This window comes from Tympanuchus pallidicinctus, unplaced genomic scaffold (genome assembly GCF_026119805.1).
Source record: "Tympanuchus pallidicinctus isolate F22 unplaced genomic scaffold, pur_lepc_1.0 scaffold26, whole genome shotgun sequence".
Taxonomy (NCBI): domain Eukaryota; kingdom Metazoa; phylum Chordata; class Aves; order Galliformes; family Phasianidae; genus Tympanuchus; species Tympanuchus pallidicinctus.
Window position 1 is genome coordinate 7,330,605 of NW_026294743.1, and position 72,089 is coordinate 7,402,693.

Below are 72,089 nucleotides of genomic sequence, written 5' to 3' on the forward strand. Positions count from 1 at the left end.
GTCATTTTAGTATATGCCCTCTCACATACCCTTTGTGTGCTTAACTGCTTAAAAAACTGTGAACAGACTGTAGTAGTGTTTTGCCAAATACAATAGCTGTGAGCAGGGCTATGTATCCAGAGTTCTATTTGATTAAATGAACTAAATGACACTAGAACAGCAGAAATTAAAATAGAATTTGTATGTTTTCCAGAGTGTTGCTGCTGAGTCCCAGCATGGCAGTGTTCATACTTATATTTGTCTTTGCTTAATGAAAGCAGCAAGAGAGCCACTGTTAGGATCTGCTTTTGTAATGTGACTTATGAAAAATAACCAGTGCTTCTTTTTCTCAAGCATAACAACCATTCCTTGAAAAGAAAAATCAGAATAAATTATCTTGCAAATAAGACCAGTAGCCCTCTATCTTTCGGTTAGTAAACACAGATTATACTTACTGTGAGTCAGGAGTATGCTGCCACACTTACATGGCTTCTGGATTGATGCTGGCTCATTGTTTGCTTGAAGTGCTTGGAGAGCTGTGCAGATGTATCTGCACATTTCCTAGAATCTGGGAATGGTTTGCGTTGGAAGGGACATTTAAGAACATCTACTTCCAACCCCCCTGCTGTAGGCAGGGACATCTCCCACCCGCAAGACTGGGTTGCCCACAGTCCCATCTAGCCAGGCCTTGAGTGCTTCCAGAGAGGGGGCATCCATAACCTCGCTGAGCAAGGTGTTCCAGTGTCTTATGACCTTCAAAGTAAAGAATTTCTTCCCAATGTGTAGTCTAAGTCTACCCTCTTATGGTTTAAAACCATATCCTCACCCTGTCACTACAAGTGGATGTCAGGGGAAAATTCTTTACAGAGAGAGTGATGAGGTGCTGGAACAGCTGCCCAGAGAGGTTGTGGATGCCCTGTCCCTGGAAGTATTCAAGGCCAGATTGGATGGGGCTGTGTCTGGTATTAAATGGGGAGGTTGGTGGCCCTGCATGTGGCAGGGAGTTGGAGATTCATGATCCTTGAGGTCCCTTCCAACCCTGGCCATTCTGTGATTCTGTGATACAAGTCCTCATACAAAAATCCCTCGCATTTGTGTGATATGAAGTACTACTGCATGTTAATATGCTAGAGTGCAAGCTACCGGTTCATGCATCCATCCACAGAAAATGGAAATGGAGGACTTAATAGCCCAGTAAAACAAAAGTGAAAATTTTACAGCATTTTATTGCATTAACTGTACTGATCCATACATGTGCCCTTACTGTTGAGAAATATTTAGAACAGTTATTTGGTTGCTTCAGTTCCTCCATAAGGCCACTAACAACATTGGGCTTAATTAAATTTAATATTTAATTTATATATATATATGTATTATATGTAAGTATATAATTATTTATTTAATTGTTAAATTTTTAATAATAATAATTAAACAATAATTAAATCCAATTATTACAATGTAATAAATACATTGTGGTAACCGAATACTTTTAATAGGATTGGTTATGATTTATACTGATACAGATGGAAAGTAACACTCTTGTCAATTTCTTTTTTTGACAAGAGAATGATCTGGATTTTCTTTTCTCTAGATCGTGCCGTCACAGTAGGTACGAGTTGCCTCGAGTTGTGTCAGGGGAGATTCATGTTGGACTTAAGGAAATAGTTCTTCTTTGAGAGAATGATCAGGTGCTGGAAAGGCTGCCCAGGGTGGTGATGGACTCACTGTCCCTGAGGCGTTCGATAGATGTTTAGATGTTGTACTAAGGGACGTAGTTTAGTGGGGAAATACTGGTGGTGAGTGGACGGCTGGATTGGATGATCTTGGAGGTCTTTTCCAACCTTGGTGATCCTATGATTCTGTGATTCTAAGTGGAAGAAGCAATAAACATGGTTAGATATCCCCATGTGCCTCAATCAGCTGATGTCCCCATAAAGATAGCTCTGGTCTATCTGTAAGATCATTAGGAATTCTTGTATTCATTACCCATCTTCTGTCGCCCAGTATTACCAGTGCCAGCTGCATACTCCATTTTCCCCCCGGGGCCAGCCAGCAGCTGAGGTGAGAAGAGGTCCCCTTGCAGTTTTTCCACATAGGAAGCCACTCCAGCCTCTTCTGTGCCTCTGGAAGAACAGCCCTTACTCTTTCTCTCTTTCTCCTCTAATGTTGTCCTTTAAAAATGTATTTTAAAGGTATTTTCTCTCCTTGCTTACTAATACTCTCATTGATTTCCAAATAAACCAATACATACAAGATGGTCAAGCAAGCCTTCTGTCACAAATGCTAGGATGTGAGGGAAAAATCATTCACCTGGACATGAATGTGCATTGATGCAAATAGCCACGCTTCTTCAAGGACAATCTTCTATCCAAACGTAAGATAAAGAGCAAAAACCAGTCTGAGGTGTTGCCTCTTGAGAATGTCAAGCACTGAATACCAGGTGCTGTACTGCGATCTGAAATTTGTGCCAGCCCAAAAGCTCTGCAGACCAGTGATGACACTGCAAGAAACAGAAAAGCCTATAGAAGAGATATGATTCTACATTAAATAGTGAAAAGGTATGGAATATCATTTGCTGGATAAGAGAAAACTAAATTGAGATGAAGATGAAGGTAAAAGCTGAACTTGACCTGCTACAGCAACAGTGTGCCCGAGAAAGGAAGGAGAACACTGAGCAGATTTTTCTGTTTTTCTGTAAAGGGATTCCAATTGCTAATAAGAGCACTAACCACCGCTAATGGTAACAATGCAAGAACAAAGCAGAACAAGTGAAGATGTCAACCCTCAGCACATAAAATTTTTTGAAGTTACTTCATCTCTGTATCAATCTGCAAGTTTTTCTTCAAAAACCCATACATTTGTACAGAGCTACTGCTGTGTTTTCAGCATCTCAGGAAACGCTCTGTGGTATCTCACATGATTTTAAAAGGCATCTTTACGCTATTATTATATGGTTTAGCTATAACAAGTGTACCTTCCTTCCTTCCCTACAACTCCACGGAAAAAGAGCACCAGAGCCACAAAGCAGCCCTGTGCCACTGAAAATACCCAGGGAAATGCAGCTCTGCTCTCTTCAGTCTCTGCAGCAGTCTCAAGAACTGGGGCCATAAACGTCATGGCTTTGCATTTAAAACTTCAGAACTAGATGTTACTTAGCATGTCAGATAAAATTGACTTAGCTCTGAAGATGGGTACTGAAGATCTGCCTGCTTTAAAGGCTTAAGGAAACATGAATTGCAGTTCACACTGCCCTATCATACCCATTGACTCCACTGTGGCCATAGCACTGAATATTTTTTTCCATTTTGATGCCTTCCTGAGAAACTTTTCTTGAACACCTTAGAGAAATACATTCCACTACTCTATAAGGTAATTGGTAAAGTAACGTGGCTTATGACATAAATGCAATACTCTCAGTATCTGAAAAATAATACATCTTGCTAAAAAAGATTAACCTGTGTTGAATGAATCAATCACGTGAAAGCTACTAGATTTTTTTTCACCAAATAGCCAAATTCTATCCCAAGGAAGAAAGAAATCATTCTAAGTAAATGTAAGTATATACTCCAAAGAATGTAGCTACATTATTTTCTTGTTTAAAAAAAAATGTATTGTTCATAAAATATTAAAGCACTGTCTTTTAAAATGCTTTTGCAAATGAAATATATTTCCGCATTCTGCAAAGCCCCTGACATTTTTGCTAGTAGTTTATGATTTCACAAAAAAAGTCATAATAGTGTAATAATTTTATGACAGAATACTGCTTTCACATAGCAAACCAAATTTCATAACCAAGCAGAACTGGCAGGGTGAACATTGTCAAGTATGATCCATCCCAGTTAACCCAACTTAATATGAAATTCCATTAGCAAAAAATACAGCCTAAAGAGAGGCTTAAATCATATTCAGAGCTTCTAAGACAAGACTCATTTATGACAAAGGCTACTTTGAACACACAGAAACAAACCGAATTTTTTTGTCGGATTTTGTTCCGTCAAAAAATAGGTTTAAAACTATCCAACTAAAAGAGAAAAGTTAAAAGGTTTAAAGGTTAAAAGTTAAAAGGAAATTTCTGAGATGAAAAGAGTTTGCACCTGTAACTGGATTTTTGTTTTTTTTTAAGATCCTGAAGGAGGAAGTGCTTATTTTGAATGCACACAATCCTACAAATATCTCAGGTAATTACTCTTTCCAAGTGCTATATCTTTATAACTCCCCTCATTCTTTTTGCTCTGCAATTTGTGTTAATTTAGGCCAAAAAAAAAAAAAAAAATTGGTTTTAATATTTGAAGAACTCTATTTCCCACATCAATTTTAATCTGATAACTCATTAGGAAATTTTATAAATGTGCACACTACGGTTGGGAACGGGAGCTCTACTGAGTCTCAGAGTTCTGTTGAGTTGTCCTTCTTCCAAGGTAGCTTTCACGTGGAATTTCAGATTTTTTTTTCAATAGCTGTTCTGGAACTGAAGTTCTGAAATCCACAATAACTGTGAAGTTCTATTCCCCACCCAGCTTTTGTCAGTGCCATGTTCCAATCCAGAGTTATAGAAATCAAATTGTTCCCTTCTATTCTAAAGGAAATACCTACTTGTGCAAATCTTGGAAAAAAGTAAATCAATAGAATATTATACCTTCCAGCCCTATTTTACTGGAGCAAATCCATGCTCCTTATCCACATATTGGATAATAAAAAGCAGTTATTAGATCCTGACAGATCTTAACTGGAACATACACATGCATCTTTAACCATGTTTCATTTGGTATTCTTTTTCTTCCTTTTTCAGGCAATAATTACGAGAAGAGCCACTGGATAAAAATATTTTCAATACAATGTTAATATATTTAAATATAATGTTCTGCATATAACATAGATAATTAAGATGGGAAAAAGATTATACCCAGGTACCTGATAATGGGTTTACTTTGATAAGTATTATGGACACAACTCTGCTGGATACTCTTGAAAACGTAGAGAACTCTGGGAAGCAGGCTACAGAGAAGTCCAGAGTGAAATCACAAAATCACAGGTACCCTGCAATAGGTCACACAGGCAGCACAGAACTTCCTATGTACAAGTTTTAGGCCATTATTCCTTGTCCCATCACCGTGCACCACCAAGAAGAGCCTGGCCTCATCCTTCTGCCTCTCATCTCCTGTTAGATATCTATAAACCACAGTCTCACTCTTCTTTTCCCCATGCTGAACAGACCAAAATTACTCAGCCTTTCCTCATATGGGAGATGCTCCAGGCCCTTAATTGTCACTGTGGCCTTTCGCTGGACTCCTAGGAGATCTCTGTCATTTTTGAACTGGGGAGCCCATAACTGGACACCGTACTCTAAATGTGGCCTCACTAGAGCAGAGTAGAGGGAGAGGATGACCTCGCTTTACCTTCTGGCCATGCTCTTTTTAATGCACCCCAGGATACTATTGACTTTCTTGCCCACAAGGGCACACGCAAGGGCTCATAGCCAATCTGTTGTCCACCAGAACCTGCAGAGCTCCTCTCCAGCAGGTTATCCCCTAATGTGCACTGATGCATGTGGTTATTCCTCCCCAGGCGCGAGACCCTACACTTGTTCTTGTGAAACCCCATCAAGTTCCCAGTGGAAAATTATATGGTGAAGAATGTGCCTTGTGCATAGATGCTGTCTTAAGGAGGCATCCAAACAGTTTGAACGTTTTATGAGAGATGTGTTTTGCAGAGATTACCTTGACATAGATAACAAATGTGCTTGACAGGGAAGGGTTGTCTGCAAAAATTATTACTATTCATGTTGTCACTCAGTCTTAAGCCTTTACTTAGCTCTTTTGGGCAAATTCACCCTGACTAAGGTAAAAAACAAAACAAAACAAAACAAAACAAAACAAACAAACAAAAAAGACACCATCTGAGAAATAATCTCAAAGTTGCTCCACTATCTCAAGCATCATTTGACACCCATTTGCAGGGAAGATCCATTTAGAGTGCTAGGATGAAAATCTTAAAAGCTTTGAGTATAATTGGTAATTCACATGACAGCAGCAATTACCTGCACAGTCTCAGTATTCACTGTTTTTCATCTCATTTCTTAGGACCCACTGCTTTACGTTTGACTACGTATATTTCAACAGGATAATAAAGAGCTCAGTTCCCTCATCTGTCTACCAGGTTACTTTTGAAGGGGCATAACTGAAGGGTTACCTCTGGGATACCAGACCTCCGTGAAGCACCACATCCTACCTGGACAGGAAGACAGTAGTTTGTTGGTATCAGGCTTGCCATGGAAATAACTTTGTGGGTTTTCATCAGACTAAACCGTAAGTTGTTGCACTTGCTGCAAAACAGTGAACAGTTTATATTAAAATATATAAACAGCTAATATGATTTTAACCATAATGCCTATTAAAGAAGAAGGCTATGTTAATTTGGTATATGCAATGCAATTATCTGGTTTCTGTCTGTTTTTCTCTCCTGATTTTGTAGGCTTGCGTACCAAACATCAGAATCCTACTTCCAGCAACCACTCTTCCTTCAAAATAAGCATACAACATGCATTTCCATCTTCGTGTGCATACCTACATACAAACCATGCACTTTCTTTCTTCCCCAATAACTACAATATGGCATCTTTATGTAACAGGAATTATTTATCGTCCATAACCCTTCAGATTCATCTAAGAAGTTAAGAAGTAGGTTAACACCAGAACAAATTATTGGTTTTGGTTTTTTTTTTTCTTTGAATTATATACTTGCTACATATAACCAGAATGTTCACGGTCTGCAGATTTTGACCTAAAGGCATATCATATAATCTTTTTTGTAACCAACAAAATGTAGGTAGCAACATTCTCTCATGAGGACAATCTTCAGAAACAGCTTCTTACGTATGACACATACTTAAAGTAGTCACTTATACAAGAGAGTAATTGTCACTATCATATAATTATTTTGTATTATTTATATCTTTTTTAATAAGAAATAGTATATCAGATCTTTTTCTAATAAAGTCTTACTTCAACTTAACCACATATAGGAGCCTTATGTACCTCATCAAATATTGAAACACCAATTAATGACTAAATAAAGATTATTTTCCACTCGCATTGCCAAAATATGACCCACTGTGTGTTCTAGATGACAGTATAAGTGGTACAGTCTATTTGTTGTCAACAACTAAGCTAATTCCTTTCCCTATCTTTTGATTGTAGATACAAACTCTTCTCTTGAAGGAAGCTGACTACACAAGATTTTGGAGAGACTTCTACTGAAGAATGTAGCTCTTGTTCTATACCACACAGAAGCTCACTTGAGCAGTTGATTCAGCTCAATAAGCAATTCTCAGACAGCCTCATTGATCTGATTAGTTTTGATCTGCTCAAATTGAGATCCTTTGTTCAGTTCATAAACATAAGCTCTTTACTTTGTGATATTCACTAAGTAAATTTACTTCAATAAACATTTTCTTTGAACTCATTCTTTTCATTTTGAGTACTGTATTTTTACAGCTCTGCGCTAGCATGTATATTTCATATGCATTATAAAATTCTTTATTTTTTTCTTTAATTTCCATTGAAGGTATTGAGAACAAATTATCTGGTACCGTCGGTGCTGCACACATTGTGTCTTTCAGGTTTATGTAGAACAACAGCTGAGAGAAATAGCTGTGCTACAAGACTGACAGATTTAATTGCTATTACAGATAATTCCTGATCCTACCTAAACTCTCTTTCTGCCTATTCATCTGTGACATATATAGAGTGCCAATCAACATCGATCTCAGGACCTACTCCTACCAACTTCATCTTCAAATATGTGTCTGCACTCTAATCATGGCTGTTGTAGAGGCATTACTCAACCTTGAAGTTCATTGGTAAAATCTTCGCAAAAAAAGATTAAAAGCAAATCATTTCTTTATCTTTTAGTCATGTGCTATTATAAATGTAGCTACTGATTGCTAAAAATATTTATTAAAGCAATTCATGTGAACTGAGACATGGGGTGAAACTTTCCTACTGTTCAGTTCTAAATGACTGGTTGTGGTGGAGATTCTTAATTTCCATTTTAAAACAATTCTTATTCTTTCGTGTTTTTCTATAAACATAATCTTGATTTGCACTCAGTAACTTGCTGTAGTTTCCTGTCAAAAAGTTGCTTACTAAGTCTGATCTTGCATCAATTGGTTAAGCCAAGCATCAAGACTGTAAGCAGAAGCAAAATATCTATCATATACTGTTCATCTAGATTACTTTTAACACGGATCTTCAGATTATCTTCAGATAATCATCTTTCATGAAAAAGATACTTTTTCCCAGGTAAGTGGCAAGGCTTTAGTTGAAACACCAACACAATTTCTCTGTGCTTTCTGTGTGCTAAAAAGTATTTTTACAAAGTGAACCTGGTCTACCTAGTGAGAACACAATTAGCTTTTCTTTAGTTGTTTGCTTTCAAAATCTGTTTTAGTCGCTTCTAAGTCAACTCTGCTCTGTTTCTTCATCAAAGCAAACACCATCCTGATTATGGAAGCTGCCTTTTTTTTTCTTTATTTACTTAGTTAGTTAGTTAGCTTCTGCCTCTCTGAGAAATCAGAGCTGAAAACACAAAACTCTCCTTCTCACTATTGGCTTGCTTGCTTTGGAAAGTGGTAGAATTTAAAAAAATTAAATAAAAAAATTGAACTACATAATAAATAAAGAAATGTTAATTAAATGCATGAAATCAAACAGCATTAGGAAGGCATTTTTCAAGCTTCATTTTATACTACAGTTGTGAAATAATCAATTGTAATGTAAAAATATTTTGTCTTCAGAACATTCAGTGTCAGAATCATGACGGCTGGTAGATATGGGAAACTGATTGCTATAACAGTTTTCAAGTATAAGCACAGAGAGAGAAGAGTAATTCTTCCTGTTATTATTTTTTGAACAGGAAACTTTCTATTTTAAAGTTAAGATCATTAGTTTTTTCATCAGGTAAAGAATAGAAATGTAATTGAATAAATAATGTTTGGGCTTCAACTGAAGTAGTTTTACACTGTGGTGCTTTTGATGATGTCTTTAACTGTTGCTTGTAGAACTTTAGACAAGACAGTGAATGAAAAACATATCAGAGAGTGGAAAATTTAAATTCATTTCATCTCAGGAAATCTATGAGTCAAGACAGACTTTTTTTTTATATAGGAAGGAAATATTTAGATTAAATAACCTCAATTTTTTCTGTGTAACATCACAATGTCACACTCCAGAAAACAATGCCCAGAAAATGACTCTCATTCATCTCCAGAAACATTTATGCGCAAGGCGCGTATCAAAAAAAAAGATAGGGAGACCATTCCTATAGCTAGCTACTGCAGTAGGATCAGACTGAAGTTGTGAGATACTGCTCAGGCAAATTCTAACATCACTAAGCAGTAGTTTAGTTTCCCAAAATAACATCATTTTTATTGGGTATTATCAGCTCTGTTCAACAGGTCAAGTTAGCATTTAAACTGCTAATGAATAAGACTAAGTTATTACTACAGTTTTTGTGGGTTCCAAAGAGTTGGTGATTATTGCATTAAGAGTGGAAACAATCCTTCTTCCTTGAAGAGCAATTGCAGAGCAATCATATCTGAACATACATTTTTTCAGATAAGGGAAACAATAAGAAAAAATTATGCGCATCAAATAGCATACTGATTCTGAAAAGTCAACTAGAGAGCACCATAGTCTATTTGAACCTTAACCCCACCAAATATCTAATTGCACTCTGAAGTTAGCATACAAAGGAAGTTGGTTTAAGATTATGTTATTATCATAGTGTTTACTCTGAGTGACTTCTGTTACTGAAGTGATAATACTTTTAAGATATGATAGCATACTTGACAAAGAGAAAGACAAATAATGCTCTATGAGGATATTTCTGCACTGAATTTATCATTTTGAATATCCAGATAAATTTCAGTCTTTAAATAAATTTTTGCCTAGAAAAAAAAAAAAAAAAAAGGTATTCTGTGTATTTGCCCACCCAAATAATAAATCATCAAAACTTTTAAGTACTACCAATTATTCACAGTGACTGCGGTACAAGCATGAATGCCTCCAGTTATTAATTTGTGGCATAAGTTCCACAAACTGAGGAGTCTTGAAAGCACAGTAAAGTTCTGGAAAATGCATTGTGGCCTGAATAGATGTTTACTATTAGCTGGATTTCCAAAACAATACCATTCATACCAGTTTATAAACAAATTCAGAACTATTGACGAGGAAAGTCATCTAAAAACAACAATTATATTGCAACTGAAGACTGTTCTACTCATACCAAGTTTACCTGATTCATCTGTTCAGTACTTTCTGTACAGGCCCTGATTCACAAGGTATTAAAATATATATCCAACTTTAATCACCCCTATATGCTGTGACAGTAATATTTCGGACTTTAAGTAATGAGATTGCGCAGACTTTGAAGATTTTGTTCTCCAAAAGAAACTCTACGAAGAAGTATCAAAAGCATCATAAAGAATCAGATCAAAAGCCCAAACAAATACCACAAATAAATGAGAAAACAATGCCTATAAAAATCACTGACTAGCATATTATTTACTCCATATCATGTGTAGCAAGGGTACTCAAATTTTAACGTAATTCAGACTTGAACAGCTCTTCAATTATAGTCTTAAGAAAGGAAGAACTGGACAAACCCAAAGTGATTTGAACTTCTATACTGTCAAAGTGACCTTTCATTTGTACATTTTTTTCCCTTTTCCTTTTAAAGAAGGAAAAGTTCCTCCTTGCATGCTTTCTAACCAAACCTCATCATGAAGGCTGCTGTGTGGAAGGTATCCCACACAAACCTCTTCTCACCCTCATCCCCTGCTTCCAGTGTAACCAAATTATTTTCTTAGTGCTATACAATAAGGATGTATAAAATATAGATAAGGAAATGGATAATTGTCCTGAAGTTTATCGACCTGTATCACAGACAATAAGCTAACACAAAGAATTTCTGCATGTAATTGACTCATTCAGCTGATCTGGTAACCATCAAAATCTCTTCATATGCATGTGTGTACAAAATGTGGTGTGTAATGCCATTTCTAACCTGTCAGTATCACTTACGAAAGTTCCTCTTTATCCTATATTTGATCAAAAAGCAGAAACAAATACAGCACAACCCAAAGAAGTTCATTCTATTGGTAAAGAGATATCCAGAGCAGGGATAATAAGCAAAACCTAATCAGATCTGCCTGTGCTCCAGATAAATTAATATCTTCTACTTACCTGTGACCGATTCCACATCTTACTACTTTACAGAGGTATCTCCAGCACACCAAGAAGGCCATGTGGAGGATCTTCTAGCCTGGCAGGAGTATTCAAACTACAGTGATTAAACACAAGATTAATATTAATATTATTCAATAAATCCTTGTCAAAGAAAAGATTGCACAGCCACAGTAAAGACCTTAAATACTGTATGTATTTGATGTTACTTTTTGACATAATATGAAGCTGCCTATCAAATAAATGAGAAATGACTTGATGTGAGGAAAACTTTTTAATCTTGATACAGCAATTTATATGCATTGTTAGTCATCTCTATTCAAAAATAAGCCCTGGTATTTAAAATAAGTTTATGCAACGTTATTGTTAGTCAATTTTATGTGAATTATTCCTACCTAAAATGACTGTAAAATATATTTTGAGGTCAGCATTTCTAAATATTAAGTATAACAAAAGATTTGCTTTTATCCATGAATATCTGACTTGTACTTAGCCTCCAACTCCAGTAATTAATCTGTAGAATCATAGAGTGTCTTGGGTTGGAAGGGACCTCAAAGGTCATCACTTTCCACCCCACTCCCCCCGACACAGGCAGGCTTGCGAGACTCAAGATCAAGTACTGGACCAGATTGTCCAGGGCCACATGCAACCTGACCTTGAACACCTCCAGAGACATGGCACCCACATCCTCTCTGGGCAGCTGTTCCAGTGCCTCACCGCTCTCTCAGTAAAAATCTTCTCCTTGACATCTAATTTAAATCTTCCTTTCTTTAGCTTAAAAGCCTTCCCTTTTGTCATATCACCATTACCCGTGTAAAAAGTTGATTTCCGTCATGTTTATAAACTCCCTTTAAATACTTACTGGAAGGCTGCATGAGGTCTCCCTGCAGTCTTCTTTTTTCCAGGCTGAAAAAGCCTCCTGTATTAGAGGCCCCAGATCTGGACGCAGTACTCTAGATGGGGCCTCCGAAGTGCAGAAATAGAGGGGAACAGTCACCTCCCTCGTCCTGCTGGGCACCCATCTTCTGATGGAAACCAGGATACCATTGGCCTTCTGGACTGCAAGTGCACACTGAAAGAACAATATCCGTAATAATGAATGACATGCTATGTTGTCAGTTCAAACTGAAACAAAGCAAAATATATAAAAATAAACATAGTTATTTAAACATATTTCATTTTTTAACGTCCAGGACTTCACTGCATTAACAAATTAATTTAATAAATTAATTAAAATTTCATAAAATTAATTAAAATGAATTAATAAATTAATTAAAAGTGTGTCTTATACCTCTCGCATATCTTGAATTAAGCATCGCTAGCTGAGTTGCATTTCCAAGGACTTTAATCCACCACTTGCCCGTGAAGCAATATTCATTATAAATTTGACACACTGCAGATCAGATTGAAGGGGAGTGGTCTCACTAATTTCCTAATTGAGTTTCATTGTGTAGGTTATAACCATGCAACAAAAGATAGTGGCAAAATTTATTCGAAAGTGATTAAAGGATAAGATAATAAATATCACTTTAGAAGATGTTAACTTTGCAATCAGTTTAATTATTTGGTATTGGGATTTTTTCTTAAGTTCAAATTGTTTTTAAAAAAAAAAAGAAACAAAAAACAAAACAACAAATAAACACAATACCTGCATTGTCTTTTATTTTATATTCAAACTCAGAACAAATGATGTGACTTACATGACTACATTGCATGACTAAGCCTCATGCATCCAAATTATCATAAACAACAGCAACAAAAGCTAATTTTATAAATATTCTACCAACAACTATTATGACAAAGATTGAAAATCCACATTTCTTAATAGGAATTAAAGTGCAACCATCACTGAGGGTCTAACACCTTAGTGTTAAAAGCTGTTCTTGTAAACGCATACAAAACCACAGACCACAATTATCTTGTGCAGTCTCATCCAACACTTAGTATTGTTTAAGTATGAATACACTGGCATAGCGATGCTTTCAGCTAAATCTTTTTCTCTCTTATTATTTGCAAAAAGAAAGAACAACAACATTTTAAACATTTCCTTCATTTTAAAGACAATTTTAGTGTATTTCCTTTAAGTAGTGCCAGGACAATGGAAAGTCCATCAAGTAATTTTTCTGACATGAACAAACAGCAATGGTGCAATATAGTGTAGTGATTTGTTTAAAACGAATCAGGAAATGGCAGGACATTTTAAAGAGAGCAGAAAGGCTAAGAACTATCATTTTTGAAAAGAAATCTTACGCTAAACATATTTATTCTATTCTTGTTATTAGTGTATTCAATAAAAGAAAGTATGACAAATGATTATACAGATTATGTAGAGATGCTTGGGGAATAGGCTAAATATGCCATTCTCTGTCAATCAAAGTTAAAATTACCTCACAGATCAATGAAAATCCTTCATTGGAAATTGTGGTTAATAAGGATGCTTCTTGTTGCCAGATATACTTGGATGGAAATAAAAACAGAAGGAAAAAATCTTGTAGTTACAACCAAAACCAGAACCATCTTTGAAAATTTGTAGATTAATAGAAATGACTGCATTTGACCTGGCATAATTTTGAGAGTCTCTTAATTATTGAACATTGAATTATTATAACGTTGAAGTCAAGGTTATACTGTACTACTCAAAGAGTAACAGAACTATAGCTCCCCTGAGAAAACCGAGAATGGCACAGATCCTCTCCAGACATCCAAATAGGTGCCAGAAGTAAGCAAATGATGCATTCAATTCCTCCGCAGCATGCCTGGCAATTGATATCATGGCTCGTGGAGCCCATCTCTCTAATGTCCTTGGAGCAATATGTTAGCCCAAGGGAGGGAAGTGAGAAGACTCTGTAGCTTAGATTACATCTTTTTCCTCATCCAATAGAGAAAGAATAACCATTGTTGCTCTTCCAGATCTTCATACAATCGAAAGACTGTCCTTCAGTTTATACATACTGTTTACTGTGCAGTCAGCTATTTTACTGTTTGGAATGCAGTAAGTGCTGGCAAATGCTGACTTTGCAATGACTTCTGCTGTAGCATCATAATTGAGCCCATAGTCTGTGCTCAAAAAGCTGAACATTCCCTTCTGTTTTCTTTAGGTCTACTCCTAATTTTTTCTGTCTGTGGAGTAAATACTTTTAACATGCAGCCACACTAAGCGTATCACCTCTAAAAGCATATCACCAAGAACAGGATTACAGCTAAAGTACAATGGGGCTTCAGCAGGAAGGTTCTCATGAGGAGAGCCCCTGCCTCATGGAAATGAAAATAAACCTTAATGTAACTTCTGGAGTGAAACTACTGTGAATCTATAATGTTTAAGATGCTGAACTGTGATGAATAATCAAAAAATATTTTGTAGTTCACGAACAAAGGGGAAAGTATACAAAATGAGTCATAGAAGCCTCCCTTGAACTAAATTTATTCCTTTAACACACGGAGAAACATAAAATGTGTAAATAATAGAAAGCAAAAATCTATTTCAACAGTATTTTCAAGAATTAATTACAGAGCTAAGAATAAAAAAAAAAATTGAAACTTATTTTCTTTTGAAGAGTAACAGTGAAATTTTTAAATGGGAAAAAAAAAAGCATATACTTTTGATGAAATAAAATATTTGAACATGCAAAAATCTAATCGCGAGCAAACAAAATGTTACATGGCAGTTACAGTTGTTTTTTTTTTTTTTTTTTTTTACCTTCAAGCAAAGGAACCTCAGCCTTAGTATTTCATACGAAGTTAATAAAATAGCAAAAAAAGTTTTCTGAAACTGAAAACTCTACTGCTCCACTCTGAAAAGTCAAAATGGAACATTCTTATTTCCTGATTAAATTATTTTGAGATTACCATGTTTCCACACAACATATCACTTGAAACGATTCAGCAATTTCTAACTGAAAGACACTCGGAGAAAATTTTAGCCAGCTCTACTCCAAAGAGCGAGCAAGAAAACCTTCTATTTAACAAGGTTTACCATCAAATCAGATCACTGTAGTGTGCTACATCAAGCAGCTAGCCATACTGGAGCTGAGCCAGACTTGCCATCCACAGTCTTCCTTCTGCTCATAATCTGTCATACCAGTGCCTTCCCCCCACTGTCTTTTGTCACCAAAAAATAAGGCACCAGAATAGTCTTCAGATGAACAACATGAAACTGAAATAGTCAGAAGGATTGGAAAAGAGATGCATCATTTTATTTGTAACAAAGATTCAACATCGCTAAGTATCTAGAAGAGTAAATCATGCCCTAGAAGGAGACTTAACCAAATGAGTTGTCCATCCTACCAACCGAATGTGGAGGAGCTTGGCAAGTAGACCACTTTCAAAAAGACAGTAGAGATCAGAAACACCTGTAAACTGGAATATTTGATAAAGAGAGTTGAGGAACATTACACTGACCTAGAACAGATACCAAGTTTCATGCCATGAATTCCCACAAGAGAAGCTTCTAAGTAGAGATAAGTAGAAATAAGAAGTCTATTGAATTTCAAACTCATGAAATCGTAAGACTTCCTTTAAATCTTTTGTAAAAGAATGTAAATACACGATTTCATCTGGCATTGACCTTTGAATTGTACTATTTGAAGAATGCATAGCACACACTCTTTCCACTAAGAGGAGCTGAGCTAACCCCACTATATAACGTCTCTACACTATTAAAACAAATCATATAACAACTCAGCAATCCAGACTCCATTTCACTATATGATGTGTTTGCTGATTTACTATTTCTTCTACTATTCTTTCAACCAAGCAGTTTTGTCCCCCTAATATAAATTCTTATAACAGGGAAGTTTTTGTCTTTTTTGTATAGTCATTAAGGCAGACAGGAATATTTCTACTAATCTTTTTATCTATTTCTCTTTGATGCATTGTACTAAATCCATTCGAATTTTATGAATCAATCTATTACCCATAGAGGTGAGGTTAAAAAAAAAAAACCCAAACACCCACCTACCAGTGACCTGATATATGATCTAGTATGTATTTCTTTTCACAGAATCAGAGTCCAAGTTCACTAATGGATCTCTGATTGCTTAATTAAACTGCGGGCAGTGAACTCTAGGTTATAATTCTGCCTCTTACAGAGTAAAAATGCATCATTTGCCAGGCAGCTTGTGTTGTCAGGACAAGATTTTGTCATATGAAACATGTCAGTTTTTGTTTTGATAGGTGACTTTAAATTGAACCATTATCCCATCATTGCTATGAATGAAGTTATAAATCATAAATCCAAATCTACAGCATTTATGCTTTTGGATGTGTGTAAATGGGCTGCTATGAAATGGTATATGCCACAGTTTAAAGATACAACAATGACTTACGTAGATTTATAGGAAGGGAATAAATGTAACAGGTGGTGTAACAAGCCACCTGATGAGCACATGCTATGATGAATGCTACTGGACTGGTTACAACTTCTTTAAAGTATTTAAGTTTATATCCTTGCAGATCTCATAAACTGAGTAATGCTTCAGTAATTTCTAACAACTGAGTACAATGATAGCTAATTTGCAGTTAGTAAGAGATTTTTATGGTTAATGCAATTAGTAAGTGAGCACGAGAAGCTCAAGTCAGATACAAAAAACTGTAAAATCAGGGAATATATTTAAAATTTCTGGAGAAGGAAGGGAGAGCAAAAGACAGATTAACAGTCAAAAGCAGTTAAAATGTTCAGTTTAACAACACAAAAACCTTCCTAGATCTTGTGTTATATCAAAGCAATATAGTGTAATAATCAAGGTCTCTTCCTACCATGAACATGTGTATTTATGGTAAAAACCCTATGGTTAAATGGAAATTGAGTAAGAGGGTAAATATTCTCCTCTACTTCATAAAAGGTGCCACTTTCCCCTCCCCCCCCAAAAAAAACAAAATAATCCAGCTGTTTTCACTACAAACAAACTATTTTGAATGTGAGCATATTCCACATTATAAAATGATGCATAGATTTTTCAAGTTCATTAGCTGTTCTGCTGTTTGTATTTTTTTTAAAGAAAGCAAAGCTTTGTTGTTAGTAAGTTGTCTAAGTTGTCGTTGCCAATAATGACTGTCTATTTTTTTTTTCTATCCCTCAAAGGCACCTGAATTTTGCAGAGTCAAATAAACAAAATCATTGCAAGGTACATACAGACGAATGTTTAAAAAAAACAAGTCCTTGATCAGTCTCAGATTGATACATCAAAATAGGTCTTTCTGTTATTCACAGACATGAAGAAGGAGATTCTCCCTTACTAGCTTTCTGAGGTGTGGGGATTGAGAACACTGCGAGTAGATCCCTTATCTTTCTAATTCACAGGGACGTTTTACCTCCCTTCCTCGTCAAGCCTCGATTTTGTATCCCGTCTTCCTTTTCCTTACTTAATTTCTGCCTACTTGGGGCCATGGGCTTCATTTACTATGTTGTAATTTCAATTACATTCACATCAAGTACAGCTCCTAAAGACAATAATTTTCCTACAGAATATACCACCAGCAGGAAACCTTCACACTCAAGCTCAGTCTTAATCACTGATCTGTCTGTGATGAGGTCAATTGACCAAAGCAGTATCTTACGCTATTCAAAAAAATATTGTTGAATCAGTTCCTCAGGGTTTTCTTTAGACGTTATGTATGTCAGCTTGTGAGGGTATTATCATTTCCTCCTATTGCCTAATTATACTCTAATAATATACCTATATTCAATATAACAATTTTTTTCACTTGAATATTTTTTGTATTGATATTGTGCAACTGGTATAATAGTTCTAGAGAATTATTTGACAAAAGCATCATGAACGAACAGCACATTCCTGTATCTTTTTCTCCAACATTTTAGATCTTTCCAGCCCATTGCTCCCATACTGCAAAACCTGTTTTCAGATAGTTACTGAAGCTTACTTTAAGTTATGCGATTAACCCAGTGAAATGTTATGGAATAACTTGGAATTAGCAATCACAGTAAAAAATAGCCACTTCATTATATTTAGTGTTTTTAATTTGAATTATGTAGAAATGCATGATGTCAATCAAGTTGACTTTAAAGATCATTTTTACCTTGAGCTAGTTCAGAGGAAAAAGGTAGGTCAAAAAAATACCTGAAATAAACTTCAACTGAACTAGCAATCTCCCACTTGCTTGTCTTTTGCATGGCTTATTAAAAAAAGGCCATAACTAAAATTACTGTTTTTCCCAGTTTGTAGTCTTCATTTCAAAAGTCATCTTGTACCCAGGTTATATTATACTTGAGAATTTATGGAGCAACTCTACGTTTTTAATCTTTCTGAAACTGAAATTTTGAAATCAGAGATACTTATCACTCCATTTAACCCACTTTAAAGATATGAAAAAATGTTTAGACAGTATTTCGTTTCCAGAATTCAGACACATGATCACATGATCTTTCCAACCATTAATAGAGAGCTTACCAGCTTTATCACTTAATGCAACTAAAATGCAATTGACAGAATGACAAATCTTTTTATGAAAAGTGTGAGTCATACCAAATTAGTCACACAGATAGAATAGTAACATATAACCTTCAAAGATGCAATGTCTTTCTGATTTTATACTCTCCTTGTTGCTATTCAGTCATTGCTGTATAGATAAAGATAGAATGTCTTTCTGGTTTAATCTACACCTTCCCCCACTTCATCAGGGCTTTTTAATTAGTTTTAAGACAGGGCAAAGAATTCACATAATACCTACAGATGGAGATGTAAAAAAGTATCTAGCAAAAACTCATTTACACAAATATTACGCTATTTATTACATGCAAAGTTTATTATGTGCAGAATTTTCTTTAGCTTGAATCTGTAAATCAAACCTCATAGGCAAGATGCTTGCAATATAAGTTCTGACTGGGCTATTATACCTAGATTATATTAGAATCTTATTCAAACCTAGTCTCTCAGAAATATTTGGTGCTCTCAGTTGGACTGATAATTTGACTTAGAATATGGGTTGGCTCGCTCCAGAACAAATCCATAAACCAACAAAGAAAGCATAAAAGCCACATCATGATCCATTTGTCCCAACAGCAGCCCTGAGATATGCAGTTAAAACACAATGTCAGTCTCAATGGTATTGTAGCTTACTGGGAAATAAGTCTTTCTGACTCCATTTCATGCCTTTTCAGAGATACTTGCCTAAGCGTTAAAAAGAAACAAAGATTTTTGTAAGCTTACTTTCAGAATAAAGGCTGGGAGTCTGCCAGAGGTTTCCCATTACTGAGCATTACCAAACACAGCTTTAAAAACACAGGAACCTGCCATTAAACAGGAAGAAAAAGGTAAAAAATAATTAGAATTTAAAATGAAAAATTATGTTATTGTTTATTGTACTATTATGATAGTGACTTAAGACACTAAATTAAGTCATAGTCACGCTTAGAGCACTGCTTGGAGAAAAGCAATAACTTTGAAAAATAACAACTAACACATAAGTACTTAACACAATCACAGCTTGAGTAGGCTATTGTACTGTGCACAGGCCCACACTGACTAGAACAAGCATCCTGGAAGCTGTTGTCAAGACCAAATATGTGATTATCCAGGTTGGAATGGCCCATGCCCTCCAAAATCTCACATGGGCTTTGTGCTGTTAAAACATCCCAGCGGACAAAGCTTGTTCACGAGTAGTCTAAACCTCTGCCTCGTCTATCCAGAATAATTCTGGAAATGGTTGTTCCAGAAGACTTATTGTGTTTAAGAGTGCAGAAAACCAGAAAAGTTCTGTGTTTAACATTGTTTACATACATATCTTTGCCATCTAAGGCAGCCTAAGGTTGTATTCTCTGAAGCATTTTTTTTTTTTCTCTAAGTAGTTGCCTTTCTAAAAAATAATGGCAGTGTCACTTCTCTTGTTTTAAAACAATCATGTGTAAGAAGAACATTAGGATAGAATAACCTACTAGGAAAATATCATGAAAAAGCTATCCGGAAGTACTATTTTTCTATGTTTACTGGTATTATTAAAGCTGATACAATTTTTAACTGAATACTTATCTTTCATCTACTAATATTTTTATTTGGTAGGCAGAAGATCACCAGAACCTATTATGTCCTAGCATTTCTGACTATTCTTTCGCTACTAGTGCTACAGCTTCTAATGCATTTCCAACCTTTCTAGAACTTTTACATACACTTATAAATATATATAAATATTATATATACCATACACTTCAAAAACATACTCTGCATTGCACAGTCATCCATTCATTCTCATTAGCAGAATTCCTCCGAGCTGAGGTTCTGCTTTCCTCCATCTGCCAACACTAGCATATGTTTTACCACAAACAGTCCATCACAGTTCTAACTTCTTTCTTGCAAATATAAATTTTGCCTTTGCTATGCAGTTTCAGCTTCTTATTAAGAAGTTCATCTGCAAGTCCAAGATACAGTTTTGCAATGTCATCTGCGCACGGAGCACTGAAGGTCTTCAGTCATGTCTATCACACTCGAGATCTGAAATCTACCTTTCATAAAATCCATTACATATTCTTCTCTCAGAGTTGGGTGATTTTGGGGTGGTTTTTTTGGCTCAGAATCAAACTACTTTTGCAGTCTTTACCTTGATTTTTTTTTCCGTAGTCTTTCTCCCTCAGTTGTTTGTTCCCATATTTCAGTTGTGCACTTTGGACGACAGCACCACAAAAAGTCATTATCTTCAGTCTTGAACGATTGAATTCAAGCATTGAATTTATCTTCTTATGTGAAGTATATCATCCCTTAGCTCTCTATACTGTGAAGAAAAAAATGAGGAGTTTCAAAAGCATTACTATCACAAGCTTTTTAAGTGGTAGTTTTCTCAACTTGCCATTGGCCTGTACTTACTTCACTAGAACATCTATTTTTCTCCTGGTTTCACCTATTCAGAGTTTATTTTTAAAAATCCTTTAATTAAGGCCTTGTTCTAAATCCTGATGCCTGTTCTTGCTCTCTTAAGCAATGCCTCTATTATCTCAAGGCAATCATAAGTCTGGACTTTGAGGTTTTACCAAATCCACCCATGCTGAATGTAGAAGTCGTTGCTGCCAATTCAAATCATTTTTCTGCTCTTATTACTCAAATCACAAATCTCTACATAACATTAGTTTTTTATGGTGATATTTGTTCATGAAATTTGGGCGTCTCTGAAACTAATTTGTATTTGTACTAAAATTTGATTTCTGTTTGTATGTGGATTTTAGGATAATGTTCTCGCTACTCTTCTTTTAAATAATGTATTAATTGTTTACACAAGGAGTTTCATCTTTTCTTTATTCCCAAAGAAATAAGAATTAGGATGCACTAAATGCATCTGCCAGTAAGTACTATTTATTTTGGCCTCAATGAAAGTGCATGTTGCCATTTATCCTTCAGCATGAGATTATAGAATTATGATGTATTGTAAGAGATATAAAAAGGATGCTGCTGTGCTGTAAAGAAATGAAATCATTTAGGAATTGTTATCATTCATACTTAAAAATAATTTCATCTTTTCTAACTGTATATGAAACAGAAATGTGTACTCAAAGCAGAAGGATCTTATCATTCTTCATTTTTCACTTAATTATTCTCAGAAGAAACATAATCTGGGTTTTTTTTGAAATCACATTATTATTATCAATATTTTACCTCTGTGCAACATTAAATTCATTTAACCTTTTTCTTCCCTAGCTTCTAACAACCTCATGATAAGGAGTACTAATTCCTCCCAGTTCTTTATCCAGATTATAGCATTCTTCAGTTCCTTATCGCATGAAGAAAACTAAATTATTATTTTTATAGAAGTCCTTTATAAAATGACACTTCTACCCATGCACTTTCACTCTTTTCAGAGAAGATACACAGGATGTAAATACAGATGTATGTAACAGAGACCTGAATAAATGCCATTGCTTCCAGAATAATTTCTTACTGATACAAATGGTAGTCTTGTCCACCCTTTGCTACCTCTTACTTCAGATAACTGTTTTTTAACTCAAGATCATCCATGTGTTTGCAGCAAAGTACAACCTTCCAGTCCTACTGCTGTATCAAACCACAGCTCTTGCTGTGGTTTCTTCTCTAACCAGAACAGCAAACAAATAATTTTCTCTGAAAATGCGCTTTCAGTTTTCCTGCATTTCATTTCCTCTTTCTACAACAACAACAAAAAAATCCTAAGTGAAATGATTTCCTCAGGCAGTCTACTAATACCACTTCCCAGTGCTGGTACTACCTTCCTTAGCTATCACCAAGACCCTTTTTCCTGCAAACATCTGTGACTGGCCTTTTAACATTGTGCTCTCCCTCATATCTTTTACTGAGCATTTGTACTCAGTTTACTCAGTTTTCATTATTATTTTTTTTTTTTATAATGTAGCTGAAAATATGATGGTATTTTTCAATAAGCCAGCTTCAAACTAGACATCGTATGGTGATAATCATTCTCCCTGAACTTTTTGTTTACCAATATTTGCAGCCCTTTGTCTTAAAGATTGTAAGCGCCTGAGGGTAGAAGCCTGTCTTATATTTCAGCCACACGTTATTTACACACAAGTTATTATTGTTAATTATTTACATTTTCTTCCCATTTTGTATGTTCATCTTCTCATCCATCAAAAATTCTGTAGCTGTGTTCATTTTCTTTGTCATTTCCTTTGTCTGTGACAACTTCTCCTTAAACCCCTGCTGAGACTGAATGTTTTTCATTATCCTGTCTTACAATCATAAAAATAAAAACCCCTTTTCTCTGGCAAGTTTTAAGAAAATGAAAATCCAATAAAGTATTTGAGGAAGTAGGATCTGCTGATCCTCAAGAGCTGCTTTGTTTCCTGGTAAATCGTAATAGGAATTAACAGAGCAAACCACTCAGAGAATAATAATATCTGTGAATGGTTTGTTTAATCCCTCAGGAAAAAAAAAAAAAAATCAAAATAAGATAATTTTTTTTCTTTCCACAGAATTAGTTTGTTTGTTATGACAGTATTCATGTCACACTTACAAAGGGTTTACAGGAAAACAGCCTCCAAATGTTAATTCAGAAAAATATTTAGTTAAGCACCTACTCCAGAAAAGTCTTGAGTAGGATAAAACTACAGAATAAGAAAATCCATGTCAAAATGAAGCCTAATCTGTCTGTGTGTGTTTAAATAGACATTAACGAAGGAGAGAAAACATTCCGGAGGAGAGGGGAAAAAATAAAAATTAATACAGTGTATGGAATTTTTATCCTATTACTTGACAATGACCTGGAAAAGGCTACTATTCTGCAATTTTGTTAATATTTAACCACTGCCTCTGCAGTGCAGTGAACATCATACAGCACTAGAAAAAAATTAAATAACAGTGAAATTCTGTGTGTTTTTTATGTCATACCACATAACACAGATATGATGTGGCATACTATATTAATCTGACAAGGTACCATAATAGCTATTACTATTTGTATACAATTTTTGATTTGAAAACCACAAAGAGTTAGAATTCAATTCCTAACCGGATAAAAAATTGCTCAAGTATCAGTGATATCTCCAGGGATATGTTTAGAATTGAAACACTTGTTTTTTGAACACTTTGACATTGCTTCTCATTGAAACGAGCATGAGAAATTGTTCATCAAAAGCTGTGAGGAAAAAAATCCACAACAGATTAGCATTTTAAACCTACCCAGGAGTTTGACTTAAAATTGAGGTAATTTTATATCCAGCTAGAACTGAAATCCTTGTAGATTCTAAAAGTTAGCATTCATAAAGCTCACAGAACAGGGTGGAAAAGAAAACACTTTACATTTTTTCCCTCATGACCTGACTTTGAAATGGAAATGTTACTTTCATAAAACAATATGATTTTTTTTTTGCTTTTTTTTTTCTGATATTTTAATTTACCTATGCAAGAAAGTGGTTTTGACAAGGCTTTAGAATTTTATTACATTGCAATGCTACTGCTGTTCCCTCTGCTCTTGCTGTCCTTTCAGATTCTCTTCTGCTCTCTCCTAGATGTCTTTTTTTTTTTTTTTTAATTTCCATCCTTTCTTATTCCCATATTTTCTCTCCCTTATCTCTTTTCCATATTTTTATAATTACAAGTAAAAGTCCTATAAAACTTAAGAAGCCTTCAGATAGATCATTACTAATGTGATTACAGTATGGAGAGCATAGTGATGTTTGAATGTAAATTAGAGTGAGTTTTTACAGTTCATTAGAAAGTCTCGGGGATTGAATTTAGTTTAATCAAAGCTTGAGTGCTCCCAGTACACACAGCACATACCTAGTGAAAAAAGCATTAATATAGACTCAGATATTAGAGATGTATGTCATGCTTTGCATCCGTTTAAAGAAATCCATGCAGGGTGCATCACGGGCCCAGTATCAACCTAATGAAGCTGAACAAAGAGAAATTGTATGCAATCCACTAATTTACAAATAAATTTACATTACTTCACTTTTCTTCTCTCTTTCTGCAATCATTCCTTCCACAGAAAAAGACATACCGAGGGAGATTGCGTACCCAGTCCTGCTTGCTTTGCCTCTCCACAGGATCTGGAATCCCATTACAGATGGTGACAAGACCTCACTATCCGCTCACACATCATCTTCCACTTCATCCAAATAAGGTCATTTCAAATACTTTTGGAAGAAGAAGGACTGAATCCCATTGCTGGTTCTCTTCTGATTTATTTTCCAGTGAGCACTGGCACTCTATCTGGACTTCAGTACAACCTTGAGAATGACTCAGAATAAGAGTTCCTGGGAGACAGGCTCCTTGCACTCCCATGTGTTAACAGTATTTAGGAAATACATTTCTCACCTGCTCACTGAAAAACATATACCCTCCAGACAATCAACCAAGATGCTGAATGTGATTCATTTTAGAAAACATCTTTGATGGAAACTCCCAAAGATCTCTCCCTGGTTGATGGTTTTTCACTTAGATTTACTTTGTCAGACCTAAACATTTTCAGGACATTAATTCAAACGATATGATTTTGTATAGTTTTAAAATTTGTACATAATGGTCATGTTCCATTAAAATAATTGCCCTGGAGAGATTATTTCTCACATGGATACTTTTGTCAAATTACCCTGTAGCGCTGAAAAAACAAACCCTGCATATTCTATGTATCTGCTACGATGTATCTCATATGAATTGTTATGCCACCTTTCTCTTTTACCTGTCATTAGAGAGTCAGCACATAGATACATCTTCCAGCGTACCCTTCAAAAATTGTATTTATACATATATTGTATTTATATATAACTTATATTTATTCCTAAAACATTTCAGAAATATTATTTTTTTTTCTGAAAACCAATGTTAATTATTAAAATAAATTTTAATACAGTCTATGAGTAACTCCATGTTAGCTTTGAAGGATACTGCAGAGCCTGCCACGATAACTAGTTTTGGTGAGGTGACTGGGACATCAAAGATCTTCAAGATACAACCAAGAAAAGTCCTGCAGAGCACGCAGTGCTTCAGCATACGGGTCTTCACAGCTTCACAAGCTCTTGGCTGGTCAGGCAGCAGCCTCCTGGCGTTAATCAGGTTGTCATCTCCATAGCCTCGCTCACAGTGAATGGGGCTTCACTTCTTGAAAAGCCCTCATGCGAGTTCACGTGTTAAATTCTAACTGCCCTAAAAATAGGAGTTCATAATTGAAAAGCTGGCAGATCCTTTAATTATAGGGGAGCAAACAATGCCACTAGAGAAATGTAAATACAGACTAATTGTTACTTCTTTATGTCACTGTTAAAGAGCCAGCTGACATAATGGCAGGCATGGGATAATGCCTGTATCTTAAGTGGCAAGATTTGCAATCAAGTTTTGAAAATGCTTCTCATTTGTCTCTCTCATGGGACTTTACATGCAAAGTCTTGCCAAATGAATCAGGAAAAAATGAGGGTAAGTGTGAATGCCAGAAAAAGAAACTGCAAAGAATACAGGGAAAGTACTGTACAGGGCACAGTTTAATTGAATTGTGATTTGTTGGTCTTGCAAGCACTCTCCAGAAAGGAATGTCATGCTAATCAAAAGCTGTCCACCTTCACCTTATTTTTAGCAGGAAAACTTTAAATGAGACAGTTCAGAATTTTGATTTCTGGGGGATATTGGATTACATTCACCCACAGGGCATTTAAATATAAAAAGCTATTTATATGCTAATTCCTTAGTATTTCATGTAAAGCAGATTTTTATCAATTGACCGTACTATTCCGTAAGTTATCATGTTGATAAAACATCTTTAGCCATGGTAAAATGAAGGAACAAATATAATCAGTGGAGTTTGTTTACACAGATCCTAGACTTCCTTGAAGTATTCCTGTGAATATTCCTATTCTTGAAATGCAGACCTATGAAGTTAACAAATTATCTTTCCTAAAAGGAACCAGGAAGAGAAGTCCTCAGAAAAGTCTCCTGATCACTCCCAACTTAATTGGAGAGATAACTGATACTGAGAAAATTGAAATAGGTTAATTTATGTGGAGGAAAATAAGAAAAAGCTTCAGAATCAAGTCTCCAAGCTACTTTTTTTCCAGAAAACTAAGACAAAATCCGTGTTTTAGTTTGCCTGTCTTTCATCATTCAAACACCTGCAGAAGAAAATGCTTCATTACCAAAACCCTTCTGGCTGCAGTGGGGGAGCACTTGCAGTTACAAGCTATTACTTTTGATAGCATTTTATATGCAAGTGTATAACTCAGAGCAAGAGGGTTGGTAGGCATGTCTTGCTAACTGTATGTATTGTGCAGCGCTGAAGGAGTTTGGGAGGCAGAGGAGGAATTCCTTTGATGAAGGAATTAGAAATCTCATTGGAAAGACCAATGCTTCTGATCTTTCTTCCATTCCCTCATTGTGAAAGGCCTTGACTAAGATGAATATTTTTGTGATGCCACCTCTAGAAATGAATGCCACCATCCTGGCTTCATGCCATGCTATGTCCTCACTTCACTATCAAAAACAAACTTCTTTTCTGAAAGGCTCTGACTACAATTATCTATTTATTATTTCTCTTGAGTCTGGAAGGAAACAACAGTTATCCCACCGCTGCATTCTGCAGTTGTGAAATAATCTAGTAGGCTGAGATGAAACTAGCATAACATGATTAGTCAGAGGACACAGAGCAACCAAGGTGATTAAGCAAGAGAGTTCAGTGATCACCGATCTCACCCTTATCCCTGAGAGGCTATAGTCATGATAGTCGATTGCTTTCACCATGCTTGTAATGGTGATTTGCTTACATAAACGAGTTAGATGTAAAAGAGCAGTTCCCTCTTTTCTTGGAAATAGGTTAGTGTTTCTTTGGATTGTTTATTCCTCCAATGCTGAACTCAGGGACAGCCTTTTATAAATAATATTTTAAAGATTGTGCTGGGCTTGGAACAATACACAAAAGTGACCATTTCATACACCATCTATCTTAGAAAGATTTAAGTGTACATGATTATAGAAAAAGACATCATTTATCCGAGTACTAGCAGCTTTTCAAGTAATAACATAGCTCAGAATATCACATATGAATTCAAGCATTTTTGACTGAAATAAATGTTCATAGATTTCTTAAATTTACATTGCCCTTTGAAGAGCTCAGAGAAGGCAGCCTAGCAACTTCACAAATGGAATCTAATTAGATAAGAGAAAGATGTATTAGTATGATTAGTACTTGTTCCAGAATGCTATTGGGCAAATGAATGAAAATGGTATTAATTTTTAATAATGAGTAATCTATGTCACTTTGGAATCTACTGTTTCTACTGTTTAAGTTATGTCTTAGTAGACTGCTGACTGCAACGCTCAATGCCCCACGTTGCCTTCACAGTGTTCTTATAATTTCTTTCTTACCTTCTTCTGTTAAGATGTTTTCTAATATTTGAAGATTTTTCAGCAGGCCATATGCAGACATCTTCACTGATAGAACTGGCAGGAATCGTACTTCGTACATTTCGGTGAAGACAGTCTAACCTCAGTACCTGGAAATCGAATGGAGATTATCCTGGCCGCCACTGGAAAGCTGTTAAAGAACAGAGCTATAATCAAGCATAGTCAACCTGGGTTCATGAAGAGAATGCCCTGCCTCAGTTAATTTGATCTTCTTCTATGATTGCATTTTAGCTTTAGTATGGCCTCTCCTGCAGTCCCTCATGGTATCCTTCTATCACACTATTCTGGGTGATGAGCTTGCTTAGCAGCAGATCTCAATGTGCTGCAGTGAATGGGATGACAACTGACATGTGGACTGTTATTTTTGTCCCCCATGACTGAGTACAAGGGCTGTCAATGATCAACATTTTAATCAGTGATCTAAATGCACTAGTGGAATTCAGCAGGTTTCCTGGTACCAGAAAACTGGGAGCTAAGAGATGATCTCCATTTTCTCTACAATTTCCTGAGGTGGGGAAAAGGACAGAGAGGGACAGATCTCCCTGGTAACCGATGAGAGAATGCATGGGAACAGAACAAAGCTGCACTATGGGAGTTCCAGACTGGGTACTAGGAAAAATTTACTTACTGTGAGGATGGTCAAACGCTAGAACAGGCCTCCTAGAGAGGTGCTTAGTGTCCCATGCCTGTCAGTGTTCAAGAGGCATTTGGCTGATGTCTTTCGAACTTGATATGCTTTAATTTTTTTGTTGGCCTTGAAGTGGTCAGGCAGTTGAACTAGATGAGTTTTGTACATCCCTTCCAACTGAAATGTTCAATTCTATTGCTATTCTTTAAATTCTTTCTCGTCTTTAAGTTGCATATATCAGTAGTAATAATATTCAACTGTATTATTAGACTCAAACAACTTCCAGTGCAGTTCATTCAAGTGTTGAACTGTTCATAATTTCTGTACACCTGTACATTATCATTTCTGCTAACGATACTCATTCTTTGGAAGCAGATCTACCAAATGATTAGCTGAATACATTTTTTTTGTTGTTTTTTTTTTTCTAATTTACTATAAAATGTACACAGTTTTTGTGAGTAAACTCACAATTCAATATAATTTCATTAATTCAGACTGAAAATTATCATGTGATTATTTCCTGACCTTTTTTTTTTTTTTTTTTTTTTTTTTTTTTAATCACTAAAGTAGCAGTGCACTGTGACAACTCATATGCCAGCAGATGTAGCTGTTAGTATAAATGAGCTGACTTATATTTGAATGAAGAGGTTTTTTCCAACATTGGAGGGGACAGAAATGTAGCTCTTTAACAGACAAAATACAATACTATTTAGCATGATAGACTAAATACAGGGGACAAATTGAAAGAAATCAGAAGTTTTCTATGTGATTTTCTTCATCAGATCAAAGGTCTGCTAATGTTGTTAAAAGATCTGCTCACCATATTTGTGGAAAGTTCAACAGAATTTCGTTCAGTTTGTGATGAAAATGTTTTTTTCTAGTTATTTACAGAAAGCTCTGCAAGCTTGTAAATAACAACACATGTTGTGCAAAAAGGGCAGAATTTCAGAATTCTAATAAAGTCACTACAGTTAATATCTATTAGAATCATAGTGAAAATGGAACTGGTGAAGTAACACCCTAACACATGAAAGAGGAAAAGAGTATGAAATCAAATAGACTATTGTAAAGGACTGATATACCAGAAATAGAAAACCATTTACAATTAAGCCCACATATACGAATATAAAAAAAAATCTTACAATCTATGATTTCATATCAAACAGTATGAAAATTGAAAAAGAAGGAGTGAAAGACAAAAAAACACATATACTTCTTAACATTCCTTCTTTTTAAGCATTATATTATAGAGGTCATCATTTGGAATTAGTTTTGCAACGTGTGCTAAGACGTAGCGTTTCATTTACAATTTCCAAAACATTTCTCAGTTTTTATCTTTCTAGTTTAGATCCATTTTCTTAAAAACTGAATAAAGCAACGAAAAGATTCTGGTCTTGGCTCCAGTTTGCCTCTGGAGCGATTTATGCAAGGTAATCACTACTTCTTTGGAAGGAATGAGACCCACAGTTATCTCAGACTTCACTAAAAATGGACATTTATATTTCAGAATTATCATTAGTGAATTAGCCATATGCATCCTATTAACTATCAGACTTGTCAGGCATAAAATCTTATCTGCTATTCTGAGATGTAATTACAACATAATGCCGATCTCTATTAAGTCTATAAACAGAACACTTGTTTTAATTCTTGACCCTTGGGATCCAAACCAAAATCAGAGATTAAATGAAGTAAAAAAAACTTATCTGTAGCCCAGTTATTAAATACTAAAACACAGACAGCATCCACAATTATTTTGTATTCAGACTTTGCTTTGTATAGTGTTCAAACACTAATCCTTCCATTTACTTTAATAGATTAATGTAACAAAAGGGTGACTAATTTTAAAAGGGGCAGAATAAAATTCAGGTCGGTGCTTTTTTGTATTAGAGAAAAATAATATGTTTGAGATGGAGAAATTAAATTTTCTGGAGGAGGTCAACTTGGGAATCAAACGAATCCTTCTGATTCATGCAGTATCATGCATTAACCACTTGAGATTCTGAAGGAAAAGACTTAAAGCTTTTTCTCCCTCTGTAGAGATAATTTCCGTTAATAACTAAGTTGCTATTTTACCTTCAGAATATCAACTTTTCAAATTAGTTGAGTTCTGAAGGTCCTCCAGAGCACAACATCTATGATTAAACACTTTCAAAAGTTCATTCTACTATTAAAAGTGGAAATTCCATTATTTTAGCAAGAGCAGGCATGTCAAATTTAACAAGACATGATAGGATTGAGAATGGAATGGAAGTAAGTCATCTATGTTTGTCAGTTATAATCACAGGTCACAGCAGTTCTTATAAACCTAATTATTATGCGCTACAGAAATCAAATGAAGAGCACTGTTATTGTGACTCACGTTAAACCTAAATTGTGAAGAATTACCATTAAAACTTTAACAAGATAGGAGATGTAGAGGCTAAAATACTGTACACTGTTCCTTTGTCTTGGTTTACTCACAAGCAACGTCATTACTTATGACCATCTAAGAAATTCTGAAAGCTGTGAGAACAAAAGTCACATGCTACATTACATTCTCTACACCCAGGACAAAGGGATAGCAGCCTCAGGAATTCCTCCTCATGAATACAAACTACAGCTGAGCCAGGAAGGAACGCACAAAACTTATGTAATGTAAAATCATTTGCACAGAAGCACTGCAGAGGACTCTAATACAATTCCTTGAGCTGAGATTAGTGACATGTAAAAGCATTATCTGTTTCTCGGAGTTTATAACGCTAAACCATACCAAGAACATTGGCAAATAGCTTAACGATTAACACCAATCAAAGAGCTAATAGACTTCTGTTGTTAATTTGTAAGCTTTCCCTACATCCACATTTCCACTGGTACTGGTGCACTAGATTAAGGGCACACAGGTTTTAAAAATAAATAAATACATAGTTAAATAAATAAATTCATTCCAGGTTTACCTTGAGGGGTCAGAACATTCTCACTTTCCGCAGTTTTGGCAGATTTGTGGATAATTACCCCCAGGAAACAAATACCTGCTGTTGATAACATGGAGATAATTAGTGGAAAGAAGCAAAGTCAATGTTTGTACACTGCATATAGGAACTGAATAGGAGGCCCTTGGTTGGATGTTCTTGTTATGAAGCTTCCACGTAGATTCACAGAAGTAGAGGAATAGGATACATTAAGCGTGAAACCATAACAAAGCAGATACAACTTCATGGATAGGTCTGACATGGGGTTTTTCCAAGACTACAGTACCTGTAATTGTAACCTCAAGATGTCTTCCTTAGTCTAGCTTAAGCAGAAGCTCTGCACGAAGAACATTTATTCAGGTGAAGGAAGGAATTCCAAAGTTATACCTAATTTTTTGTATAACATGCGTACAAGAAACATGGGAAAGTACAGGAATTTGAAATGCAAGTGAAAGGACAGCAGCAGTGTGTGAGTACAGGAGTGATGGGCACCCTGAGGGTGAGCCAGCTCCACTCCAGGTTTCTGCCATTAACTGGAAGCGATCACCATTAGACGTACTGCTGCTACCTACAATACCTGGGAATTACAGCTGTAATTGTGGCTTATGAAAATTAGAAAGGCCGTTCCCTTTGATGGTACTCTTCCCACCAGATCTGGGAATCTTTAACATAGATCAAACTCTGTATCTTTATTTTAACTCCAGATTTTAGGCAGTAACTAATAAATAGCTGCCTTCTGCTTTCGTTACTTCAAAGGCCTGGTCAGAAGGCATCTGGCAGACAAAAATTATGGAAGAGATGATCTCCCACTGACTGTTATGCAGAGACAGAAAATGGAAAACAGATATTCCACATTCTGGAACAGAGGAAATAAGGAAAGAGAGATGAGAGAGCCTGCAGCACTTGCCTTCTTAGCAAAGGAATCTCTCTTTAACTGTGAAAGCATCTGCAGAAAAAAAAAAAAAATAGAGAGCCAGGGAGAAGCATGCTGAGCATGCTGGCATGCTATCATTTTGCACAGATATTTATATCTTACATTTAAGTTGTAGCTGTGTACAAGTTTCCAGACCTTCTGAAAGACCATTCCCTGTTTTCTTGGAACTATCATATGCCAAAATAATACACAGAAGCAACGGAGGCTTATAGGCAAGATGAAGATGGACTTCTTACAGGGTCTGCTACTGACAGGACCAAGGGGAAACAGTTTTAAACAAAGAGGATAAGTTTTTTCACTGTCATGAGGCACAGGCTGTCCACAGAAGCTGGGGATGAGCCATCCCTGGAGGTGTTCAAAGCCAGGTTGGATGGGGCCCTGGGCAGCCTGATCTGGTGAGTGGCGACCCTGTCCATGGTAGGGTGTTGGAATTTGCTGGGCTTTAAGGTAATTCTATGAAATTATGTGTTTGCAGCATTTTACTCAATTTTCATGAAAGAGTGAAATTGTTATTTCATCTTTGTCAGGCATTGATTTTTAACGTTATGGATAATAAAGCTATTGTTGTAGCAGAATATATACAGTTTTGTTAATTTGTACATAATTTGCATGTTTTTCCTCTTCGAGTAATCGTAAAAATGCTACTTCTCAATCTTGAAAATACATATTCGTTCTATTTTTAATATCAAAAGTTCCTGCAATAAAAGAAATCCCATGTTTTGATTTGGCACAAAAGACAGGTGATTTCATAAAAACAGAATAAAGTATAAATTATTTTACAGCGTTATCAAAGTGTCTGAATTACCGAACTGCCTCATGACTTTGAGCACAATTAAATTCACTAATAGGAAAGCAGTTGAATAATATCATGCTTCAGATAACTATTTGAATAACATTGTCATAGTCAGGCTAATACACAGTGACAGCTCCTGCTTAAAATATATTACTAAAGATCTGAAAGTTTTGATTGTAAAAATGTCTTTTCCAGATCTTCCAAACAAATAAAATAATAATATAATAAGAGAATGAGTGAAGGTCTAAAAGTTAATATTTCAGAACAAGTGAAAATATTTCTTAGTTAATTTAAACATTTGTCTCTATGTATCTTTGACATTTGGAGCCAGAGGAAGGGATGTTAAGAAGTAATTGCATTTGCTGCCTTCCAGATATCTTTTATTGGTTCTCATGTGGCTTTGAATTCAAGAAACGGTTCTGAATTTCTATGTGTATGGGGAAAATATTTCTTCTGACATTTTGTTCACAAGTAGCATTTTCATGTTTATGCATATACAATTGAATTATTTGAAAAGTAATCTCTTTCAATACATATACTAATGAAAAAAAGGACAGCAAGGCAGTTGTTATATTTTTTTTTGTCAAAAAGATAGCACAGGCTAACATATCTTTCCTTCTTATGATTTAACTCAGTCAGGTTATTTGATGTAAAACTGTTTCCTCATCTGTAATGATGCTGAACAAAAGACCACAGCACAGTGAGGAGTTAGTGACCCACAGAGCAGCTACCATGAGTTGCAAGTCTTAGTGGAGCTGTGCTGTATGCATCCCAGGGCTGTGGGGCACCCACAGCCAGGAGCTGTAAGAGAGAAGCCTGTAGGCAGCTCCGAAACCACTGCCTGGCTCACATGATCTCTGTTATCTGCTAGCAGAAATAATGAATACAATTGTTTTGTTTTGATTTTTGTTTTGTTTGTTTGTTTGTTTGCTTTTGTAGGGAAATACTATAAGAGCGGGAAAGACCAAAATGCAACAGTTTTTCCATGGATGGTATCCATGTTTGCTGTAATCAGAGGCATCTTTGGTGTTGCATATGTTAGGGTTCCCAGCCCCTAAAGAGACGAGTCTTTATCCAAGCTTTCTTTTCTTTTTCTTTCTTCGTAGTATTAACTCTAAGAATTAGGATTTGAACTGATACTCTACTGAGTATGAATGCCTACGTTATTCAAATGAGAATGGATCAGCAACATTTGATACAAAAGACTGTCTGACTAGAATTAACTCTCTATGTATTAGTTGAAGTAGATTCCTTCATTTGCTAAACAGATGCAATGTGGAGTTTATAATTTTTCATTTTAAAAGATTAATTATTTCTAAATTTCTCAGATATCCTCCACAGCAAGGGGATTGGAACCAAAAAAAATCTTCAAAGTCTATTCCAGCTTAAGCCTTTCTATGATACTATGATTCTAGGGTTCTGTGATCCGTAACTGTAGATGTTATTAGCTGTTTACTCCATTTTTTGTTATTGGTTTGATAATACAGAATTTTCATTTCAGACATGTATTAGAATTCGTTCATTTCTCTATAAAACAAACCCAGAAATCTGTTACAGAAAATGAAAATTAATATGTATTTTGTTAAAATTCATAAGAAAAACAGCCAGAGTAAGTATGGAAATGTCAGCAGGAAAAAAACACTGAGTCTAATAATCAGTAATTGGATGCCGTTAACATGAATGACTCATAAATAAAACAAATGTGACCAATATAACATCTTTTGTTACAGATGTGGTTTGTACAGTATTTAGGATTCTAGATATAAATTATTCCCCCCATTAAGTCTTTTCTAAGCTTTTTAAAAATATATAGGTACAGCCTGACTTGGGACCTACACATCTTTCTGTCTGTCTGATAAACCAGTTAGAGGAAGGTCTGCTTTGTCTGGACAAAGCAAGTTGACAGCTGTGAGTTGAACATATGCCATGAATGGGTGTTTCAGCTCACTGTCATGAGGGTCTTTGTATCTTCAGGAAATGAATGGAGGAGAGACTCAGTGGAGCTGGACTCTGACAGAAGAAAAGCTACCATGACTGTGGTGCAGGATATAAATTAGAAGAAAGAAGAGGAAATTGCATCAGATGGCTGATAAGCAGAACTGTTTGTTTTTTCTCCAGAGAAGATAGAACAATTTTACGTACTCACCCTTTAAAGCAGAAATCTCGTAGCAGCTCTTGGCCTCTTCACTCATCTGCCTTCTGCAAATATACCAGCAAGTAGGTCCCAAGGAGACAAATACACTGCTGTGAACACTTGGCAAATCCACTCCATTTTGCCTGGAAAAGTGTCCGTAGAGCAACTCCTGTTCTTATCACTCAGAGAACTTCTCAGCGTATGGTACCTTCTCCTCTACACAGTAACTGTTGAGAGTGTTGGCAGTAAGAGGGCTGCTGCTCTTTCTGCATGTGAAATCATAGAACGGCTTGTGTTGTAAGGGACTTCGATACCCCACCACCTATCATCTGATGCAGCTCAGGATATCTCTGGCCTTCCAGGCTGCAAGCACATACAGCTAGCTCACAATAAGTCTTTCATCTACCAGGAGACCCATAGGTCTATCTCAAGGACTCTCAAGGAATTCTTCTCCCAGAACATCTATCCCAAGTATACTTGGGATATATTCAGACCCAAGCACAAAACCTTGCGCTTTGCTTTGTTGAATCTCATTAAGTCCACAAGGGCCCACCTTTCAAGTGTATCAAGGCGCCCGTGGATGGCACCCTTCTTTCTGCCACATCAACTGTGCCACTCAGCTTGGTGTCATCAGCAAATTTGCTGAGGGTGCATTCAATTCTGTCTTTTGTGTCACTGTTAAAGAGCACTGATCCCAAGAAAAACCCCTGGGGAACACTGCTCAATGCTGGCCTCCACCTGGACATAGGGCCATTGACCGCAACTCTCTGGCTGAAACCTTTTAACCAATTCCTTATCTACCATGTAGTCCACCCTTCAAATCTATATCTCTCCAATTTAGAGATAAGGATGTGGTGGGGAACCATGTCAAAGGACTTGCAGAAGTCCAGATAGGTGACAGAAGTTGCCTTCCCTTAATCCGCCAATGCTGTCACTCCTCACAGATGACAACGTAGGGCCCTAAGCTGTCTCAGCAATCATCTTGGAGCTGCTCACCATCCTCCACTCTGTCATACCCTTGTATCTCTTCACAGGGCACTGTTCCTTGCCACTCCTCTGCAACCTCCAAGTCAGAATGGAAAACATAATTATATGGAAGAAAAACAAAATTATCAAAAGCAGTCAAACAGAGAGGTATCACTAGAAATCCTTGAGGCAACAGTCAGTGGGGTATAACAAGAGATCACTAGAGAAATGGATCTGTGAGCTTCCTGTTCTCTGCCCACTGAGTTTTTGGAACTTGATTTGTGCTGTCTGTGCATGTTCATCTAAGTCCTGGCTTAAGGTTCTTGGACTGCACTCTCTAGGCAGGAATATGAGACAAAGAAATCCTACAGAGAGCCAAGCATTCCAAACTAGATTCCAGCAATCAAGTTTTCCAGGATGGATTGGTTCACTCTGAACCTGTGTTAGATCAGACAGGAGATGAGCCAAACAGCACTCTGCTATTCAGTACCAGTGTTGTCATTAGTATTTCCATAAGAAGCTCTGATGACTTCAAACTCGTTCCTAATGCTGATGACAACCCCATGACATATTCTGTATAGCAGCTTGCAGAGTTTATATCCTAGCCATGAAAAATAAATAAATAAATGCAATTAAAAAATAAATGAAATTACTCTTGGTCTTGTTACATCCTAGTACAGATGCATAACACCTAGCACTGAGAATGTGAATACTGTTATATTACACTGTAAAAAACAGAGGACGTGGATGCAGTACGCTGGCACATTCTATGCTAAAGTCAGTTTCATTATGATTGCAAAAGGCAAACAGAGATACATCAGTGCACTCTATTATAATGTCATATTTCTGACACTATAGTAAAAGTTGATTTGGTGTTTCCATTAGAAATCTCGTTTTCAGAAGCTTATGGCTCATCCATCTCAGTATTTTCAGGATAAGATTTACCATACAGACCTCAGCCTACTTATCATTCCTCCCCTAAAAGAGTGGCTAGTATAGGTTATCTGCACATTTTTAACTCCAAGAGCTCAAATGAACTGTTTTGTCCATGCTATTTCATATTTTAACATTAACGACTATTTGTGTACTTTATAAACACAGAAGTAATTATTAGGAAATTTAACTTGAAATGACCTTGCTTCCATATATATCACATTTTTGCTGTAATTTCTTAACCAGTGTTTTAACCAGAAAGTTGAGAGCCTCCTGGAGAAAAACTGTAAAAAAATTCTTTAAGATGAAACAGACAGTCACTGCAATTTCATCCATGATTTCAAAGCACTACGTCTAAGATACAAATATATTTTTCATCCTTCTATTTCATGCATGGCACACACACACAAACATGCAACTGATATTCCATCATTCTCTTCTGTAGCAATGAGAGGTTCAGATCTTTTATATGTAGGTTGCTCTGAAAGTAATATATCATATTTTTTTTCCATGGAAACTACAAAGATACTAAGGTCATTATAACACTATTTTAGAGTGCAGCTTCTCCACTACAAGACACTATTTTTCAAGATAATCACCACCATTAGCTATGCATTTTCACCAGTGATGCTGCAGTCATAATAATCTGCACCAGTGGAGGCAACCTACCTTCTCTGTCTCTGCTGAAACACAGTGTCCACCGCCTCAATGTGCTCACATCCAGTATTTGGTCACCATAAACATTCAGATGATTTTGATGAATGTCAGTGGAAGAATTCCGCATGGAGAAATGCAGTGACAGACCTTTGCCTCATACACGCTTCTGTGTCAGACATCATTTTGTCAGGCTGCCCCTCTGCTGCCATCTGTCTCACAGCAACAAAATGTAATGGAATATCTAAAGGAAGATTCGGTCTCTACTGTCATACCACAAACATCTGCCTCTGATGTTGTGGGAAACCGTAACAAAACAGGAAGTATTATTTCTGGAACAGCCCTCATACAAGCTTCACAAACATGGAGATCTGACTGAGTACATCAGTAATTTTTAAGGCTATACAAGCAAATTCACTGTAAAGCATCATTTGTCTGACTGTAGTCTTGTGCTGGATTGCATTTACCTGGAAATGTACGGATTTAAGCACAAAAATTAATAGATCTTGGCACTAATAGTTTCACAGGATTGTCATGAAGACTTAGAACTCGTTCTTTTTTTAAAATGCCTTCAGTTTTTTATTTAAGCTATATAGAAAGCCTATATAATGAATGTTAAAAAAAAATTATTTCAAGTATTTATTGGGAATGTAGGCCTATTTCTAAAGGTAAGACTTAGATATACAACACTGCCTATTGCAACAGACATATTTCAAGCATCTAGAACTCAGAGTGGAATCCCAGCCACAGGTCACACTGGGAGAGCAAGCTGCCAAGTGCACAGATATGCACCAGCATAAAGTACTTTGCAAGGAAACACAGAAGAGCAATTAGCGGGGAAAATTAAAACTTGAATTCCAACTATTTCTAGATTTCAAAATCTACTGGGAATATCTGGTTTTGCAGATATAATCTATCCGAGGCCACATGCTTTAGGGAGGGAGGACCCCAAATATTACAGTTCATACAACACTCAGAATAAAGATGACAATGCTTCATTTTTTTCAAAGTAGCCTTTTCTTCTTTCATGGAAACGTCCTAATAACAATCTGTACTACCTAGAGTCGGGAAAGAGTTGAAGCTCTTCCTGTTTTGTAGAGATCAAATAATAATTCATCATTTTGTTTGGCTGGGAAATTTTAACACTGAGGAATGAAGTGCTTCATCACAGTTTTGCTTCTGAACTTCAGTACTGCCATTGCAGCTTTGGAGAAATCAGTCATTCTTGAGCAGCTTGTCTTCAGTAATAAAGTGACTAGACTGGTTGAAGAGAAGAGAGCAGTAGAATTAACCTACTTTCATTTTAGCAAAGTTTTCAAGATAATAACACAAAACTTCTTTGTTGGAATAACACGTAAATGAGTGGGTTACGAGATAGGTCAAAATCATTTTCTTGTTTTATAATTGGATTAGAAGAATGCTTTTTGCCTCTACCAAAGGCTCAGCTGAGACAGACTGAGACGACCAGTAAAACTTGTCCACCTCAACATACCAGAGAGCATAAATGCATAAGCTATTCTTACTTACTTGATATGCAATGCATTTTAACTAGAAAGAAAGTTAAGTGGTGTGGGAGGGAAGAAAGAATGTCAAAAAAGATTATCCTTCCAACATTTTGTTAATTTGCTGTAGAACAAGCTGCTCTCCACAAAATAACACACACCTCTTCAGAAAACGTGTTTAAGAATGCTAGCCATGCCTTCTTATCACAAGGACATTACCAGTTTCACTTAAACTTGATTTAACATCAGACACAAGGTAAATGAGGTAAGATAAAAATAGAAATGGCTCTTCAATTTTAATACAGCCGCTCTGTCACAGATTGCCCTATAATCCAATAGTGAAGGTTATAACATCTTTAACTAATTAACACAACATATAAACAACACAATGCAGAGCCATTTACTCTCTTGATAAGATGTAGAGGTAGGAATCTACCTACTAATTAATGAGCGAATTGCTGCAGGTACAAAGAGAGAAACAAAAAAGAAACCAGAACTTCAAGAGGACTGTCTGATGCCAGTTAGCAGTACCTACATCAACATGCCTTAATGAACAGGTGGCAAGCTGAGGTCTGTAACCTTCTGTTTGTTGTGCGATTATGGTCTGTCTGTGCCAGTAGAAGTGTATAACAATATAGTGAAGCAGAACGATTGTTTCCATCGCCGTAGTACTCCAGCTGACATGCTGTGCGTGACCTTCTATATATAGAACATTAAACCTTACCTGAGTCAGGAGGAGATATCAGGACAAAGTTATCTGTCCATAGTTGTTCAGCACTGTGCTGTACAGTCACGTTATCACAAAACATTTTTCTGTTTCTAAAAGGAAAGGGAAGATCCATGCCTGCACCATGTTCTTGTAAGATAAGTAAGTGTACTAGCTTAGTTATTTAAAGAAAAAACAACACCACAATTTTTCTTCTGCAATCATCCAGCTAGATTCAACATTCATGATGTTTATGAAAGAGCCAAATGAAGCAAATGAAAAGGAAATTTTGAAACTATTCTCCAAAGTAATTTTTATTAATTCATTCCTTTTAACTCACTGACCAGACTAAAAAAAAAATCATATATCCAAATAATATATTGGTATATTGATCAATATATTGATTTTTATTGAATATCCATTATCAGATTTTTAAGTAAAATTGCGACACTATAGTGCACGTTTAGCAGTAATAGTATGCTTTAAAACATTCATAAAATGCAGAAGGCTAGCTTCAGAAAGTGCAATGAAACATTTTATATTCTTTCTTCCACTTATTAATCTTGGGGATTTATCGAGAGCTTAAACATCTTAACCTAAAAAAATAATAGGGAAGACGTGTCTGATGTTTTTCCTACTCAGAGATTAAAACAAAATGAAAGTCTGCACTTGTACTTCTTAACTCTGCTCTTTATTGAGAAATTGAGAAAAGGTTAGCCTCAGTGATTAGCCATACACCAAATACAAACCAGAAATTAATTGTGATCCTACCCATCTACAACCTTAGAAAATAAAAATATGGAAATGGTTCAACACAACAAGGCTGTGATAAAACTAATCCTGAGAACGTGGATATAGAGTTTGAAACAAAACCTACTGTTTTTTATGGGACTGACCACGGATCAGGTTGTAATAACTTAGACATGCTTTAAGCTTATTTGGATTTTATTTAGTTTTCAAGAGAGAAACCAAGCTGCAGTTGATTTTTCTTATAAGGTTCACTTATGACACATTTTTTCTTCTTTTATATTTGAAGGGAAACTGGTATAGTTACAGAGCATTGTTTAACTGAGAGACATTTTATCCATTTACGTATTTGTCTGCAAGAGAATTCAGATTTACTGCTTTGTTCCTGCTCTATTTTCATGTTAAAGAACAAAACAAAATAAAGCAAAACAGAAGATTTCTATATTCTTCAGAATGTAAAAGAAAACATACTTCAGTGAGCTTGTTGTCCTTGCAAAAAAATTACTGCTTTGTCTCTGTGTTATGTATTTTGTGAAACAAAAAGAGGTTGGTATTTTTTAAGGAATACTTACTTTCCTACAACACTTAACATGTTAGCAGCTGAAAGTGAAATGTAAGCTTCAGCTGTAGAGGACAACCTATTCTTTCTCCTGAATCCTATAGATGAACTGCAATGGTATCAAACATAGTGAAAAATTCTAATCAACACCTTTTCATTTACTTTTTCTTTCCAAAGGCTGCATCAACAGATGCAGAGTAATTTAGGATGTTTTCATGCTCTCTCATTGCAAAGTAATTCTTCTTTAACTTGAATCGCTGTTCTACCATTTAGTTAAAATGAAATTTCAGAAAAATCAAACAGCAAAGCACGTAACAAAATCCATAGCAAAAATGAGAGCTTTTGACTACATTCCTGTTTGTAGTGTATGCTTAAAAATCAATATGCCACTAATAGAGAAGTCTGAAGAAAGAAAATTGAGATGGAAAAATCTTTCCATAGATTTCTGGACTGTAATTTTTAAGTTTCTCAACAGCATTCTACCAAAAAGCTATGCAGCTCACAAGGATGGGGATAAAAATTCACTGCTTGTCTTTCAGCAATTATACAAGACCACTTACTGAGGACAGAAATAACAAGCAACTAGTTATAAAAAATAACATGTTTCTAGGTCCATCTCCATGATATTCCAGCACAAATACTCTCACTTTAAATAGCCAAAAATGTTCTTACAACTGCTTCAAAAATGAAAGGCACAAATCCAACACAGAGAAATGATCTTCTCATTTTAAATTCCTATTCGAATAGTAAAAATGAACTAATGGATCTAAAAAGTAACTAAAAATAAATCACAAAACACAAAATATGTCAAATTGCCATTTTTTTAGAAATCTATAAAACTAAACAGCACTGATAGCAGATGGCGATCAAAACTTTAAAATGTACCTTTGAAATAACAATTCTGAGACCACACTTTTTATCTGACCTAACAAGCCAAAATAATTTGAGTGATATATCAGTGTGCCAAAATGAGACTATGAGATGTAATTAATACAATTTTTCTTTTCAATAATGAATTAATCTCATCTAAAGAACTAAAACTGAACACGGTCTTCCCTGTGGACAAAAGCTATAATGCATCTCAATTTGATTTTCTTGGAATACATTGAACTGTAATGCTACTCCCAACAGGAAAAAAAAAAAATGGTTACAAGCAAGAGTCCCTCTTTCAAAATTCATTCTGCGGTAGCACAATTCAGAAATATAAGGGATTCAAAATTGCCTTTTCCCTTCTCATATCTTCTCATTAAGACTGCTGTTATTGCATTCAGGCTTTGTGCAAAGATATCACATTGCTATTACATATTAGCTCACTTCAACTGTCACAGACAGTAGGATGGGCTTTTCTTTTTGAGTTCAGCACAAAAAAGTAATTGTTTTCCAGGTTACTTCCAAATTTGTTCTCATTCACCTCTGAATGTCTCATGTCAAGTCATGTCATGTCCTCATGGATTCCAAATTATCTTAAGCCGATTAAAAGACTCCTGCGCAGACTTTTCAGGTCCTTGCTTGAGATCAAACTAAATTTCACCTTGTCTGAGCCCTAGACAAATTGTATTGCCCTTAATGCTAGAGATTTTCATATTAAAATAAAATGTCTTACAGAAATCCATCATTGTGGGGTAGAAATTATTACACTCAACCTCAATTTTTTTTCCCTGGCCTGAGAATTTCTTTCTGATTCTGTTTGATGTTGTACAAATGACACCCATTTCAGGTTTCGTTCAGATAAACGATAAGGAGTTGTTCTAAATATGGGTTACTTCATTTTTCCACCACATGGAAGGAAAGGATACAGACTTAGTTTTCTTTTCACCAAGGTACTGAAAGCATGCATTATCTACTAGTAATCTCTGAGAACTAGCATTTACATTTATGCTGTGAGCCAATTAATTTCAGCATTGATTTTCACTGGTTATCACCTGTGAGTTAACAACACTATTGCAGATCCTGCTTGTTAAGTTAAAAACTTTTAAGGTTACCTCATTTCGCTTTACTTCATTGTATATTCCATCTCTCAGATGCCAAAAAGCAGTCTCTGATAAATTTGCTAGAAGAGAAAATTCTCTGTTTTCCGAAGGAGGTGATAGATTCAGACTGATGGGCTTCAAACATTCTCTGAACCGCCCTGCAGAAAAGAGGGTGAGAATGTATGAATCGAGGGCTTTTCTGAATGAATAAACAAGGAAAAGTGGAAAAATTTGTCTGCCTTACTTAATCAGCTGCTTTTCCAATTTGCATTCCAATCCTACTTTAACTAGGCGTGAGCCAACCCTCTCCTCTAAACCTAATGAAACAGTGCATTTTCTGAGAGGGAAAACTGCGCTACAGAATTGAACAAAGTTATTCCATTAATGAACACCAACATACATATGAATTAATATTAACCGTTACTTTTATTATTAAGAAGGCTGCATCAAAAGTGCACAATCCAATTAATGCTGAGTTTTCCAAATGAGATACCTTCTAAACTTATTCTGGTTTAGAAGGTCTAGAAAGACTGTAGCCTATGGCTTCAGATTTGTGCTCTCCATGGAGCTACATAAAGAAAAACAATGTTAGAGGAAATCCAATTTCCATCCAAAAGGGCCAAGAACATCTTTTGCTTAATAGTTACACTTTTGGTCATTTACACAGAGACTAAATTAAAGCGATAATGTCAGTACTTTGACAATGAAAATGTATGATTTGTAAACATAGTTTTGCTCTTGTTGTGCTTCTATAATAATTCTGAAACTACATTCATGTTTCAATCATTTCATTAAGGATCAGTGGTATAAATTAATTCATTTTAGCTCTTTTATTATGCAAAATTACGTCCATAGTAATTGATTATAAAGAAACATAAATAATCAGTCATTCATCCTGGAATTAATCTTGTTTCCTAGTTACAACTAGGCTTAGTAGCTGTTTCACTACTGACTAAAAAGATAACTTCTTTGCAGTAATTGATAGTCTGCGAAATGTAAGTACAGCTAAAGGAAATTTTTTCTACTTACTTTTTGCTCTTTCACAAGCCATATGCATCCCCTTTGCTTAAAGGTTGAAAATAATTAATTTCAGATCTTCAATAATGATTAATATATTAATGCAAGTGAAAACATGAGGTGAATCCCATTATTCTATAGTATAGACACTGAGCATCTCCAGCTTAGCCAGCTTTCAAAACATTTCATCTCATCTCCCCAAATCATCTGCCAGCATTAATAGTTTATCTACACTAAGTATCTTTCATTTAAAGACTCTAATTAAGAGATACTTTCCATTCATTAGCTGCCTTTACCTTATTATTTCTCCTTACTAAGTAACAAAGAATTTTCTAGTTTTCCCAGTTCATAAAAAATCAGATAATGAATTGAGTGAGAGACTTAGAATCTACTCATCTTTCTCTTATACCTTGGAAAGATTGTTAGCAATTTAATTTCTAGCCAAAGGTGACTAGAAAGGGATCATAACGAGGTCATGTTATTTATCAGTGAAGCCTTTTCTTGAGAGATCTATATTTTCACTTTTTCAACATATAAAAATTATTACCTGCCTCCAATATCTTTAACTGCCTGGAAAACTCAGAAAAATAGATAATTTAAGCAAACTGAACACTGAAACTGAGTCCTCGACATACAGAAGCATTTGATGATAAAGACAAGAAGAATACAGAAATTAAATGAAGCAGTGATGCTGAAACTAGGATTATTTGGTGACAGAATGGTACATAATTTTGTGTTCCTAGTTTCAAAATCAGTGATTTTTAGGATTGTTCCTTGCTAAGAGGCAGAGACTAAACACTTTATTTTGCATAAAACTTTTATGTTCTCAATTGAGAGAATGGTACAAACATCTTTTATTTTCTAAAGCTCTTCATTCTTTCAAAATAAAATCCACTGCTTTCATGCTTCAGACCTCTTTTGGATATCAGCAATAGCTTCCCAGCAATTCCCCCAGACAGTAGAAGCTTTTCACCTTTCCACCACTTGAAAAAAGTAAAGAGGAGTGCGTGTGCAGCAGCATGTTTTATTTTTACCTCAAGTGCTCAGTAACTGACATTTAGTAAGGTAATGTTAATAATTCCATTCAAAAATACTTTAAACTTTGGGAAGTGGATTGATGCAACTACCCAACAGGAACATCCTCCTTATATCTCAGCAGAGAAATTTCCAGGACAAACTAAAGACCACCCCTCCAGTAGGAAAACCTGTTTACCGCCTTGTTTCATTCCTTGGCACAATTCTTTATTCTCCTGCTGTGCTCTTCTACAGTATTCAGCTTCTAACCTGAAGAGCTGCTATATGCAAAAGAATCAAGAGGCTAGAAAATCGTTCTGCAGTCTGAATTCCAGAAAAGCTTTATAAGTGACTGTCACCCATCATAATCTTGATATGCATTAGCTTATCTCTACTTTGTCTTCTCCCCTCCTTTCTTCTTTTGGGACTTGACTAATGACAGTAACAGACCTCTATCAACAGGAGTGAAAGTTTCCTGAAGAATAACTTCACGCAACTTGCATCAAAACTTCTAAGAGTTTCAAAATTTAAAATTTAAATTTAAAAAATGCAAACACAAAACAATCAAATGAACAACAACAACAACAAAAACAGCAGAACAGCAATCAGCTGTAGAGGTTTGCAATAATCTAACTGTGCTGATTTAGAATAAAATTATCTTATGTATCCTCTGATTCAGCTAGGAAAAAATAGTTTAAACTTGATTGCATTTAACTCCACTTGCATTAAATGAAGTCTAATAATCCTTGAGATGACAAAGTACCCATTGTTGGTTTTATATTTTGTTAGCTTGAAGAAATAGCATTTGTCTATTCCTCTGTACCTGTTAAGCTTATCTACAGATGAGTGGGTTTTTTATATATAGATAGATAGATATATACTACACATAGTGTGGGTTTGTTTTTTTTTTTTTTTTTTTTTTAAGCAACATCAACAACATCTGCCTGTTTTTTCACACCTTAATCTTTCTGGAGTTAAATAAAAAGCCCACAATTCAAATAGAATTGGTGATAAAGACTACTTCCAGGAAAACATCTAGGACTACAGTTAGATTAACATGTATCCCTTGAGACTTAGCTTCTAAGCATGCCCTTAGGCATTGTGACCACCAGTCACACTTTGCAATCAAGTTCAAGATTGTTCGTTTTTTGATTGCCCAGTGTTACACTGCTGTCACTGCTGAGTTACTTTCTGTGTAATGTGCCAGAAACTGCACTGTTTTGTGCTTTTTTTGTTTGGTTGACTTGATACCCAGCACTAGTTTTTGAATCTGTGTTTCCTACTGGTTCTTACTAGAGCTTCTCCTGGACTACCAAGAAAGTGAGACCCACGCAAAGCTACGGAAAGCAGATTTTCTTCTATCTTTTCTGGCAGTCTCAGCTCTCAGTCATCTGTCTGCTGGGCTCTTGCTCATGCTCACCCTCAGAGCAGTTCTGTCTTGTCATCTGCATTTCTTCTGCTGTGAGTAAAAACTACTATCATTAATGGTGAATCAATAGGTTGCTGCTGAGAGCTGGTTCTTTGGTTCCTCACTTGCTGTCATGGATTGAAGCACATTTCACAAAGCACAGAACTGGTTGAAATAAACTCTATTATAAGAATAAAAACATGTAATTCCCCAGAAAATATCAGTTGTCCTAGCTAAAATGTGATATATTGTTATATTTCTTCATTCAAGTAGTACATTTCTAGTATTAGTTCTCATTGTACTTGAATGATAAAACAATCCTCAGGTATTTTTCAACTGGATCAACTGATTGTTAATAAATGATCAAATACTGTAGTATTTTTCTCTGATGTTTCAGCTCCTAGATGCATTAGATTATTATTTAAATTTGAAGGACTAAGCCATGTTTCTCCTTTTCATTTTCTTAGCGAAAATCAAGCACTCATCATTTGCAGTCTCATCAGTTTTTTTATTTTTTTTCTTCTTCCACCAATCTGTACTTATGTGATTTATTTATTTATTAAAAGCTTTCTTGCAGACAAAAATAGTTGGAAAAGGACTGATGCCTCAGTTGGACACAATAAGCTTCCATTTTAAAAGTTTACCTTTGTGAATTCTTAAGCTAGAAATGTATTCATTTGATGCCATTCCTACATTTGCATTCCATGTGAATATCAAAAGCATTAAGATAGAGAGAAATAAAAATGCTTTTATTTTTCCAGAAAGTAATGTGGGAGCATGTTTTCCTACACAACATATTTTAGAGTTTAGTTTCTTTTTGCTGTCCACAGCTTTATTATGAGAAAGGTGTCATGCTTTAAAGGCTACAAAAGGATGGAACTGAGGAATTGTTTGCATTTTCTTATGCAGAAAACAAAATGATATCATGAAGCCAATTTAGCATTAGGATCTCAAACTTTAAGAGAATACTAGACTAGCAGCCATGGAATTCAATAAATAAGCACATAAATAAATAAATACCCAAACTGAAGAAAACCTGAGAACTTAAACAACCTTCTAAATCTCATTAACAATTTTCAATTACTTTTTTTTTGTAATAAATAATCCCCTACAACTCAGAAGCAATCTTGTTGAGGAGGACTGAAAAGTTCAAGCAGCCTAAATACCTTTAACATAGATATTATTAAGCTTAATTTTGCGTCTGAAAATAAGCTTCCCAAATTCTCTAACAACAGAAACATATCTGGTATTAATTTTTCTGAAAAAAAAAAAAAAAAAATCTGACACAAATAAGATGGCATTTTCTGATAGTCTCTTAATATTACCCTACCTTCACTTCTTATAACTTGGATGCCAAAATATTCCACATGCATACAAGTATAGTCTAAGAAATTTAATCCAATAAAGCAAAAAATTGTCTGAGTTGTTTCATATAGTTCGTGGCACACTTTAGTTTTCATGCTTACTAACAGTGATTGAAACCCTGACTGTTATTGCCTTCAGAGAGACAGAGAGATCCTAACTCATTCTGTGCAGGAAATCAAATGTTGGCTTTTTTGTTGCCTTGTTTTCTTTTTTCTAATAAGGAAAGTTTTCATATTAGCAGTGAATTCCTAATCAATGTAATATGATATAATCTCATTTCTTTCTCTGAAGCAGAAAAAAATATGCAATCATTAGCAACTTTTTCTCAGGGCGAGTATAATTCAAAATGAAAATTAATTTCATATTTCTATTTCCTATCCCCTACAAATAATAAATAGTTGTAAAACAAGGACAGATATGCTTAATATACTCTGTTATCAGATAAGAAAAACAAACAAAATGGAAGGAATAAAATCCACTGGGATAAAGGACAAAATGCACAATCACACACTCCTGTTAAAATAATCAAAATGTGCAAATGGTGAACTGAGAAAGCTGGGTATGCACCCTCAACAGAAGATAGAAGATATTTGAGAATATTTTGAAACATAGTCTTTACATTTCAGTAGTAAAGCAAGAAATTACTTCATAATAAACAATTGTTCCAAATCAAAAGTCATTGGATAATTTTAGAAGAAGGAAATTTAGAATATAGAAATTATCCTTATATAAAACTCTTTTTATATACTTAGTACTATATTCTAAGTATGAAATGAGAGAAATGAGATCTCCTCAGTAGTAATATTTTTCATAAGAAACCAGTAAATGAAAAAGATCAACATGTTTTTATACAGCCTGATGAACAGGTTGGAAAAAATATATATACTTGTATGCAAATATTATTGGACCTATAATTAATGAAAAAATTAAAAATTTGGGAATTTTCTGGAAGGCAGATAAAGCAAACCTAGATAACACAGCCATGCAGTTATCACATCTCAGACTGCAACTTTTACTCTATATTATGATCCTATTTCCAAAGTATTGCCTTGGTATTGCTAATTGCTGGGATCTATCTTTTAAATTCCATTAGTATATGGAAAACATGCATACTTTGAAAGTACAACTGAAGTTAATCCAGATAAAAGTGGAGATAAATCAACGTAAATTAATGCACGGTAAAACTGAAATTAATACATAATTTAATTCCAACTCTGGTCTTGAAAAACATGTGTGAATTTTCAAATTCAAGGGGAATTTGAATCAGCTCATCTAATTTTTGCTACCTAAAAAATTAAGCAACTTCTTTTCATTATTAGAATTCCTTCTTAATCAAAGGAGAGAGACAGAAGCACCTGAAAGCAACAGTTTATCTCAAACTAAAATGTCTAATAAGTTAGATCACTGTCTAGGGACAAATCCATTTTGAGTTATTATCTAGACACGGTACATAATCTTAGTAAATTCATTCTTATTCATGACATAACCATACTGAGACTAGGTTCATAACCTCAAAGGGAGTTACAATTAGGTAAGACTAAATTCACACTACTAATGAGTACCTTATCTAATCAATAAGTTTAAGTTGAAAAAGACTCATCTTATAGATATCTTACTCTTTACGTTATGAGTAGGGAGCATTCATAATGAGAGCAAGGACATTTATTTATGCCTTTAGGCTGCATTTATGAAAGAAATGCATCTTCTACCAGCCTTTGTTTTGACAAATACTACAATCTTTTTTAAACTCTCCCATCTCATGCTTTTGGCTTGAATTAATTACAGATAATAAGAAATATTAGGTTTTTGTTTTGTTTTGTTTCGTTTTGTTTCCCCTAGGACTTTAATGTGACTATTTCCCTGTACTTTACTAGAAAAACTTTTCCTAAGCAAGGAAGGACAATATTTGTGTTTTGGTTTGGTTTAACACCTTGTCATCAGACTCTTTTACTTGTTTTGTGAATTTCTAGATTTTTCTTCTCATTTATAAGCAACCACAAGTCAGCAAAACCTATGTGGAACACTGGTGCAAAGAATAGACCTTTCCACAAGAAACACTTCCTATCTTATTATGTTGGCCCACGGTACCAGAAATGGATGATGAGGATATGACAGCATAGGTTAAGCCTTACTGCTGATATCCCACTATACGCTGCTGCTGTGTGACAGATGACAGCAGAGGGGCAGTTTGACAAAATGGGGCCTGAGAAGGAAGTGTGAATGAAGCATAAGTGTGTTACTGAATTCTTCCATGCAGGAAAAAAGGCACCCACCGACATTCATCAATGCTTGCTCAACACTGATGGAGACCAGCAATGGATGTGAGCACAGTGTGTTTCAGCAATGAAAGATAGACTGTGCTGGCAATATTTTCCTAGCAGTGATGCCATCATAGTAGCTGTGAAACATTGGGTCACCTCAGCAGATTTTTACAAGCATGGCTTGCTCTTGCTCATTACTCATGAAAAACCATAGCTAACAGCGGTGACTATGTTAAAAAATAATGTTTTGTGGCTGAGAATTTGCTTTATTATATAGTTTTATCGTGGTCTTTGTATCTGTTGTCATTTTCCATGGAAGAAAAATAGGAGCTATTCATTTTGGAGAAACATGCATAGATTTTTAACATTTGTTTCCTGAGTAAATGAGAAGTATATATTTTCATATTCTCTCTCTTTGTATTTTTTTTTTTGTTTGTTTGTTTTTCTGTGTGTGTGTATGTATGTATGCATTTGTCTTAACTAGCTTCCATTTTTCAAGTCGCTGAATGAAAAGAGGTTTTGAAAGTAGAGTCTAATTTAAATCAAACAAAAGCATCAGGGGAACTGAGGTATCATAAAAAGTTTTGTTCTAAAAATTTTGTGAAGACAAGTGGACAAACAGTTTCTGTATGAATGTCTTCTAAAGGAGGTTCTAGCATCAGTTCAACTTTGTATATAAAAAAATAACTGCGTTAACCTTACTTCACATTCTTTAGAAATCATAGAATAATTTAATTTTTCATCAAAAAAGTACATCTCTCTAGTCTCAGCTGTCTCATCCTATCTCCAATTAGAAGGGATGGGCTCTTCAAAAAGGCTGAGAATTATTTACTTGTTAGCAATGGTGACTTTGAATGTCTCAACAGAAATATTGAGGTCAAATATTTATTCTTCAATTTTTCTTTCATTTCACATTCAAAGCTGTGAAGTAACTTGCTTTAGTTTGCAGTTTACATTTGTTCTCAATGTTGAGGTTGGCAAAGTTTAAAGTAACCTTAAAGCTTTAGAAAGTGCTCCAAACTACTAATTGCCATAAGAAATGCAGTATTCTAACTGTCCTCCATTCATGTTAAAAAACTATTTCCAGATATACACAGACAATACAATACTTTCATCATGCTTACACCCCCCAAAATAAATAAATAAATAAATAAAAATTAAAAAGTATGAATTTTCTAACATGTTATTATACTGTGTTATTTTGGCAAAATTAGATTCAGAGAACAAAGGGAACCAGGAGAAGACAAGCTGACAGAAAGCTTGAGATCTGTTACTTTTTTTTTTTTTTTTTTTTTCAAAGAAAGTTTTATAAGAAACAAAATAAACTGTATGGAAAATGCTTTTTCACCCCTAAGAAATGTCATTTCATTCATATCTGAATTATAATTGCGTAGAATTGAAGACTCAGGCAAACGGTTAATGATTTAATTAAAAACTCTTCACTATGAAATTAACAAATATAATTTAATTGCAATTTCTTGCATGATTAATAGGCTAGATTTTCATTCTTAATTCCATCATGCAGTCTGTTAAATATGGCCTTTCTGTTAAATTATTTTAATTTCCTGTGAGATCAAGCTGCGATTGCATGCAGATTGTGTTATCTAACACCTCGTATTATTATTTCTAATTTTCATATCTATTTGATTAATGGCTTACTTTGATCAATCTTATGCATGAGGAAGACTTAAGCTGATAGTCTTTATGGTCTCAAGTAGAACTACTTGGACTGAGGGAGCATGATGATATGATTCAGAATACCGAAGTGCACTGATGTAAAGTGTATCATAAAATCACAACTACTAAAAAAAGTGGAACAGATACATACCAAGACATTGGCACATGCATTTTCTAGATGTGTTTCAAACCAATAAAGTATTTGGGTGATTTAGCAGTTAAAACTGTTTCTCATGAACATTTATACGTAAAGGCGTTATGGTTATGGAGTCCCACAATCAGCATTGAACCACAGCCTTTTTTTCAAGATACATTCTTTTTTACACATGCAAAAACTACCAGCTGATGAAGCCATCGCTCTACCTAAGTCTTACTCCAGAACAAGGAATTTTTTTTAAGCCCATCAAAAATGTGAAAATCAGCCTTGAAAATAAGAAAATCCTTATGGTCTCAAAGGCTTCTCAGAAGATGCTAAGAGTTTGCTGCAATTTATGCCATGCATGAACTCAAGTCAAGACAGCGAATGTATCAGCTGAACATTCAAGTTCTCAAATCAAGAAATGCTCATAGCTCCTGTTTGCAACCACTTCTAATAATAATAATTTTAAAAAATAATAATTAAAAAAAAAAGGAAAGAAAAGGTACAGAACAAGATTGTTCAAACCTTTCTTTAGAATTCCCTAGCAAGAGAAAGAACTTGACAAATGTGTTCAAAATAAGTTACAGCATCAAGTCACTTACCTGCATACCTTGGATGCTTCAGATAGCTCAGACAGTTTTATTTACAGCACAGCATCAACCACAGCCTTACCTAACAATTTCCTTTAGCAGAGTATACACAACATTTTCCCTCAATGCTCTCCTCTTTCTCAAAGAACTTCAAACATTTGGGATTGGGAGATGCATTATGACAACTGATCTTGAATTTTAATTCGAGTTTCTCAGATTTATCTTTTTACTCCATAGGCACTTTCTAGAAAAGTTGAAATTGATACAGAGGAACAAAGTGCACATACCTAGAAAAGAGAAAGTAATATTGTCAGTGGAGCAGCACTGCTCAATTTTTCCATCTATTTTTACTCATCTGCTAATGTCCAAAAAACATTCATGAGGGGAAGAGGACTTCATATACGCACATTTTAAATAATCTTACTATATTTTATATGAGCAATATTTATCATTTCTAGATTAAAGCATACAAATTTTATTCTTATTTGAAACGCAATCGTATGTATCTGATCTTTCCCAACTTACTGCAACATATTTTTATTTTGAATTACTTATTATTTAACAGAAAGTGTCTCATTTCTATGAAAAATTTGGAAATCAATTATTTACTGAATATGTTTTAAATAATCGTGTTTTTCTACAATATCCTTATATATCTCATCAAGAAGTGATTTTTTTGAGTGATGTAAAACTGAAAAATCATTTACCAACGAGTAATACGAACAGAGACTGGTAACAAATAGAGCTAATCCAGGATTATACACTTCAATATAGAGGATACAATCTAAGCAGTTCTCTTCTAATCTCCCTTTTAATTTACTTAAGTCTTTTTCCTGTAATCTTATATAATATCATACATTTATTGTTGTGAGATACATACAAACAGCTGCTCTGGATCATCTAGGTTCAGATCGTTTCAAAACTTCTCATAAATGCTGAAGAAATAAGCTCAGTCTCAAACTCTAAGAGCTTGAACCTCATCCATTAGCAATTTTCTAAATTCATGCTGTGTACATAATCCTAAGAAGTAACTGCAAATTACTCTTTGTAGGCATAAGAGCAAATGGTAGGTATGCTGAACCACAGACTTTTATAGTGGTTAACGTGTGGCTAGTAACTGAATTTCTACTCCCTGCAAAATCTGATTTCAAATTATGTTTGCTACTGTGTGCTTATATAGTGCATTTACTGAATTATTAATGTCTCACTAAACACAATGCCCTGAAGACAGAAAGTGGTAGTGTGGCATCTTGACACTCCCTCAATATTACTTCAGCATTCGATGCCAATAAGCTCAAGATATGCAAGCAGTATAGAATCAATACACATTTAGTGAACTAAACAAGGTCTCCATTTTTTATACCACGATGTAAAATGAAGGTAAATTAAGTCAGTATTCTGCTAAGTATTTGACAACTTTACTCTACTTTGTGGTGTGGGCTGTAAACATAGATAAATATAAATGTGCCAGGCAGGCGCAGAACTGATCTCTGACATTTGTGATCCCTTCAGCTAGGCTGAAAGTAAACAGACAAGTTTCCTTAAGTATCCACAGATAATAAGTTGTTCCAATAACTCAATGGAACCAACTGAAGGAATTAACAGTTCTGCAACTGCTGTAATAAAGCTGAATATATTTTCAAGATTGGAACAAAATGACAGTCAAATCAGTTCATTCTAAATTTCTTTGCACAATAGCTGTTCTTAACAACAGGTTAGTAAAACAAAGTTTACATCCAAAGTAACCTACAGATATAACCACATTCCATTTCTTTCTGGTCACCATTTTCAGAGAACCTACTCCAGGACTGCCTTGTGTCAAGATAGCTTATGATGGGGAAATGAAGACACAGAAAAAAATGGTTTCAGTTAACACTAATGATGTATGCTTCATTGTACAAATGATATATATACGTATACAGACTCGTTTACTTTTATGTTTTGTTCCATGCAGTTGTGATTTATGGTCTTATTTTGCAAAGAGAATTAGAAGGTTATAAATACTTAGAACGAAGCGTCCTTTAAAATAAGATTTGTAAAACCATTGTTCACAACAGGCAACATGAACTCCTTTATGTGTGTGTGTGTGTGTGTGTGTGTGTGTGTGCTGAAAGACAGAAAAAAAAAGTTAAATAAAGCTATCCAGGGGTTTAAAAACATTTACTGTGTCAGACTATTCAGTAGAAAAGGACTCTACATTTTTCTCCATTGGGGAGACCACATTTGCATCATATTTTTTCTTGTTAGTATTCTTCATACAAAAGGCAGTAATGTAGCTTTTCAAATTTGGTAGGTATTAAGGCAAGGAGTATAATTATATAAGTAACTCCAATATGTCTTGAAGTTCAAATATGCACTGCATTAGAGGAGTTACATATTTATTAGTTTCAGATCAATATTTTTCTACACTGAAATTTTCTGCTTCTTTCTTTAGGGTGACTCGATCAAGCAGGATTCTTTTTATTTTTTATTTTTAATATTAATAATGGAGTTATTTTGGATTGCAACTTTGCAACTCTTCATCCCAATTAACAGACTAGAGCAAATACCAGGAAAAGCTTAAAATGACTGCTAATAAAATCTTGACTTTGTAAAACCCTGTGTGATTCTGACATTGGATACGTGTGCTGGGTATAAAAAAATAATAAAACTAGATAGCAATCAGTAGTCTTGTACATGAAGCTCTATAAAATGCCTAAATTCTTATGTCTGATTACTGGCTCCAGTATGCAATTTTACATTGGAAAAAACTCAGGACATTAAGACATTGTCTTAACATGTACTAAAATGGTTTGAGTCGTATCAAAGCTAGACAAAAGTACAAGAGGCAAGATAGCGGTAGAAAGGACAGTAGTGTATTTTCTGCACAGCACTTCTACACATGCCCTTGCCTGAAATAAAACCTTGGGCATACCAGCAGCTGCATGAAGTGGTAACATTTCTACAAAATACTGGTGTGACAGAATAGGATATATTTATATCATATATATCTAAGCATAGCATAACTTTACCCTTTACCGTGGGTGCTCTAGGGAATTCCCAAGCCGCTGTCAGAGATTTCTGTGATTTCCAGGACTGGCAATGGCTAAATCTGGGGAATGGACAAGTCATATCACTGCATCTGCAACTGAGAAGCTATTGAGACCAGTTAAAACACCGATGCACCTCAAGTAACAACTAATGGACAATGAATATTTTAAAGAGGACACTATTGAAACAACAAAACCAAGAGAAAAACTGAAATGCCAAACAAGAGCATATCTTCAATCATCACTCATAAAATTGCACAAAAATGCTCCTTGTAGACACAGGAGAGAATCACTCTGAAAACAGCAGAGCCTGGATTAGTAAGAGAAATGAAACTGTTCCTTCAAAGATCTCATGCGTGCTTGTGAAGTAATATATCTGTGCTCAAGATGTAATTTCTACTTCTCTCTAACTTTCTTTCTTTCTTTTTTAATTTCTTTAGAAATAAATGAACTGAAGATATAAAGCTCCTAGTTGGTGTCCTAAGATAGTGCATATGTGGAAAAACAAGCATTCAGAAGATCTCAGACCCCAAAATCTTTCAAGAATCGGCTCGAGCAGTGTCAGTTGGAGTACATTACCTGTGGAGCTTTGGAAGTCTAAACTCAGACATCCAGGGGCATACAGATTGGGTCCACGTTAAATGAATTGAACACTCACAGCGCTGAATGGAAAGGGACTAACACAGGAGCACATCACACTGAGAAACAGCTCTGTTAGACCACTGAAGTGACCTTCTTGCCACTATTCACCTTTACTCAGTGCTTTCCTTTCCTGAGATCATTGGAAACTTGCAGCATCTGATTTACTCTGTTACTTAACAGATGGTCTCTACTGGCAATGATTACAGTTGGAGTACCCTCCTTGGCTGTTGTGCCAAAAGAAGGGCAATTCTTCTCTCACCTTCTACAGGGCTTTTATTTTATTTTTTTTATTATTTTTTATTTTTTTTAAAGAAACCTCGATTACTGCTATTACATAAATAAATTTTACCCAGAGAATTGTATGAACAATATTTTGAGAATTCAAAATAGTCTGCCATTTTAGTCCTTTGTATTTGCAAGATGGAAGAAAACAATTTGGTCTTTATCTCCTGTAGAGAGAAATAAAGTCAGATATCCTTTGTCTTGAGCCGGTGATCAAAATATTTTCCAATAATACTTAAAATGAACTTTTTTCCTTCCTGTGGTGCTGTTCTAGGTAGGATGAGGCCAGTTTAGTCATTCAGTCCCATAGAATGTGCAGTATGTACACAGCCCGTCTGTTCTGCTCTCACATGGGTGGAATTAGTTGCTGACTGGCCATTGGGTTGCACTTCTCAGGTTTACAGAGTGCCCAGTGGTCAGGCATATGCCTGCATCGATCTTTCCTAGCTGATTTCCTCAACATCTTATTTGGTATTTTTGGATTATTATTCTGAGGTAGTTAACTATCTTGCCATATGTACTGACACAGTAGACAGTGTAATTTTAAGGGACCGCACTAATTGAGTTGGGGGAATTAATTAAGGTACTTCAGATTTTGCCCTGGGCTGGCCAACCAACTGCCAGGTTCTACTGACTTTTAATAAAATTGTTCTTTGTTAAAGCAATAATGTACATTTTGCAATCAAACAACGTATCCAGTACACTACAACACAAAATAAGCAGCTTTCTGTTCTTATTCGCTCATACTCATCAAAGATTAGACAATAAGACTCTAGTCTTACATTTGTAAACAAATGAAATAAATCTCATCCATCACTGGAAGTATTAATCTCTATTGATAGAGTTATCTCATCCATGTAGAAAAGCTGTTTATTACTAAGTCTACATTTTCGTAGAATTGATAGAGTAGATTGGTAGAAAACATAACTAGTCTCAGATTTACATACTACAATATTCTCCAGCATTTTTCTTTTGCTTACCTAGTCCCTTCGTTTTACTAATTTCCTGCTAAGCTTCTTCCATCTATTCCGTTCAAATTGCAAGGAGACCAGCAGAGAATCAAATCCATTCACTTTACATGTCTCGAGGCCAAACATCTGCCTGAATGGGACGCAAAATATGTTGAAAGATTGTGGTTTGTTGCTCATGACTTGTTTTTCCCCTCTTCAGATGCCTGCAATGCGTTTCATTAAAACTCACTAAAATGAATTTTTAAGGATACATCTTAAGGGCATTAAGCACACTGCTTCGTTTAAATTCTCTTTGGAATCAGGAAATACAGAAAGCCAGCAAAAGGGTTAGACTGTTTCTCTAAATGAAAGATCACATAAATGTATAGAGCCTCTTATCTTTAAAAATCAAAGATAGACTGAATCCATGGAAGGTGATCATAAGAAAGAAATTATTTCTTTGACTCAGCCTTCAGTTACAAATAACCTGTTATGGCACATACAAGAAGATTAACAGATGCATGGGTTACAGCTAGATCTTAATAATAACAGACATATTCTGTGTCACAGCCTTCAGGGAAAGACTGCCTGTTGACACTGTATTTGGATCTTATGTTACAATTAAATCTATCTTGAGAGTATGTGAAAAAAAACTAAAACAACGACAACAAAATGAGTATAGTAACTGCTATGGACGTTTTGCTTGTTTATTTTTCTCCTGAATCTAAAACAGTAGACCATCCTATTCCTTTAAGTTCCCCTTAATGTATGCTTTGTAAGCAGGGGTGAGCAGCTCAGCTCTGAGTTCCCTTTCTTGACTATTCTGCCTGGTTGTGCCTGGAGAATCGTACAGTCATGTGGAGTAAAAAAATTCTCCAACTTTTCTTCAATCAGAATCAAATTAATTTCACCAGGAAGACAAGAATTATTTCAAAAGCTACGCACTTGCCCTTTGTTTTACAAGGCAAGATATTATCAGCTGGACTGTACACAAAAATCAACAAGATCAGACTTCAAAGAGGAATTATTATGAAGACTTCTGTTCATTTCCACTCTCCTTAAATATGTGTATTTTACAAAGACATCAGGCTTTTTGAAGGACTATGAACAGGTTTACTGACTAGAGTAGAGCAAACACAATAAGAATTATTATTTTTAGTTAATTAGTTCATTTTAATTTGATCTTCAGTAGTAATTTTCCTCTGCATTCAAATATACTAAATCTAAAAGAGAGTGAAATGCACAAGTTGATCAGATGTGGTAAGCTTTAAATAGAAATTTTGCAGAACATATGAACAATTGAAGCAGTAAAAATTTAGAAAACGTACTCACCGTAATATAGGAAAGCGTGAAGACACTCTTGAATCCTCTTCTAGAAAAAAAGTAATATTAAAAACCATATCGAAGCAAAGAAACACAATTTAGGATATTATGCAACAATGAGTTCAAAGCCAATGTGTTTTTAAACCTATTCCTTTTTGACAACAGTGTTCAAGGCTGTTTTTCTGTTGCCTGATGAACTAGCTAAGAAAAATACTGCAATGCTATGTACACATTTCACAGCCTACATTACCTCTTTCATTTTGGAATGGCTTCTTCACACAGTGTGCTTGTAAATAACAGAATGGGATGAAATGACAAAACAGTTTGCGAGATTATTTCAGTCAAGGGGAGGTGAAAGAATGGCTATCTCACATATATCCTATGGTTCATGTTGCTGCCAATCACTCCAACATCTCAGCATGATTCCTTATTTCTTTTAACACAAATTCTCCATTTTGAAAGTATATATAAATTTCAATTAAGGTGGATTTTCTTAGTAGTAACATACATTTAAACAGTACCAACGCACATCTGCAAAAATAAGTAGATGAAACACAGTGAAGCCTTATTTTTGTTGGTTTTTTTTTTTTTTTTTTTTTTTTTTTGAAACACATAATGAAGCCTAGAAAAGCCATATTTTTAAATGCCATTTGATTCCATAACTGAGCTTCTCAGTTTTCTTCTGTGCCTGTCAAAACAGACTTGTTATTGATTGAATTGATTGTATTGCTTATTTCAAGTCCAGCTGCATTTGAACGTATCAGACTTGGTAACATTTTCACCACTCCTACTTGCTACATTGTAGTAAGAACAGCAAGCATACTGAAGACTACAAGGTATTTTTAAAATCATTCTGCATGGAGAACACAGTAAAAATAATACACTCTAAAGTGTCACATCTAAGCTGTGTCTGTTAGCTTCTGGTGAAAATGTTGACATTTGCAATATATTTCATGTTCAGCTTATTTTAATGTTGTATTTGGTAAGCATATAACATTCATTTCAAGTAATTATATGTAATAACATCACTAGGATTTGCTTTAAACTTTTGTTTATGAGTAAAGGTGAGCTTAAAATATATATTGAAATATTTTGGAAACAAAACAATCTGGTATGGAAGATAACATCTAGAAAAATAACTGTCTTTCATTAAAGATATATATATATATTATATATAAATCCATGATTTGTGCAGTAAAGTTTCTACTAGCATAATATTAAAAATAACAAATAAACAAATAGGAGCCAAGGTACTTCACTCAATTCTGACAGCATTTTAACAGTAATTTCTCTTGATAATCTCAATCGGAACAATACAATTATGTTTCGACGTATATAATAGTGTGTGTCCAAACAGTTAGGTAATACAGCAGAACTCAGACATAAGATACACTCCCAAACCTGAATTACTTCATAGTGGTCTGTACTGTTATGAACAGTTAAGAACATTTTCAAATCCAGGTTAAGGACCGGTGTGTAAGACGTACTCTACAATCTCAAGTAAAAAAGAAAAACAAACAAAACAAACCAAACCAACCAAACAACCAACCAAACAAAAAACCACCTTATTCCTATTACAGAAAGGAAACTGAGCACATAGTATGAGTTGTTGACCTGGATATTGGGAACTTGTAAGGTGCAATCAAGAAGGTAATTACAGACATAGTCTGTATGAGATGAATGATCTGCAATATATTGGGGACCATGAAAAGAAAGCAGGGTCCTATGGGATATTATTCTTCCTTATAAAAAATTATTAGAGAAAGAGTGAAATGTAATTGGACCCGGGTTTCTCAGATGGTTGCACTGGGAAGTGAAAATAGCCATATCTTTCTCCAAGGGCAAAACACAGACTAAAAAAGAGTGAACTATGTACAAGGGGAGCATGTTGGATGGGGTGCTGGCCCTGGCCGTGTAATTTGTTGATAACCACGAACGTTGTAAGAATCTTGATGCAGTTAGATGATGTCATGTACTTCTAGCTACTAAAACAAACAAACAATCAAACAAGAAACAAACAACAAAATAACCTTAGGCCCTTCAAATTTCAAATGTTAGAAAGCTTTCTAAGGAAATAAAGGTTATGAGTAGTTTAAAATACCATTTCCAAAAGGTTGGGTTTTTTTCTGATTCACATGTGTACATCAGATTACAAGGCAAAATGATAACAAAGGCTATAGAGAATGAAAAAAACATCACTTTCTATTTGCTCTGAGTGTCTTCACCTTGTAATAAAGAATATTGGACACAATTGCAATGTAACTTCATTTGAAAATAACCGCAGGCGTTTTTTATCTATCTTGTTTGTGACTTCAGTCTGGTTATGGGAAATTCATCCACATTTTACCTCAAAGAACCTGCTAATTTGGATCCAGAAGGAATATAAATTGTATCATTATTCCCTTTATAACATTTACACAGTGGATAGCATTCGGAGTGCAGTGAAGAACACTGACAAGTGTTCCCATTCTTTAAAAGTGATTTTTTTTTTTCCCACTTCAAAATAGCATTTTAAGTGTAAACAATAGAAAGGTGAAAAAGGCCAATGATCAGTATAGAAATAGATATTTTTTTGTTAGGAAGTTTCAAAAATCAAACAAGACAATACCTAACCATCTGCTACTGATGATGCAGCAGCGATAATTGTATAACTCACATTTATTCCTTTTCAAATCTCTGTTGCAGGGTCTCAGAGCACTGGAAGGCATTTTTGTTTTCTAGATTTAAATTTAATTGAATGAACACATAAAAGACAGCAAGCTGTCCTTTAGGAAACTCATAGTTACTTCAAGTTGTCATGAATTTTCTTTTGGATACACAAATACAGAACACGCTTACAGGTCCTCACCTTAATCTAGGGTGGTGTGACTAATTGAAATCCCTTACTGTTCATTTTAAGGTGCAAAACTCTACATTAGCTAACATTTAACAGATTGTACTACCCATTATTTCAAGCGCTTGATGCAAACCAGGATACTGCTTAAAAAGAAGAAATGAGATTATATCCTGTTCCCTGTAGTTTGTACACCTATGTAGCAAATTCTGATAATTTCACAACTGTCAAGAATCTAGCTTTTATCAATTTGGCCAGCCAAATAATATATAGTCGTCTGGCTCAATAAATGAATATAGCAAACTTATAGAAAGTAAACTTAATGACTAAATTGTGTTAACACTTCCTTATATTAACACACACAAAGATTCAGAAATACATATTTATAACAATATTTGTACTTTGGCATAACTCCTGATCACTCTTCTCTGAAACATTTATAAAGCAGAGGTGATGCATAAGTGAGGAGGCAGTGGAAAACCTTCAGCTAGCATTAATTTTACTGCTCTATGAAATGTGTAAATGTACGGGGGACACCAGAATAAGAGCAGCAATTCTGAATATTCTGAATACTTATAAAACCGTTTGGAAATTCTGGAGTAGGTTTCAGACCACTGTATAAAATATCAGACTAAGGACGAGGTAAGCTGTCATAGCTCCACTGAAGTCAAATCTGAGTTTTACCTTAGCGTTATGTAGCCCGGCATGTTGTAGTCGCATGCAAAATTTTATATATGATTTATCTTTTTATATTTCTCATATTTTTCCCTTTGTTTTAATGCTAACAAACAGCTCTTTACTTTCTGCACATTCTGGTATGTGGTGGAATTTTTGGCCATTCTACTTTGTGGATGAATGCATGCTTGCTTGTTTACACTACGTACGCCTCACTGTTACCTCCATTATCTTTATGAAACACGTTCTTTTCTTTTTTACCCCCACTGTGAGCAAACATGTCCACTCCCTTAGCAGCTCCCTGCATCAGTGTTTGTTTGCTAATGAACTGAATGTGTTGAGCTAGATGAATAGCTTCCTCTGCTATCAGATCTTACTCTGGACCTTAATGACAGTTCCTTATCAGCAGTACCAATTACCAATGAATCCCCAATTCTATCTTGTCTGCTTACAGTTCACAACACTGCCAGTTGTAACAGCATCATAACAAAGGCCATTATTGACTTTTCACTATTCTGATACATAATCTTCTCATGTCTCCGTTTCACAAAAACTTATTTCCACATTTGTTTCATCTTTGTGCATCGTAATATGATAAATATGGTCACCACTGCCTTCTACCACAGCCTGTCCATTAGTGTCCTTGCTGCATTCAGAGGCTAGAACAGTGCACCTCATGCAAGCTACAGCAAACAATAAACTCAAGTTAAAAACATTCTGGAAACTTTGATTATACATAAGACACAATTGTGATTTTGCTGTTAGTGAAATATTTAATGCTATAGACATATTGTTGTGTGTACATGTGTGTATATTAATATATAATGACATTGGAATTGGGAACTTAACTACTTCTAGTAAAAATATAACAATGCTACACATACTTTCTCTGATTTCTTATCCTGGCACACGTACTCCTACAACTTCCTGACTTGGGCTTGTTTTTTTTTCCTGAAAGTCTTTTCTAAGTTCAGCAACTCAAAGCTTACAGGTAAAAGACTTGGGAGGAACCAGATTAGCAAGTAAAAATAAGGCTATTTTGTTTACATTTATTTCAAGGAACCGTGGAAGATCTACCTAAGATTATTTTTTCCAGAGTAAATTTATCTAGCAGTAAAACAAACAAACAAAAAAACCCCTTCCATATCCTGTGGTATAGGCATAAGAGAAGAAAAAGGGTTGAACATAAGGAGTCCCATATGCTGTTCCATATATTCCAGTAATTTCTTGGTGATTTGCACCAAGTTCAATAGTTTCTACATTTTTTGAAATAATAATTGTCTAAGGTGCTTCGTTCTGCGTCTTTCCTCAAATGGCTATGCCAATATAAAACATGTTTTGTTAGGAGTGTTAATCTGCTTTGGGGTAAGAAGGCCCTGCATAGGGTTCTGAACAGATTGAATCAATGGGCTGAGGCCAATGGAATGAAGTTCAACAAGACCAAGTGCAGGTCCCGCACTTTGGCCACGACAATACTAGGTAATATTACAGGCTTGAGGCAGAGAGGCTGGAACACTGTGTAGATGAAATGAACCTGGGGGTGTTGGTCAATGCTTGGCTGAACATAAGCCAGCAGTGTGCCCAGGTGGCCAAGAAGGCCAATGGCATCCTGGAGCATATCAGAAATAGCGTTGTCAGCAAGAACAGGAAAGTGATCTTCCCTCTGTCTCAACCCTGGTGAGGCTGCATCTTGAGTACTGCATTATTTTGGGCCCCCCACTGCAAGAAAGACATCGAGGCCCTGGAGCACATCCAGGGAACGACAATGAATCTGGTGAGGGGCCTGATGAGGAGTGGCTGAGAGAACTGAGATTATTTAGTCTAGAGAACAGGAGGCTCAGGTTCACCTCATCGCTCTCTACAACTACCTGAAAGGAGGCTGCGACAAAGCACTGGTTGGCCTCTTTTCCCATGTAACTAGTTGATAGAACAACAGGGAAAGTCTTCATGTTGTACCAGGGAAGATTTAGGCTGGACGTTGGGAAACATTTCTACTCCGAAAGTGTGGTCAGGTGCTGGAATGAGTTGTCCAGGGAGCTGAATGAGTCACTGTCCCCAGATGTGCTCAAGCAAAATTAGATGTTGCACTGATTTGACATGGTTTATTGGGAAATACTGGTGGTAGGTGGATGGTTGGACTGGATGATCATGGAGGTCTTTTCCAGCCTTGGTCATTCTATGATTGTTTAAAAAGATGATTTCTACCTGGATCCCATTTCTCCACAAGAAGCAGACTTTTGTTTAATACATAAAACATACAAAACTGTCTCAGACTGTACTTTCAGGTTATGCTCAGTTTGCAGGCTCTTTAAATTAAAATGTTATTATAAAAGCCTTTAGATCTTTCTCTTCTTATCTTTTTTGCATCAACAGCAGGTACTTGTTAGTGAAAAAGAAAACAGGAATTTGAAGTCTATGCTGTCTGGCATCTCATTTTGTTTTTAGCAGCATCACCCAGATCTAGGTGATAAAAATCTAGATCAAATCATTAGAAGTCGTTGCTGTGTTTTGTTTGTTTGTTTCAAATTAAATATAAAGCAAAGATTTAGAACAACAACAAAAGAAGTATTAAAACAAGGATAGCAAAGAGAGATCACGCAGAGTTCTTCCCATTGAAAAAATGTCACATAAATCAGCTATTCATCCTAAGTTAAATCTACATTTTGTAGTATATATATATATAACCCATTGCTTTGCAAGCATCTCTCTAGATAGAACTGGTACTTGCAAAATGCTTGATCTATATAAAGCAATGCTTAAGGCAGTGACAGTAGTGCAAGCACACACAACATATGTACTAGATGGAGCACAAAGGTATCAGCACAGCTCAGACAGCTCAAACTACAGCGGATTGGGCTGTAGTGAACCAAGTCTCAGGTCAACGTTACAGCACCTTAAGAGAACATGGGAACATTGAGGGGGACACATGGTAGATATTGCTCTGCATGTCTGATACACATTGTCTCATCAGGAAATGCAGGAAAGACCCTATTTAGACAACTGGAAAGAGCTTTGTGTGCAGATCTGCAGCTTTGTGACAGACAGGGACTCATGCTGGAAATAAATGAAAAGATTATTTGACTCAAGGTCACAGGCAAACTGAGGGTACGAGAAAAGTAAGGACCGAAAATGCTCTCATCAGAAATGTGCTTGTAAGCTACTTTCTTGTGAAGAAGTACTCTGTTTTCCCTTAGGAGTAAGGGGATTAACCAATCATGGACTTCATTCTTCCCTAGCATACATAACTAGGATAGAAAGAATAGGGAGCACTGAATGTATGCTGTGAGCTAGGAACAGGGAAAAAAATAAGGACTCATAGGTGCGGTGACTATGCAAGCAGCTGACAAATCAATAACACACCCTTCATTAACGTATGCACCTAGAATGAAGAGAGTAATGGTTTGATTCAAGATTGTGTGTAATTCATATAATTCATGGATACAGACATGGAGTGCTTTTTTTGTTGTTTTTTTTTTGTTTTCTTTTTTTTGTGGTATTTCTTGTTTTGTTTGTTTGTTTGAGGGAAGAAGGGGATACAAAAAGAGGACTTTTAGGAGCTCAGGCAGTCATTGTTACTAATATGTAGTAGCTTTCAGATAAGTTTTTACCACACTCTTCATTGTCACACCTCATCACTCAAATCTGACCTTTAAGTTGAGCCTACAAACCCACTCAAGCCACAGTTCCAAATGGATAAGTTATCCTCAGGGGCTGAGTCAATACAAAAACAAAAAACAAAAGTATTCTTTAGGGGACACAGATTTTCTACCACGAAATTTTTTATATATGAAATTTTCTTTCTAGGAGAAGCTAAAATAATTCTTATTAGAAGTAAAAAAAAATCTTACAAGTCCACAGTTACCAGAAAAAATTCCTATCAAGTTATAAAATTGTGCAACAAATGAAAATTAAAAAAAAAAAAGAAAAAGAAAAAATCCTAACCGTCAGACCTGTGACGTCAGACCACCAGAATGACAAATGTTAATGCCACAGATTAGATGCCTCTCAGCTGAGATCTGACTGCTTGAAAAAAATTATTCAGAATGTTTTACCAGTAGAAGTGTAGTAGAATGGCAACATCATCCACCAATGCCAATAGCTGCCTAACTTTCTGTCATTTACCCAGATAAAAAAAAAGCCATGTGTTTAAGTCAATGCATGTAAACACGATCTGGGGGGTTATGAATTCTATTTCTCCTAATATAGTATATTTCCGTAGTTGCTACAAAAGAAGCACCTCTATGTATGTTTGAAATTACGTGGATTTTTCTTGCGTATCACTCAGTGTAAACAATTATCAATCTATCAGCTGATGTTTCTTGTTCTCTGTTCCAATAACTGCAGTGTAAATTTCAGTGCTAAAGAAAACATTGGCCTGCTCTGTCTCTGGTCACAACGATTCCAGGTCCATTAGTAATAACAAAGACATCCTGCAGCAGATAAATTACTCAGCAACATCAGACAACATGGCAGATACCAAAGGAATTTGACTGCTAGAGTATAGGAAAGCTTTCTTTCTCTATTTTCTTCCACTGTCTGGAATAGTCCATTTGATTGTTACTGAGACTATCAGTGCTGACGACCTACCAAACAATTTAGGCATTTAAGTTGCAAATAGCATTTCTGATGCATGTCTGTTTGCGATGCATTATCGTAAGTGCCTTGGGTTCTAATGCAGAAATTACTTTGATATCTATGATTGTGTTTCTACCCAGTTGTTCTTAAATTACCTGAGCAATAGCCAGCTAATAATAAAAGCCACTCCTGGAGCTCCTCTTCTGCCTGTATAATCCTGGGTTAGCATGCAGAGTCCAAAGACAGCACTGGTTTGGGAGACAGAGAAAAAGCTATGAGTTTCAGAAGATGCAAGCATACACCTCCCATGTCATGTTTCACCCACGAAGATAAAGACTTTCTCAACCATTTTGGACTAGAAACCTGTATGAAAAGGAAGTCACTGCATACAGATCAAGTACGCATAACTGCAAGACCTCTCTTCTGCTTCTCAGTACTGGTTTTCCTCCTCTATTTTCAGTTTTTGATTATCGGTTTTGATTATTAGGATCAATTGGACCCAGTAAAAAAAAAATATTAAAGAATATGCAGCAATGAGCCATTTTAACAGAAACTTGTTTTTTTCTTATTCTGTTGAAGCCCATGTTCCAACTGTATTAATACAGAATAATTCTACAGTTAATAGCTAATAAGAAGAGGAGCATAATTTTAACAAGATTTGCCTATTTGAAGAAATACTTCAATGTTGAGTTCGTACGTATTGAATTGAAAGCTGTTTTTTTTTCCCCCTTTATGTTTTATTCATGAGATCTCCTTTTGCTTTCTCAGTTTAAATAAAGAACTGTGATTATCTGTAAAACTGATTGCTTAAAGTAATTAATCATTTTCCTTATGAAATTTCCTGGGTAAATTAAGGATCTTATAATTGAAGGGTTTTCTCTTGTGTAAATGGAGCATGCTGAGAGTCCAGATTGAAAAATAAATGCACTGCCCAGACCCATAAAGCTATTTCTTTTCTTTCAGTCTTTTGCTTGAACTAATAGCTGTATGATGATAGCACAATATTGTTACTAATTCACAGAAATATTTGTATTTTTTAATACTAATGATTTTCCAAAAGTAAAATGCTCAGCTATTTTTTTTAATTACTCCAACAATTTTACCTTTGCACTGAGTTCATTTTCAGCCTTCAGGCTGACCTTAAACATGGAATATAAACTGTTGGTTATTGGGAGGTGTTTTAGAAAACCTAATCTGCAATTATAGTAGCTTGCTCAGGATGGTACCTATCTGCATAAAACAAGCTGGTACCACAACAAAAACTTCAGACTAGAGGCAGCCATTTTAACCAAAATACTCTCAGTTTTCTCCAAGATCAAAGCCAGTACTGTGTAACATCAGATAATCATGTGCAAGGAGAAAGGTAGACCGTTAAAAAGCCCTAAAACATTAAAGAGGCAGGATGCATATATGTATATATATGTGCACTCTAGATTGATAAAAAAATATATAAATATTGACACAATTGAAATGAGAAGAGGACCAAAACTTTCCTGCTCCTTAAGCTCATTAAGGAAACAGAGTTCCCAATAAGAACATTATTGATCTTGATGAGGAGAAGTAATGAGGAACATTCTACAGTAAAATTATGAAAATGGATAAGGTTATGAAAACTGTGTGAAGAAGTCAGAAGTAGGTAAGTAAACAAGAAGAAACGGTAGTCAGTTTATTCATTCCCAATTGCAACAATGCTTGTAATAGTAACGGAATGCTTGGATTCAACCCTTATAGGAAAAGAAAAATGTTATAAATTTAATAAGAGATGTACTATCGTAATAGAAGATTCTTAATACTAAATAATTTCTAATACTAATTAATACTAATAAGAGTGAAAAAAAATCTGCAGATATCTCAAAAAAACTTAAACACCTAGTAAAAACTATAAAATTGCTAAAGGGTTTTATTACTAATACATGCATTTCTTATTTACATTGTTTGTCCTTGCTGCCAAAAACCATCAGCAGCTTTATTTCATTCAATAAAATATTGAAAGGCATTAGAGGCATTCATTCAAAATATTGAAAGGAATTAGAGATCTAATTCCTATTAATTTCAATGAGAATTGCACCCCTTTTGGTATTCTAAGTTTGGGTACATTCGTCTCTGTTCTCACAGAGAAAATGAGAATAAAATACCTTGGTTTCATAGGACGTGTGAGAGTTTTAAATATTTGTAAGTTGCTCAGCAAAAGGCATCTAAGTCTATGAATGTTATAGATAACTTGAAAAATCATCACTGTAAAATTAAGAAATGGAAAAATCTGTTGCTGAGAAAGCAATAGAAAGAACGTGTATTACTGTAAGGTTAGTTTTTTTTTTTTTTTTCTTGATAAATATAATGATAAAAGATTGAAAAAATTTTACTATTAAGGAAAAATCTTCACTAGAGAAAAGGCCAGTCAAAATATGTTAGCATGGACTCAGTATTCTAAGGTACTTTCTTCTGTTTACAAAATAAAGACAGATTTCCATAATTTAAATGGAGAAGTATAAGAAGTTGCTATTTACATTATGCTGAAATATTTTTGATTATTAGAGAGCTGCGACTGTATTCCTATTATAAGCATAAAAAAATCTCTTTATTAGTGTTCAACGTTATACAAGGTTGCATCCCCATACTTGCAAAATGTCAATGTATTGTTTTTCCTGGAATCTTATAATTAATTCATCATCAGAATAGCTTTGGGTCTTTATTCCGATCCATTTTCTAAACAGTGTTACCAGGAAATTATGTTCTGTGCCTCTGTTTGTTTAAAGAATATCACTGCTGAATTTACAACAAGCAAACTAGTTAAAGGAAAGCCTTTGGGGGATTGTAGTAAATTAAAAATGAAAACACAATTAGAGGAATATGGAATTTACAACCAGAAAAATCTCATAAAGGAGTGTATGTTTCAAGATGTATATAAATCAAATACAGCTTTTGCAAAAACTTACAGAATAATGTATAAATGATTGCTGCATTCAGAAACTAGTAAGTTATATTACTACATCCTGCACACTCTTCCATCCTATAAAAATGGGAGGCCCCTGTGCAGTGTGAGGATTTTGTTTGTTACTGTAATTAAATAACATGAGAAGTCAGAAACGGGCTTACCTCTAGTTATCAACAAAAGGCCTTATCCAAATTCACTGAAGGCAATAGTAACCTTTACAAATACATCAGTGGCTTTGATTCAAAAGCGTATTATATTTTAGTGCAAATTACTGATAACTCCTTGATGTTTAATTGCAGTGAAGCTGTGTACATTTGCAGTGGTGAAAAATGATTTCCCAAAACGAATGAGGAAAGTGTATATAAATAAAAAGAAGCCAATAGGATTTCAGCAGATGTAAAATAAGTCCCAGTCCTTAAATTACATCAGAAATGTTACTCTATGGAAAAATTTTGCACTGTGGACTTCCAGTAGTGAATTTCATATCAGAAAAGAGGCAAAATAGTGAGGAAAAAGGAAAGTAAAACGATCTATTCCTGTAGTGTACTGCACCACATTTGGTTCTACTCACCAGTTGATTGATTGCCTCATTGTAATAAAGACTAGGTTCCTGGTTCCAGTTCCACAGCACTCTTGTGAAACTTGAGCTGTAATTGCAGTCAGCATAGTTAGTGTAGTAGACTGGTCAGCTGGATGACAGTCAGTGCTTCAAAGCATTATGAGTAAAAGAACATAACTGCTACAAGAGAAAGACACAACAGGGCAGGAGTAGTTCACCGGTTACATTCGACTTTATATTTCAATCTTGTGCTGTACCAATGTCTCTGAAGTGTGCTTCCTTCAATGTTCCTCTCCTCCCTTCCACATCTTCTGATTTCAACTGCACAGTATGCTTCCCATTCTTTCCTTACTCTGTTGAACTTAAGAAGCAAGAGTAGAAAACCCTGTTGAGACTGAAGAAAATTGAAACGATGTCAGTAGTCCCTTGAATCTTCTCTCAGATCTTCAGTTGCATGATCTGTGAAGTTCGATCTGGTGACAGTCAGGAAACTGCAGCCTCTGGCCCAACACCCTCATAAATGCTTTAAGAACTCTGAAGGAAAAGATTAACAGAAGAATAGAACCAGAAACAGCATGTCATAGAAGCAGTAACGCGCAGCGTATTGCAGGAGAGCTACTAACACACACACACACACCAATGATTCTAGAGATGGCAATGTAACGCCTCCAAGTTTTTCACAGCAGATCTGCTGCTCCCATAAGCTATTTTGCAATTCTCAGTTGATCAAAAACAAACAAACAAACAAACAAAACACTGCAATTTTTCTGCATTGCTTGTAGTGCATTTCAGGTCAGTTCAGTCTTCTCAGTGGCATTCTTTTTCTGCTAATTCATAAGCTATAGGCAAAGTAAAGGTTCATTCCCACACAGGAAAGACAAATTAAAGATAGTTGCTTTCAACTGTCTCTCTAGACCTCAACAGAAACCTGAAGAATCGCAGCAGGAGAAATGTTCATTTGAATTTGTTAATATTTCCTAGAAAAAAAACAAATGATATATCCCACCTAATTCTCTTTATCTTGCCTTTTATTAGTGACAGCAACAGCAAATTTTTGACTGTGCTCAACTGCTTTTTAAGTCACAGAAAATTTCCATTCAGTCAGATGATTCAGGAAAACCTTAACAAATCAGTCTACCAAATTATTATATAAAAACAGAAAACGATTTACGTTAGGAAAATTGTAACCAGTCCTAAATGGATGGCCTTAAGATACTGTTCTTGTTAAGTTCCACAGGCAAATTTGTGCCTTGTTTCTCACAGTTTCTGCTTGGAGCCTCTCAGGCTTCTGCT